The sequence below is a fragment of the Panthera leo genome, chromosome A1, assembly GCF_018350215.1.
Source record: "Panthera leo isolate Ple1 chromosome A1, P.leo_Ple1_pat1.1, whole genome shotgun sequence".
Taxonomy (NCBI): Eukaryota; Metazoa; Chordata; class Mammalia; order Carnivora; family Felidae; genus Panthera; species Panthera leo.
The window spans coordinates 111,907,213-111,959,699 of record NC_056679.1 but is presented as its reverse complement, the minus strand read 5'-3'; the positions used below and the strand labels follow the sequence as shown (position 1 = coordinate 111,959,699).

The 52,487-nt window shown below is 45.6% G+C and overlaps 1 long non-coding RNA gene across 1 annotated transcript; it reads right to left on the bottom strand.

Moving 5' to 3' along the window:
* Nucleotides 1-9,866: 9,866 nt before the first annotated feature.
* LOC122217926 lies at nt 9,867-36,023 on the bottom strand. The gene is made up of 5 exons (XR_006201760.1): nt 35,953-36,023; nt 21,926-22,000; nt 20,541-20,694; nt 10,476-10,554; nt 9,867-9,988 (listed from the first exon to the last, which is right to left on the bottom strand). It is a non-coding gene; the product is annotated as an uncharacterized LOC122217926 (long non-coding RNA).
* Between the last annotated feature and the right edge of the window lie 16,464 nt (nt 36,024-52,487).

The window sequence follows — 52,487 nt, the reverse complement described above, 5'->3', positions numbered from 1 at the left end:
ATTTACCATAATCACCTAAATGTTTCTAAACTTTCACTAATCCAAAGTGCGTCTCACCCCTGAGATGTGGGCTCATTGAAGAAATGCTTTTCAGTGAAACAGAAAAGAGAGCCAGCCAACTGCCTGGGATTCCCATCATGTCTAAACCACCCAGTTAGTTTTTAAAACCAGGATCAAAAATTGTTCTCTGATGTCAGCCTCATGTTTACAGGGGAAAAAGAAAACAGCTCATTACTTGAAAGAAAACTTGGTGTAACTGCAAGGAAAACTTGAAATGCACACATGCCTCCATTCAAAAGAGCCGTTGCAGTTAGTGAAATTTACCAAAAATGAAATTATTCTGTAAGCTAGGGGCTGTGCAGCCCTGCAATCTGGTGGTGGCACTAGATAGACAACAGCCACCCCCCACTCCCTGTTCCTGAGGAGCAGCCCTTGCCCTCGGCAGCTGGGCTCTGCCCTCAATAATCCAGACAATTTCCTCCGCCTCCTGCGTCTGAGATCTAACACAGCACCATAGCTCCCACTGGGACTAATATGACAGTAATAACTACTGTGTGTGTGTGTGTGTGTGTGTGTGTGTGTGTGTGTATGCACACCCATATCCCAGTCCTTTACATCCACTTCAGCTGGATGGCAACCCTGTGATGTTGGTAATACTATCCCTATTTTACAGATGAGAAAACTACAACACAGAGAGGTGAGGCATATTCCCCAAGGTCACACAGCTCTCAGTGCTAGAGCTGGGACGTGAGCCCAGTTGTCTAACTAAACAAAGTGCTCCCCATTGTATGTTCTCTGAACCTCCAAGGTGGCCTCTCCTTTGGTATGTACTCCCAAGTTCTGCTGCAGTTAGGCAGGCCTTCTTGCCTATTCCAGACAGGTCGTGTGTGGCCAGCCCTGGCAGCATGAACAGAACGTGTTAGAGGACAGATGAATAGAAATGTATGTTAAAGCCATCTAGGGGCCAACGGGATTTACTGGGTACTTACTATGAAAAGAGCCTCAAACGGGCAAAGGCAGGTGAGACCCTGCCTCTGTCCAGCCAAGTGGGAGACCCAGAAACATGCGTGCTAAATGGGCAGGGACTCGGGAGGGAGCTGTGCGCACTAGCTCAGTGTTGCAGGGGGTGGGGGTGGGGGTTGTGCAGCAGAAGACATAGACAGGACTTCATAGGTCAGGGTGATACATGGTAAGTGGCCACACAGCACACAGGCCTGGCGGTGCCAGCCAGGGGAGCTACGTGTCTGCCGGGGGCCAAGAAGCCCAGACCTGCACCCCACGTGCAGCCAGGCCAGCCACATCCGCCATGGCCCCTGCTCCTTGGCTCTGGCCCCGGCATGTGGAGCTGTCCATCTGTGCCTGTGTTTATCTGGCAGAATTCCTCCTGCCCGTTCAGGGTCAGGCGGCTGTGTCTGGTCACAGCTATAGTCTGCCCTGACAGAGAAAAGGCAAGAAGGCAAGAAGACAAGAGAAGAAAACAAGAGATGAGCAGTCACTTCTGTCTCTCGTCCAGCCACGCAGTCCCAATCCTGGTCCCCATCTCGAGGCCGGAGGGGTGGAAGACCCAACTGGGCCGGTCAGGGCCGGGTGCAGGCAGTCCTCAGGCAGTTTCCTCAACATGTCACTCGGGCTGTGTCATCATTCACCCTGAGTGGGCCGGCACTCCCTCTGTCAGAGGCAGCGGAGGCTGGGGGATGGCCCGGACGTTTCCTTTCGTTAGCAACCGTGATGTTTAATTTTCCTGGCCCGGCGCCACCAGCCAATGTTATCTTGGGAGCTGGCTTTGGTGCGGCCTCAGAGGGATCCCCCTGAAAGCACCGGGGTGGGAGGAGGGTCCTGGGCCCATCCCTGGCTGAGAAGAAAAGGAAACGCTCAATGGCCAGGGGTGAGGCCACCTTTCCTTTGGCATTTCTTCTGTTTATAACTTAACCCGATGTGTTTGCTTCTGGGGGCCCCCCGATATCAAAATAATATCCCATGACCCTCCTGACAGGCGAGGCAATAAAACTGCTCATTAATCCCGGCCGCCATCACTGCCCCGCCATGCTCCTTAGCAAAGGTGTGTAAATAGATTGGCCTTTCCCTGACCCCTAAAAACCAACTCAGCCGGGCTGCTTTGTCAAACTCCAGAAAGTGTTTCACAAATGCTCTCTCCACAGAAGGTACTGTCTTCCTCAAATCCCTCTACCACCAAAGCGACACTCACCCCTCTCACGCCCCCCATGCTCACACGCCTAAGGAGACTCCAGAGCCCCATGTCAGCAGAGTGCAGAACTGAGGGATACGCAGAAAAATACCCACCTTGAACAGGATCACCCAGGACACAAAGCAGCTGAAATTTCCCCTCGGAGAGGCTGTTTTTGCCCCGTAAATGCAGACCTTTGCTAACAGCCCCCTTGAGTATGCTTAGAGGGGTCACCCAGACTGTCTTCCAGGGTCTGCTGGGGCCCTGCACCCAAAGTCGAGCAGGGGCATCATGCGCCCTGGAGCACATGCCACAGGCACTATAATCGTGGAGGAAGAGGCCTCGGATTTCCCTGAACACTGTCCCAGCGTCGCAAGGTGAAGGTCCCTGCCACAGCTGTGGGCTTGTGACCATACTTTACTGAGGGCAGACAGTTCAGAGTCCCAGAATTACAGCCTCCAAATCTTCTAGCAGCCCCATGACCACAGCATGGGGAAACCCAGCCCTAGAATGCATGGAAGCAGATCACCTGTGCCATGCTGGCCAAAGTGCCTTCTGGCCTTAGCCCTGGAGCAGGCAACTTTGGTCTCAGGGACTCAGATGTCCTACCACTCCTATTCCCACATACAACCTTCCCACCTGTGAGCCCAGCCTCCTGGACTAGGACCCTGGCTGATGGCATGGCCCCTCCTGAGCACTCCAGCCGCCTGATCAGGCTGCCCACTCAACCTTCTCCACATGCCCGCCTGTACACCCCATGCGCAGGCTGGCTAGGGAAGCCGGTATTGCTATACGTTGAAACGGCAAGGCTTCTGAAGCTTAAGAGAATAAATTAGAGTAGGCTTCGAGCAGGCTCAGCTGCAGTGGATGGACAAATTGATTTGCTTGCCATCTGGGAGATTAAATTCCACCGCCCAAAATGGCAGTTGGGTAATGAGCTGTCAGTCACACGGTGCAGTGCCAGATTCGGCGCCTAATTGAACCCTGGCAGCTCCTCATTACGTCCCACGGAGGTCATGCCCGTGGCGTCCCACCTGGAGGCAGCCCCTAAAGGCCCGGAGAGGTGTCACCTGGCCCTGTGGCACATCCCGGTTAGGGAAACGCCACCTCACGGATAGGCCAACGGTGAGGAACTCTCGCTTACTCGCGGCCTTAATTCTGGGCAAATCCAAATGACCAAGGGGACGTTCACAACTTCCCCTAAACAACCTCGCTAGGCAGGGGGCCCTCACCTGAACCCTCCTGGACCTCTGGACCTCAAGTGGCCCCAGTCACTCCAGGGCCTCTACAGGGCAGCACCCAGAGCCATCAGCCACGCAGCCCTTTACAGCACACAAGACACGTGCACGCACACGGCTGCCTCAGGCCTCACGACAGGCTGGGATGATGGCACAGCATTTCCGTTTGCAGAACGGTCAAGGGAAGAGGGACCCATGGAAGTTCAGAAGCTGCCTCCTGAAGGGGACATGGGCCTGGGTCCCGAGGAAGGCTGCCCAGCCTCCCCCCGCCTCACCTCCCCGCCTCCGCCCCTCTTTCCACCAGTACAGACTGTTGCATGCCTCTCTTACGTCACTTTCAGGCCACCGTGTATGCCAGTGCCTCAGTCTGGAACACGCCACGGCCACCTTTTCTTCGTCATCCTGCTCAACCCTCAGGTCTCTGCTCTCAGACCTCCATTCCTCCTCCTTCAGGAAGCCTTCCCGATCCCCTCTCTGTCTAGGCCAGGTGCCCTGTCTCGGTGCACCAGGCACACTCAGCAGCCACAACACTGTGCCTTCTGGCTGGCTGTCATGTGTTCACACGGCTGTCTCCCCATCACATAGAGAGGATCACTCACTCACACACATACCCTGAGCCCTCTGGACCCATCAGTATGCGAGGCCCTAGGCGTGCAGCAGTGGACAAGCAAAAGAAACCCTGCCCTCCGTGAGGCTGGGGAGAGGGGCCTTTGCCCTGTGGGGCACCCTCGGTGTCTTACCCCAAGGACCCAGATGGGAATCACTGCGTGAGCAGACTCCACCAGGACCTCAGAGGCTAGTCACCAGGCAGGCCGCCTGAGTCAGACAAGGCAGTGAGAAGATTGGGGAGAACATGGTCGTTCCCGAAAATCCATCCCTGTGCAAGTCAGCCAGGGGCACCACCCTGATGGATCTCTCGCTTCATGCGGGCACACGGTGGCTTCAGAGTGAAGTGTGATGTTGGCCCCAGGCCCCGGCACGGCACCCTCTCGCCACACTGCTAACCACAGCCCAGATCTCGTGGCATCTGGTGCTTCTGCTTTCTTTGGCTCTCGATTTGAAAAGGGAGTGGTCATGGGAACTTTCTGGCCAGATGCTAAATCCACGATATCCATAAACAGGGAAAACAGTAGAATATGTTTGCAGGAGAGACCTCTGAGTTATCGCAGCCAAGAGCTTCTTGCCTGCGTGCCAGGGGGCCTGGTGCACAAACTTTCCAGGCAAGGGTACTGGCCACAGGGCAGGTGTCCTTGGGGGGAGACTAGCACCACTTCCTGATGGCCCAACACACAAGCCCGAGTCAGGGATCTCCTGCTCACAGACCCAGCCCCAGGACAAGCCCCGCTCTCAGTCGAAGGCCCAGATTCTACCAGCGGAAAGAGGACAAGGGACGTGTCGGCCCCTATGAGTCTCCGACGTGCCCCTGACAGGGTATAGGTCTGACCCTCTGAAGCCCAGATACCACAGCACAGCTGCAGAATCACACTGACACAGGGCCTTCAAGAACCCATCTGCCACTCGCATGCTTGTGTAGGAAGATGACAGTAACACAGCCAGCCATGACCGCGTGCAGAGGTGGCAGCGGTTTGAGTACCTGGTACACTAAGGAGTCCACGTGCGTTCTCTCGTTAAATCCTCCTCGTCACCCTGCAAACTGAACACCGTTATCCCCACTTTCTAGGTGAGGGAGCCTGGCTCAGAGAGGTGAAGTTTCTCGGCAAGCCACACAGCAGAACGAGGCATATAACCAAGACTCAGAACCAGAAACGGGCCATCTGTGAGGTCCACCCTTGTTCACTCTGGTATGCTGTCACCCCCTGGCCTCAGAAGGCACATCGCCCCATTTTACAGATGAGGAAAAGTGAGGAGAACGTCAGCAGCTTCTGCAATGCCACAGGTAGCAAGTGGCATGTCTCGTGCCTCCCTCTGGGCCTCCTGAGTAGAGACCGAAGACTCCAGCAAAGCCTAAGCTGACACAGGAACCAGCCCCACGCTCTGCTCCTCCACAGGCTGGGGACCTGGCTGGGGCCTTCCAGTAATTAGTGGGCTCTTGTTAAGACCCAGTCGCGCCATTCTCGGGCCAGGAATTGTTTTTGTTCCCGTGCGGAGGCCCTCGCAGGAAGGCCAGGCGCACGTGCGCAGCCCCATAAATCCAGCCGGCGTCGCTCATTACAACGTTCTGCTTCACGACTCCGCCGGCCCCAGCCTGCTCGGGCTTCGCGGGCCCCGGGCCTCCTTGCAGCCAAGCTCGGCTGCCCCATGCCGCCCGCAGCCTCAGACATGAGCTCATCCAGCGCGCGGCGTGTGAGGAAGTGGCCGGGTGGTGCTCTCGGCAGCAAGGGGACAATGTGCCCATTAAGGCCGTCAGCTGTCAGTCCCCCACCAGTGCACCCAGCCCCGCTGAGGCAGGACCACCCCACTCAGGGCCCTGCCCTCGCTCCAGTTCGTGTGGACGTGCCCTGCGGTGTGGCCTGTCCACCCTGACAGTGGCCACAGGAAGTCGAAGCAGGGCAGGGAGGACTTGGGTGACAGGAGAAGTGATCTTCAGGGACCAGCGGGCCCTGAGTACCGTCCTGCCTCCTCGTGGAATGACCAACTCCCTGTGACCTCTGGGGCGGTCCTCTGGACCCTCTGAGCCTTCACTCTCACAGCTATAAAATAGGAAGCTACTCCCTGCTCTGGCTGGGGAAACACTGCTCTGCAGCCCATGACCTTGAGCCATACTTTGGCATTCCGATAGTACGAGACCGGCTGGGCCTCTATTTTTGTGGTCTGAGAAGGGAGGAGGAGTGAGTTAAGTCACCCCACCTCTTGGGGGTGTGGTCTCATCTGTGAAATAGAGTTGGCAACACAGTGTCGGGGCCAAATACTTCCATAAATGTCGTCTATTTCTTACTATTGCTCTGATTCCCATAAAGGTTAGAAGCCAGGCACCTGCCATGGCCAGAATCCAAACTCTGGCTATGGTCAGTGTTTGACAGTAGCCAGTTCATCTTTATGTGGGCCAAGTTTAAAGGAATCTGGCCAGGTGGTTACCAATACCATGCGTAACCCCAACCTTATTGTTTGTAGCTGGAAGTGCTGGAGTTATTAGTAAACCCTTCTCCATCCGGTGCTAACACAGCTCAGAGAAGACCTAGGCCATGTCCAGTTTGGAGGGAACCTTCTAGAACCTTCAGGACCAATATGGTACACATGAACCACATGAGACTATTTAAATTAAAATTAAGTACAATTTCAAATTCAGTTTCTCATTTTTACTTACCACATTTTAAGTCCTCAGTGGGTGGGCACATGTGGCTAGTGGCTATTGTATTGGGCAATACTGTTCTAGAACCTGAGTTGGTGGAGCTCTTCAGGGTGACACTCCAAGCTTTTCATACCATTTAACTTAGCGTATGGAGCAAAAACCATGGCCAGGGCATTTCCATCCGCCAATGGTTCTATGCTACCGATAGTGAAAATCATGGTGGTAGAAATAATAATATCCATGTAGTGAACATTTCTGTGTTCCAGGCACTGCGCTGGGTGCCTCACACTCATTGCATTAAACTCCTCCTCTCCTCAAATACTCTACAGTTTGTGACCTATCACCACCTTACTTGTGACAAAATGGACTCAGAGAGAGTAAAAAATTCAAGCAAGGTAGAGAGGCAAGGCCAATTTGGACTTGAAAGCCAGCCTGCCCATCAGGTACAGAACCCACGCTAACCTTCTTCTGTGCTTTGACCAGATTTACACTCGGAGGGTAAGTGTTCTTTCCAAAAGGTTTCTATCCCCTTCCTGCCTTTCTCTTAGCTTTGAATACTTCCTGCTCTCAGGAAAGCTCATACCTGTTTGAGCCTAGGCCAAGGCTCATGCTCTCCCTTGGTTGCCGGGAGGAATACCTTGGGCTGTACAGGCCTGTGAAGGCTGCTGCTGACCACTGGGGCTGCTCTGGCCCCATCAACCACCCCTGGTGCCCAGAGGGACCTGCTTACTGGGCCCAGGCGCCATGTGGGGAGACCACAGATGGAGGCCCCCGCTGCGCTGCCACACCTCTTTGGACAGCATGGCCCAATGCGAGGGGCAGATCAGCAGAGCCAAACGGGACAGCCAGTATCAGGGAGACGCCCCAGGGTGTGTGCCTGTGAGTGGGACCAGATCCTGTGTTCCTGCCCAAAGCCCTACCTACAGAATAGAATACACTGAGACACAGCGAGGAGGACACAGTGACTGGCCAGGCCCTGGGAGTGAGCCCCAGCACATTCATTCGCTCACCCCTCCATTAGCTGTCTGCTGAACAAAGGAGTGCCAGGGTCACCTTCTGCAGATCAGGTCCCCCTGGGCCATAAAGCACCTTTGTCCCACCCACCATTCCCAAATGCCTCTCTCCCACTGTAGCCTTGCAAAACCCTGAGAGGCAGGCAGGCAGGGCAGGGAGGGCCCCCAGCTTGACAAACGTAGAAACTGAGGGCTGAGGAACAAAAGCAATTTCCCAAAGCCTGCAAACTGCCCCCTCCCCCCAACCCACAAGTCTTGACTACAGGGCTCATCACTTGATTACCAAGTCACTCTTTAAAGGGAGCATTTTACATGGACAGGACATGCCGTGCGCTCTGTGGTTCTTGTGGCCACACAAGGACCCCAGAGGTGCAAGTCCATCCTGCACCCCCACCCTCTCCAGCACCCCAGCAGGCCATTCTAGGCTTTAAGTCACCAGGGCCGATGATCAGGAAGCTCACTTAGCCAGATGCTGGGCATGTGGGACACTTCCTCTCCTGTAGTTGCTTAGAGACCCCAGGATCTCAGGCACCCCCCACTGGCCCTGGGCAAGGCCGACTCTCCTGCTGTTACACCCCAGAGAGCCAGGCAGGCCAGCCAGCTTTCACCAGGGACACACCAGAGATAGAATGCACAGGCAGCCCCCACATCCGGACCCCTCTGCCCGCTGGCATGGGTCTGCTGTGGTTGTATGAGCCAAGCTGGGGTTTCCAGGCTTCAAGCTGAAGCAACATCCGAAATGGGCTCACACCTCTGTGAAGGCGGGGGACGGACTACACCATCCCTAAGGCCTGATCCTACATTTGTCTCGCTCAAGCCCTAGGACTCCAGTTTAAGAGGCTTTTTATAGACTCCTATAAAGGAGAAAGTGAACTTTTAACATGTTTGCACTCCACTAAGTCAATACGCATAAAAGGGACAAGAGCAGAGTGTCCTCTGCCCAGACGCAGGCCAGCAGGGTGGGCGGGCAGCATCGGGGCCATCCCGGCCCCCACGGGCACTGGTGGTCACTTCTCCTCCCTGCGGGCCTACCGTCTGGCCCCCAATTAGCCAGCTGCCGTCCACCAGGGCCGTGCGCGGGCACTAATGAAGCCGGAAAGCCTTGCCTGGCGGGGCTAATAGGTGGCTCCTGGCCTCACTCAGCCGAGACACTCCCCCAGACGCGTGGTTTTCATGGGAAGATTGAGAGGAGCAGAAGTGCGGAAGCTGTAAAGTTTTACTGGGAATTCTCAACCATCCTCCCTTGGCCCTGACACCCACACTGCCCTTCATTTTTAAGAGAGCTTCCTTTCTGCTTTGAACTTACTCCTTAAATCTAAGCAACGCTGTGCCTGCCTCCAGGATCTAGGATCTGGGCTCGAACTCTAGACGTCCCTGCTTGCCCCGGAGGGAGGGAAGAAGACTGCTCAGGCACTCCAGAGGGCCTTCCTGCTGCCCGGCCGTGCCCTGGAACAATCCCCAAGGAGGCCATCTGCCTGCCTGCCATCATGCTGAGATCCTGGGAATCCAGGTTACATGCATGAGACCTGACACACTCCTTGGGATCAGGTTTGCAGACAACGCACTCAGCTCTCTTCTCTTTGTCCGTTCATTTGTACTGCGTACCTACTGCACGCAAGCCCTTCCAAGGGCAAGCATTGTCTCAGTGGTTGAGAAAGAGGACATATGACTGCGGGCCCCTGGGTGGCTCAGTCAGTTAAACGTCCAACTTCAGCTCAGGCCATGATCTCATAGCTTGTGAGTTTGAGCCCCATATGGGGCTCCGTGCTGACAGTGTGGAGCCTGCTTCAGATTCTCTGTCTCCCTCTCTCTCTCTGCTGCTCCCCTGCTCACTCTCAAAAATAAATAAATAAAGATTTAAAAAGAGAGAGAGAGAGAGGGAGGACATTTGAGTCCACTTCCAGATTCGAGTCCCAGCTGTGCTGCTCACCAGCTGTGGACTTGGGTGAGTTACTTGGCTTCTCGGGGTCTACAACTTATCTATAAAATAGGAACAATACTACCCCCCTGGACACCCCCACCATGAAGTCACTGCGAATGCTAAATGGCAGGGTACATGTGCCCCAGCACACAGCAAGCACTCAATAAACGGTAGCTTAGTGCCCTAACAGCTCTGTGAGGAAGATCCCATTGTCCCCTGAGAACAAGGGAACAGAAAAGGTTAAATAACTTACCTAAGGTCACATAGGAAACGGGGACAGAACTGGATTCAATCCCAGCTCTTCAAGGCTCCAGGGCCACAACCATAAATGCTGTAATGCAAAGTACCCCAGGCATGGGAGGACAGCAAGCCCCTGAATCACTGAGAAAAACTTAGTGTCAAGAAACCCACCTAGAATTTTGTAATCAGCAAATCTACAAAGGCATTATTTTAATTTCAGCATCATGGTTTAGTGTGGTTTCTTGGTGTGAGTTGGTGACGGCAGAGAGAGGGTGGAATTATCATGTTTCCAGTGCTCAGGGGAATTGGTTTAGTGCATGGGAACAATTTATTATCTGCTGTCGGAGATCAAACCCTCACTCCACAGGCAGTTGCTAATTGTGGCTCCTGAGAAGCCGGTCCCTGCAGCATCCCAGCCAGCGGAGGCCAGGCTGATGGGAGCCCCTCTGGTTGCCCTCAGGGAGGGGTGGGGCAGGGAGGGACGGCAGGCTGGCATCTAGCTCTCTGCCACATCCTGCTCTGGAATTATTGGGACAATTGGTATCTCTCTGCAAATTCTGAGGATTGTCTGCTAACTACCTTTGTGGAATTCTTACTTTCTAAGGGAATTTTTTTTTTAATAACTCACAAAACAGTTTCTCTTTGTTTCTGAATGGATCAAGGACTCCTCGGTGTGAAGTCTTGCAAACCTGCAGCAACGTTCAAGCCTGGAATCAATGAAGGGTACAAGTCAGAAGTGGATGGACCCATGGGGAATGTGTACGTAGGAGACAGGGAAACTAAGAACCAGGTACAGAGGGTCTGCTCAAGATCCAGGGACCAGTCTTCTATCAGTGCTGGAAATTAAGCAGCACTGTCTCGGTCCTTCTGCCTTTTTGTTTTTGCCCCAGCTTCCTTTATAACAACCTTGAAATGCCTAAAGCCCGTGGTAATTGTCTGTGCTAAATTCCTCTTTATCCAAAGAACTGATGTGTTTTTCTAAGTTGTTAAAAGGTCCAGGGATATGCAAACCAATCCAGTTCCGGGAGGAAGCCCTCCATGGGCAAAGGCTGTCCTGTTCAGGGAAGATTCCTGAGGCCTTAAATAAAGCAAAACCCCAAGGCTGTTTGCCTCCATCCTCACCTCCCCCGCCCCGAACCCTGCTTGTCCATCCCCGCAACCCAACAGTTCCTCTCAACAAAGCCCGCTGCCAGTTGTAGGCTCACTTCTTTAAGCCATGGTGAAAAGAGTGGTTTAGCGCTTGCTCTCGGATACACCAAAGCCAAAGGTATTTCTGAAAAAAAGCTCACAGATCCCATGGCCATGTTGGCTTTCTCTACAGCTATGAACGTGGAGTGGGCTCCCTGTGGTTCCCTGACTGCACTTGAAACCCAACTCTTGGCTGGCGCTCACCTTCCTGGGACCTTCTGTACTCTGGAGCACAGACCCAGAGCCAAAAATTATGGAAGAAAGCAACCAAAGGGAAACAAAGTGTTGTCAAAAAGTCCACAGTCCTGACTCCATAGGAAAGAAGGTGCATGGAACGGTGGTTCCATGTCACGCGTGATTACCCTCCCTTCTCTTTGCTCCTAATGTGCTGTTAGACTTAACCCTGAAGGAAACACATGCTCATGAGGACACATGGGCTAAGGACACACCCACCCATGAAGCTCTGCTGAAGAGGGGCGGTCTGGAGCCCTGCTCTGGAGCCCACGAGGGTGAGGCAGGAGACAGATCTCTGGGGTGGGTCTAGGATACGCACTGCACTCACCGTCTCCTGCACCAAACCTCAGGTCTTAGTGTCTGTATTAGTTTCCCACTGCTGCTGTAACAAATTACCGTGAACTTAGTAACTTGAAACAACACAAGTTATCTTATGGTTCTGGGGGTCACAAGTCCCACCTGTGTCTCACTACACAAAAAATCAAGGCGTCACCAAGCTGTGTTCCTTCTTGAGGCTCAAGGGGAGAATTTTTTTCCTTGCCTTTTTGCAGCTTCCCAAGGCTCCCTGCATCCTTGGGCTTGTGCCTCTCCTCCCTCTATAAAGCCATTCCAGAAGTATCTTCTAACTTCTCTCTGCCTCTCTTTGACCTGTGCTTCCATAATCTCTTCTCCTTTTCTGACTCTGACACTCCGCCTCCCTCACTCACTGACAAGGGCTCTTGTGAAAACACTGGGCCCAACAGGAGAATCCAGGGTAAGCCCCCCATCCCAAAACCCTTAACTTAATCACACTTGGCAGGTCACCTGTGCCATGCAAGGGAACACACACGTTCACAGGGTCTGAGGATTAGGATGTGGATATCTTTGGGGGGCAGGACTCTATCGACGAGAGGGTCTTCATAGACCCTCAGGACATAATTGCTTCTCGTATCAACAAAAACAGAAAGGTAAGCTGTCATTATCAGGAAAGGATTAACAGAATCTGTCACCAAGGGAAGGAAATCCATTCAGTGATGTACAGCTTTCCCTACAAAGCTCTTGAGCTCCTAGTGTCACCTGACGAATGTGACTGTGAGAGTACCTTCTGGTCCAGGAGACACAAAGTCCCTTTCCCATGGCTGGGTGGGTCCCAGGGTCCATGATGCCCTCAGCTATTCCCCACCAGACTGCATCCCACACAGACCTTTCATAGTACCACCCGAGAAGCTTCAAATGCAAGACTCCTGCCACTTGATTTTTGAGTCCATTTTCTATGCTGCGAATACCTTTTTTTTTAATGTTTATGTATTTTTGAGAGAGAGAGAGAGCACACGCACACGCAGGAGAGGGGCAGAGAGAGAGGGAGACACAGAATCCAAAGCAGGATCCAGGCTCTGAGCTGTCAGCACAGAGCCTGACGCAGGGCTTGAACTCACGAACTGCAAGAGATCACGACCAGGAGATCATGACCTGAGTGAAAGTTGGACACTTAACCAAGTGAGCCACCCAGGCGCCCCCATCCTGCAAAATCTTAGCAGACTGTGAAAAGTGGGCAGTGCAGGGCCACAGAGGGCCCAGGGAGCAGGCTCTGGACAGCCCCCAGGCACACAGGTACACTACAGCTGAGAACAACCAGCTCCAGAGTGGGCTCCAGAGCCCAGATACCCAGGATGAATGCCTACTTTTGCAGATGACTGAGCCTACAGGGCCCGATACAACCACAGTCGCAAGCACCCTGCAGGCTAGAGAATGACCAGCTATCCTTTCCCAAACAACAGGCTTGGTGGCTTTCTCCTAATTCTTTCTGGGGTCCTCACGTGTCTGTTTTCTCTCTGGATTCCCATCCCCAGGAACCCAGGCCGCTTCAGGTTAAGAAAGGCCCTTGCAGGGGCCCCTGGGTGGCTCAGTCAGTTGAGTGACCGTCTCTTCAGCTCAGGTCATGATCTCATGGTTCGAGAGTTCAAGCCCCGCATTGGGCTCTGTGCTGACCGCTCAGAACCTGGAGCCTGCTTCCGATTCTGTGTCTCCCTCTCTCTCAGCCCCTCTCCTGTACCCTTCCTCTCAAAAATAAATAAACATTAATTTTTTTTTCTAAAAAAAGAAAGGCCCTTGGAAGCCCAAGTCAGGTTGAGGCACGGGTGCATCACTGCAGCCTCCTTGGCCTCTAGCCAGCCAATCGGAGGGGGGAGCAGCAGTTTTACTTGCCAGGCTTCTGCAGAATGCTGTGGGGAGTGGCCATCCCCTGTGACCACCGGGTCACCCCTCTGGGCCTTTAGACAGCCTCCTCCCACAGCTAAAGGGCCACAATTGCACCAACACTGACCACTCAATTTCTACACCCAAGTTCTAAGTTACTGGGCTTTTTCGTCTGGGCTTTCCTCTTGTTGCTCAGACCAGAGCCAACACAATCGGGCACCATGGGCTCCAGGGTCCCTTCAACATGGACGGCGATGACAACAACAGGTGGCATTTACTGCTTGCTTACCACATGTCGGGTCCTGTGTGGAAGGCCCTCAGCAGCCACACAGGGCCACGTACAATTGTTACTCCTGTTCTCAGAGGCAGGGAAACTGAGGCTCTGAGAAGTTAAAGAACTTGCCTGAGGTCACAAACCAAGTGACAGAGCCAGGACCCAAATCCGGCTCTGTCTGACTCCAGCGTCCGCTTTCTTAACCACTCTGTTTCCCACCCGGCCCTGGGGTTTCCCTTCCCATCACAGAACCCCACCCAGAGGTCCCAGCTTGCAGGTTGCTGGGCCAGGAAGCCTTTGTGAACCTACGGCCAGCTCCAGGCGTTGCTTGGGGCAGCTGAGCTGTCCCCGAGCACTCCTGTACGTGACAGCCTCCTGCCCCTGCTGACTGGGACAGCGGTGGGGATGCAGCCCAGGGGCCCCGTGCACCCTGAGGAGCAGTCTCTTTCTGTTCTGCCACGACCATATGCTGGAGCCTGACATGTCATGACTGCCCGGGGGTGGGGGCAGTGCCAGGGAGAAGACACGGAATGGGACTTTCTCAACGGAAAAGGCGTAAGCAAACACCACTGGGTTGGGAGACAAGATCTAAGTTCAGACTTGTGGGCTAAAGCTGTTGCCATCCTTGGGAATGAATCGTCATTAAAAAAACAAATACCCAAGGGTCCGGGGCCCAGGGAGTCACGGCCGCTAAGTGTTTGGCAATGACCCAAAAGCACAGCAGCTAGACTCATACAGAGTCTGAAACATGGTCTCTGGCCAAGCCCCCATCCACACACACACACACCTGTCTCTCTTCCCAAAGCATCCATGCCCCGCTCACCAGTGGCTCCAGATGTGGCCCCTCTAGCCCCAACCATACCACAGCCCCCTGCCCTCACATGCAGTACAGTATCCCGGCACCCCATTCAAGACGTTCACTTCTCTGTTTCTTTGGAACTTCTACAACCATCATGAAAAGGGGAGGGGGGGAAATTTGCCCAAAGCCCCTACTCACTGGTGCCCACCGCCACGTTGCACACACAAGCTCAGAGACTCAGGCAAGCGGAGTCGTCCATGAAAGGTCATGCAGCCTCCCACGCACCTGCTCTGGGCAGGCAGGCCTGCCTGCACCTCGTCTTCTGAAGAAGCACTGGACTGGGAGAAGGGGTAGACATGGCTTCTCAGCTCAGCCCACCGGCTTGATGTGAGACCCTGGGTACATTGCTTGACATTTCTGAGTCTTTCAAAAGTTGTTGTGAGGATAGAGTAAGATGATAGGAGTAGACAGGAGTGGTACAGACACAGGATCTTGCACATGCCCGATAGGTGCTCAATAAATGCATGGGGGTCCCTTCCTCTTCAACCTCCTTGTGTCTGTATGCCCTATCCTCTCTCGGACAAGAAGCCCATACAGAGAAATTGGGTCTTTTCCTTCCCCTGGGTGCCCCTGCGCCGAGCCCCTGAGGCCTCTTAAGAAACAGGACCTTCTGTGTGCCCAGGGAGGACTGAGATAAGTGTACTATAGAGGGAGGCCTCCAGATCCTGCCAATGTGCTGGGTCACCCACCCACCATAATCATCCAGAAATGCTGGGTAAGACACAGTAAGCATAAATGTAAGTGTGAAGGGGAAGGAGGGAAGGAGGGAAGGAGGGAAGGAGGGAAGGAGGGAAGGAAGGAAGGAAACAAACAGGTGTGGGAAATCTACAATGCTAAGAGCTCTAGCTGAATTAAGATGCCCAAGCCATGTAAGTACGGAAACCAGGGCTGCCGTAAGGTCATCAGCCAATCCCAGAAGCAGAAAAAAAACCTCTGACCTACAAAAGAAGGAGGCCTAAACTAGGACCTCTGCCTGGACCTAGGACTCTCAAAGTTATACCTCTAGCAATCCACTCACTGGAAAAGGAAACAACCAGGAGACCTGGCCATCTCCAGCCTTGGCTCGGAGGGAGAAATACTCAGGGAGTGTCCCACGGAGTTCGTGGCCCAAGGCTGCTCTCACCTGGGTGAATTTTCATTTCCTCAGTCAAGGAAACACCAAGTAGATAGGTAGAATTCAAGTGTCTTCAGGTAGGTGACATCACTGGACACCAAGAAGAACCATTCACAAAATCTCTCCGAAAAAACGCACGCTCAACCCAGGCTCTCCAGGATCTTGCAGATTATAACTGGTTAAATGTGAGCTCACCATGAAAAATTACCAAACACCCAAGGAAAGAAACCACTATGAGTAAGAGTCAGCAGGAAGGGCAGCAAAACTGACCCCCAAGGGCCAGGGTACAGATATGAAATAAGGCCTATAAGCTTAAACACAATGGGAGAAGAACATTTTAAAATTGATCCGGTGTATCTGATTAAGAAAGGATCACCAGAAGCCCAATGAATAAATATAGCTGATGTGAGAATTAACTGGAAAAGATGTAAAGAAACAACTCAGAAAGTGGCAGAGAATGGGACAGGGGTGGGGACATGAAAGAAACACTTTAAGAATTATAGGGGTACCTAGATGGCTTAGTGGGTTAAGGGTCTAACTTCAGCTCAGGTCATGATCTCACAGTTTGTGGGTTCAAGCCCCACATCGGGCTCTGTGCTGACAGCTCAGAGCCTAGAACCTACTTTGGATTCTGTGTGTGTGTCTCTCTCTCTGCTCCTCCCCCATTTGTGATCTGTCTCTTTTGGTCTCTCAAAAATAAACATTAAATTTTTTTTAACGTTTAATTATTTGGGGGGAGGGGTGGGGAGAGGCAGAGAAAGGAGACACAGAATCTAAAGCACACTCCAGACTCCGAGCCCTCAGCACAGAGCCCGACGCAGGGCTCAAACTCACGGACCGTGAGATCATGATTTGAGCCGAAGTCGGACGCCTAACTGACTAAGCCAAAAAACATTTTTTTAATAAAAAAAAAGAATTATAAGCTGGGGCTCACCCCCTGGAACATGCCATGAGAAGAGAGTGCCTTAGACAGCAGGTACCATTCAACCTGGGGCCCAAAAAGTACAACGACCTGAACCTGACTCACAGCGTGGAGCAAAACAGAACCCTGAGAACAGACATACAGAACCCTGAGTAATAAAAAATATTTTTGTCATAAGCCACTGGACCTATTGGGAGGTATTTGTGCTGCACAAAGTAAAACAGAAATCGGCACCTAGAGGTGGAGTGCTATGCCAACCCAAACTTTGGCACAGTGGCTTTGGCACTGGATAGCTAGTGGTAAGGGAACATAAAAAGGGATAGAAACATGGCACCTGGGTTACATGGCAGAAAAATGCTGCCCACGAGATGTGGAAAACTGAATATAGACACCTCATCTATTTGTGGCTCCTGGCAGAGAAGCATCAGGAAAGATGATCCCTTGTGTGAACTGATATGACTGCCTGTACTTTAAAGGGTACTACAAGAAAGAAGTGAACTCAGACAAAGACCAACCAGTTCACAAGCAGAAGTGAGGGGTCCTGATGTCCCTGGGTTTCCAGAGTTGTGACACGGAGCGGTCTCCTCACCAAATTGAGGATGTGGCCACGAAGATGCAGATTTGGTCAAAAACCCATTGAAGGCCATGGCCTTTAAGACATGCTCAGAAGAGAGATCAAATCACAGATGAGGCCAGACACACCCTTTGCTAAAACCCAAATGGATGAAGGTCATTCCTGGGAGGTGAAGGGCAAAATCAGGCTTTCCTCTCATGGAAACCTGATTACATCAAAACACCTATAACTGAGGGGATAGAAAGAGAGACAAAGACAGAGGGCAGGGGAAGAAGAGAAGGAGAGGGAGGGAGGGGTAGACCTCAAAAGAATTGTGGGTCTGGCTTTTGGCATAAGCAGCTGGGGCTCCAAAACACTTTAAAAGGAACTTAATAGGGCACCTGGGTGGCTCAGTTGGTTGAGCGTCCGACTTCAGTTCAGGTCACGATCTCACGGTCCATGAGTTCGAGCCCCGCGTCAGGCTCTGGGCTGATGGCTCAGAGCCTGGAGCCTGTTTCCGATTCTGTGTCTCCCTCTCTCTCTGCCCCTCCCCCGTTCATGCTCTGTCTCTGTCTCAAAAATAAATAAACGTCAAAAAAAAATTTTTAAAAAAAGGAACTTAATAAAATATTAAAAATACAATACAACCAAATACATTTTAAAGGCTCTCGTGCATAGGCCACATAGGCAGACCCTCCTTGGCTCATGATGGTTGTGCCTTAGGAAAAAAGTGCCTTCCACATGATGCAAGCTGGCTGCTGGGGCCTCTCCTGGCATGGCATACCCCCTATTACCATTCCCAAGAGGGCACTCAGGCCAAATCAAAACCAAGCTGTGCCAGGCAGGGGCATGCCGACCCTATCAGAAAAGTTCCTGGCCAGACAACCCATACCTTTTTGAATGACCCTCTCCAAGTGGACAAGGCACGATTTCCCTCAACCCTCAGCTGGCCAAGGTTGTTCCAAGGACAGTGGCCAACATAAACAGCATATAAAAATGAGTCCAGAAACCAAATTTCCAGCTCCGGGATGATGACCGTCTATTTGCGTGTGGTAAACCAAACTTCCTGGGACGGCTTCCCAGAGCCCAGGGCCATCCGTCCTGCCCAGATCCCCAAGCTCAAAGGTGCCACTGGCAGTGTGGTCTCCAAAGATGACAGTTCGTCTTAGAGATCTGCCCTCACAACGACTCCCCACACAGGCCCCAAGAAGGAAGGACAGACATAGCTTTGGGGCTGAGGGGTCCAGCCAACAAAGAAATGTAGAGGCTCACAGAAAATGCGGGCTGGCAAGGGAAGAAATGGCAAAATGATTTGAGTGTGGAGGTGTGGCAGGCCATTACTCAGCTCATAATACAGAATCATCAGCTGGTATTTCCCTGGATGGCACCCCAGAAGTCACCCTCACAAGAGGCTGTCGATGGTTACCGTACTGTGCAGGTGGCACTGGCTAATCTACTGACATCTGGCAACCTCTGAGCAGCAGGGTGACCCCTCATTCTCACGGTGGTCTGTCAAGCAACCCTCCTACAAGAAAAGAAACCAGACATCTCCCCAAACCAAAGGTGGTCACGACCAATACCCAATCCTCAGGCAATCTCCCCTCTTTAGAACATTTTCGGAGCTAAAGAATAGACTGCAAGGAATCTGGGCAGACAAGAGTGGTCACAACATCCACGCAAGAAAGCTCAGGCCCCTTCCTCGCACAGCAAGTCCCTCCGAGCCAGGGACGCGGCCCCCAATGAGCTTGTTCCTGTGGCATTCCAGCCAGGGCAGACAGCATATGACAGGCAGGCGCACCTGTAGGTGGCACACTGGCAACAGCAGACAGGGACAGCTGCAAACCGCCAGCAAGGACACAGAGAGAAAGAACGCAGAACTGTCCAGATGAAAAGAAACTTGAAGAGACAGTAACCTGTGACCATTCAGGAGCAAAGAGTGCTTCACACCTGAGTAAGTTCCAAATTATAGAGAAGAATGAGGCCTGGCACATTATCACATGCAAATGTATTTTAAAAATTGTGTAGGGGCTCCTGGGTGGCTCAGTTGGTCAAGCGTACAACTTTGACTCAGGTCACGATCTCACGATTCATGAGTTCGAGCTCCCTTGATGGGCTCTGTGCTGACAGCTCAGAGCCTGCAGACTATTTAGGATTCTGTGTCTCCCTCTCTCTCAGCTCCCCCCCTGCTTGTGCTGTGTCTCTCTCTCTCAAAAATAAACATTAAAAGAATTAAAATTTTAAAAATTTAAAACTTTTTTAAAAATGTGAAACAAGTTTAAATAATTATTTTTTCCCAAATTAATTTTTTTGATAGAGAGAACACATGAGCAAGGGGGAGGGGCAGAGGGAGAGAGTGAGGGAAAGAGAGAATCCCAAGCAGGCTCCACTCTCAGCACAGAGCCTGACGGGGCTCAATCCTACAACACTGGGATCATGACGTGAGCTGAAATCAAGAATCATCAGATGCTCGACCGACTGAGCCATCCAGGCGCCCCTGAATGCACATTTATCTAACCCCATGACTCCTTCCACAGGGATCGGTTGGCGTTCTACAGTGAAGTGGAGCTTTCTCTTATTCCACACTTCCTCATTTACACCAGTGTGGGCTCATGGGATGCAGTTTTGTGGGTGTTAAACCATTACCATCATTATATATTTTGATGCTCAAATGTCCCAGATTGTGCCAATGGGAGCCCCTTCAAGATGGCTTCCGTGTCCTCTCAACATGCCCACTTCATTTGTTAATCGTCTCCTTGCTTTCTGGCAGAAAAGATTTCCAGCACAGTGTACTTTTCCTGTCCCAGCCCTGGAATCGGCCATTTCTCCAAGGATTCCTAGTCTCCTTTAGTGGAAAATGCTAATAGAAACCATTACCTGAGCAATCAGGTGTGCCATTTGTCCCGGTTGCTAGGCCTTCTAGTGGAAAGAGCTCACCAACATTTGCAAATGCAGATACATATACATATGTATATGCAATATTTACCTATATGCTACCTTCTACATTTATCTATACTGAAAACCACGAGTTTACACAGATACCTCCAATACCAGTCTAACATAACTATGTTCGTTCTCACTTCCCTCTTTCCTCTTCAGCGACTCCCTCCTCTAACACCTGGAAAACCAGCCTCCTTAACCCTCAGTGTATTTACTTATCTGCTCAATCCCTGTGTGTGTGACCAACTTCTCAAATCCACTAAGCTGCCACCACACTCAGCCACCTTCCTCCTGTGGCCTTCAACCTCCGCTAGGTCACGTTGCCTGTTGGGCCGGCACAAATGCTTTCCTTTTTCAAGTAGCTTTAGTGAGTTAGAAATTACCATAAAATTAACCCAGCTTAAGTATACAACTCAAAGATTTTCTAGTCAACTTACACAACTCTATAACCATCACCACCATTTGGTTCTATAACACTTCCATCGTTCCAACAAACTTGCCAGTGTCCATTTCAGACTGACCCCATTCCTCAGCTCCAGGCACCCAATGACCTGCTTATGTCTCCACGGATTTCCTTCTTCTGGAATTTCCCTGTAAAGATAAAAATGTATCTTTTACACCTGGTTTATTTCACTTAGCATCAGGTTTTTGAAGTTCATCATGCATGATGTAACATGCATCAGCACTTCCTTTTTATTGTTACATCATATTCCACTTTATAGACATGTCATATTTTGTTCATCCATTAACCAGTTGACAGACAACGGAATTGTTACCAGTTTGGGGTTACTACATACAGGGCTGCTATGAATACTCATGTACAGGTCTTTGTGTGGACACATACTTTCTTTTACTGTGGGTAGTATGGAAGGCAGAATAATGGCTCCCAAAGATGCCCAACTTACTAATCAACTAACTTTGAGAAACCAAGATTATCCTGGATTCTTTTATATGAAGTCTATGACCTAATCCCCAGAGCCTGTAACTATGTTATGTTACACAGCAAAGGGGAATTAAGGTTGCTAATCAGCTGGTGTTAAGAAAGCAAGATTACCATGGACTCCCTAGGTGGGCCCAGCGTACACACAAGGGTCCTATCAAAGGAGAAGAGGAAGTCAGAGTAATGCTCTGTAAGAAGGACTCTGCCCACTGCTGCTAGCTTTAAAGATGGAGGAAGGAGGCCATGAACCAAGGGATCCTCTGCAGCCTGTAGAAGCTGCAAAGTTTGTCCTTGAGAGCCTCCAGGAAGGAAGGTAGCCCTGCTGACTCCCTGATTTTAGCCCCGTGAGACCCTTTTGGACCTCTAGCCTCCAAAGCAGTAAGATAATACATTTGTGTCATTTTCAGTGACCCAGCTTGTGGTTATTTGTTACGACAATAAGAGAAAACCAAGACAGAGGGTCCCTGAGTGAAAATGGTTCAAGTTATCATTTTTTGACTTCATGATGGAACAAAAGCCATACACAGTCGCTAGAAACCACACTTCAAATTTTGTACTTTACTCTTTTTCTGGGCTAGCGATAGGCAGTTACAATACTCTCTCTCACTGCTGGGCAGGGGTAGGGAGCCACAGCTCCCAGCCAGCCACGCAACCTTGAAGATAAGCCACCAGTAACTTACAGACACCCTGACCCCATACAAACCTTCTGTTTTTCACTTTCAGTACTATATATTCAATACATGACATGACATGTTCAACACTTTGTGTTACACAATTTTGCTCAACTGTAAGCTAATGTGAGTGTTCTGAGCACATGTATGGTCTGCTTGGCTAAGCTAGGTTGTTAGTAGGTTAGGTGTATTAAATGCATTTGCCACTTACGTTATCGCCAACTTATGATGGGATTATCGGGATATAAACTTGCCGTAAGTCAAAGAAGGTCGTACAGGGAGATACCTAAAATTGGATACTGGATTGGATGATAAGTTTATGTTTAACTTTTTAAGAAACTACCACATAGGTTTTCAAGGTGGCTGTATCATTTTACATTCTTATCGGAAATGTATGATTTCGGTGAGTTTCTAGAACTCTTAAATGGTTGCTTTGGACACTTTTGTCTAGTTTTATCACTGTTTTGGGGTGGAGAGGATTCGCCAAGTTTCTTTTCTCACTCCACCATACCAACACCCAATGAGTTTTTGACTGCCTTACTGAAGAAGAGAGAAAGGAGGAAAAAAGGAAACAGAGGAAAGATCAAATATTTGTAATGGGCTTATTGGCAAGACTAGAGGACAGTGGATTTCAGGGCCTCACACACTACCCCACTTCTTTTAAAAAAAATTTTTTAAGTGTTTTATTTATTCTTGAAAGAGAGAGAGAGAGAGAGAGACAGAGCATGAGCGAGGGAAGGACAGAGAGAGAGAGGGACACAGAATCCAAAGCAGACTCCAGGCTCTGAGCTGTCAACACAGAGTCTGACGTGGGGCTCGAACTCAAGAGCCGTGACATCATGACATGAGCCAAAGTCAGACACTCAACTGACTGAGCCACCCAGGTGCCCCAACACTAATTCTTATTAACTGTATGATTTGGGGCATGTTGTCTCACTTGTCTGAGCCTCAGTATCATCACCACAATAAATAATAATCAGAAAAAATAATAGGACACATGTCCTATGTTTGTGAGGAGGACTTAATAAGATAACACGGGTAAGGCACATAGGCAATGCTCAGCCTCCAAGCTGCTCTATTGGAAGAATATGTAATTAATCAAAAAACAAACAAACAAAACACAAAGTGTGGGTTTCTAGAAATGGAAGAATATGTAATTACAAAAAACACACAAAATGTGGGTTCCTAGAAATGTAAACCCTTGCCTGGTTGGCCTAGTTTCCAAGTTGCTCATAGATCTCAGCAAGTGAAAACGTAACTACAAAATCCGTCAAGTCGTCTGTTGCCAGTGGTTATCCATGAACCATGCTCATCCACCCATAACAACTCTACACATCTGTACAAAATTCTGTTTTTAAACATCTTTTTGGTACGTCTTTTCACGTGGTCATCCAAAAAGCCCACTGGGTAGACCAAACAGGAACGATCACATCTGACAGATTAAGGGAACTGAGGTCCACAGCTGCCAAGTGATTCATTCAAGACTCTACAGAGAGAAGGTGGCAGAAATGCCGCCATTTTTCCTTTTCTGCAGTGCATGTCTCTGGTTTGCACCCAAGGGTACCTTTCCCACCTCTTTTTCACTGATATCATTTGCTCGTGGACCATGGAAAAGATCAAGGTTCATCACATCCAGAGATGCTAATAACACAGTCAACGTCCATGAACACATGCTGATTTCATTGTAATTCTGCTCATCTTGCTGGGAGCAGCCATGCATGGCTCGGTGGAAATTTAAGACTCCATTACAGAGTTAAATTGGCATTTGTTCTGAGCCCAGTGGCATTTTTGATGCATTTGTGAAAATGGAAATGAGTCGAGGCACCCAAGGCCGATTACAAAGGGCAAGTTAAACACTCCCAGAACCCACAACGAAGGCCCAGTCTATTGATTTGTGGCTGTGCCAACAGTTCCCCACGCTCATCCTCCCAAGGGCAAAGCCTTCTCCTCCTCACACAGCCCTGTCCTGCCTGTCCATCTTGGACCCATCTTCACAACAACAACCTGACCTAAGTCCTATCATTCTCCTCATTTCGCAGATGAGAAAGCAGAGGTTCAGAGAGGTTAAGTGACTTTCCTGAGTCACACAGCTGGTAACATGGTGAATCCAGGCTTCGAACTCAGGTCACTGAGACTCAAAATTCCATGAGCTCGGGATGCTTCTTTCCAGTATCCCTTGCACACAGACCTCCTCTTCCCTCCTCACTAAGCTCCCTTGATCATTATATACTCCGATCTGAAGAACACAGTGTATAGGTTGGATAGCTATACAATCCTGGGGAAGGGGTGGCCATGTCAGCTCATCCAAGGCTATCTCTGTGTAACCTCTGCCCTCCAACATTCACATACAAGGTCAGTTTCTGATGTGACGCCTTTAAAACAAAAAACGCTGGAGTTAGAAGTTATTTACATAGAAGAACAATGCCTGAGGGTCTCATCGAACTTGTAAACTTTGCTATAATTGTTTTTTATTGTTTTGACTTTTGTTTTTGCTGCTCTGGGAAAAGCTAATCCATTACACCAGTGATGCTTTGTTCTCTTAAGTGTTTAACTTTGTTGGAGGGCATGGGGGCAAGATGTGAACCAGAAAGTAATATAGAACCTTGCAAACTCAAGGGAGAGGAGTCCTCAGATGAAGAGCCATATACGCCTCCTGTCTGTCTGTCTCCTTCCACCTTGATCATACACATACATGACCAAAGTTGACAGTCTAGCCCCCAAAGGACATTTCCTTAAGTTCCCCCTCTGGGCTATTCCAAAAGCCCAAGAAGATCAGGCACATTCCGCCTGGACACAGCAGTATCTGAGAGGGAGACACAGGTGTGACCCCAGAAGGGTGAAGGCCAAACATGCCTCCCGCTCATCTTCCAGGAAAACTGGAGAGAGAGGTCCTACCTGCAGCTCCCTGTCCCCTGTGGCCTTGAGCTTCTCCCCACGTTTCCACTAGGAGCACCTGGCCTCCAGGGCTGCTCCCTACATTTCCAGGGATCAGTGGGAGTGGTGGAAGTAGAGACAGGGAGTAGACAAGATTCACTGATTCTACCTTACAAGGCAGGTTATTCAGAATCATTCATCCATCCATCCATTCATTCATGGCCAGACAGCAAACTAGGAGCCGGTGACTGGCAGTAATGCAGCACTCCACAATTTCCAAAACCATTTCATACACGTTCTCTTGGCCGGCCCACACAATGTCCTTGTCTGGCACAGTAGAGATCAGGCCCATTTTACAGATGAGCAAATGGGTATCCAAAAGTAACTTGCCCAGGTCCCAGACCACACAGCAAAATCAGGTTGAGAACCCAGAAGGGGGGCATGCAGGTAGACCTCACTGCCTCTCCCTGCAGCACTGGACAGCCTTCTCCCAATAACTAATCCCTGCCCCGAGTTCCCAGAGTAACCTCGTCGACAGGCCTCCATTCATATCCTAGTTCCACCACTGTCTAGTGGAGACCACACCTTCTCGTGCACAACTGGCCTCATCTTTAAAATGGGCACAAGAGTGACAACACCATAAGGTCACTGAAGGGGATCAAGGCGAGCTGTGTCCTTCACGGCACCGGGCACAGAGGGAGTACATCAGAGACAGCAGCCGCTCATATCCTCATATCGCCATGGCGCCGTGGGGCCCTGCTGGGCACACTGCAGGGGCTCAGGACCCTCACTTCCACCAACCAGGGCCCTGGGGTGTGAGCCCGTTTCTCCCCAGCCCCGGCGCCCCGCCAGGAAGATAGCAGGGGCTGGGAGGGAGGGAGAAGCTCAAGGCAGGGCTCCCGGCAGCCTCGCGGCCGGGCACTCCCGGTCCTCGCCTTTGTCTGTGCCCCTGTAACTGAGAGGCCCGTCTAGACTGAGCGGCTACTAGAAGTAATCCCGGGAAAATCTCCCTGAAACCTGATCCCCGCCCTTATCGAGGGCCAGGCAGATTAGCCTGATTGATTGAACGATGGACGCCAGGGCTTTAACAGGATCTCCATGTGTCTCCTGTGCAGAAGGGGCTCTGGGCAGGCGCAGGGCCCACAGTGCAGAGGAACCTGTCCTGCGGGGTCAACAGGCCAGTCGGCCTCCTTGCAGCCTGCAGGAGGAGGGGGCTGGGAGGACTCACCTCTCCCAGGGCCATCACAGCAACCCACACCAGTTCTACCGCTTAGGGGCTGCCTTCCATGATCAGGTCCCTGCTAGGACTCACGCACCCCACATGGGGAGCACCTATTGTCATCACCAATCTCCTCTTCCTCCTCCTGATCATCCCTGTTTCACGAGTGGGGGCATGGAGACTAAGCGACACCCTCCGGCTCACACACCAGAAAAGCAGCAGAATCAGAGGCCACGAGCCCTCACCCACAGTCTGGCCCTGCCCCTCGGCACTCACATAGCAGCAGTCAGCAAGCCACAGGCCCTGGTCATTGTTCCGGACGACCTTCCAATGTCCTTCGGCGACGAAGTCAGCCTCTGGGCCTCTCCAACATAACCATGGGTGCGGAAGTGCTCTGTGAGCAGCAACAGACACCTGCAAGCCAGTGTGGTCACCCAAACTGTCATTCTCTTTTGTTTTCATCTGAACCACCAAGCTTGGGAACTAACTATAAACAAAGCAATGCTGCCCCAAGCTGCCTCCACCAAGAGCCTTCCAGAGTGAGTGTCGAACAGAGGGCAAGGCCACTGGGCACACATGGCCCACCAGCTCAGGAAGAGAAGGGCTGTGCCAGCCACAATCTACCGGGCCTCACCAAGGGGAGGATGCAGAGAAACGTGGTTGGAACACCCTGTGATCCGTGTGCTTTGGGAGAGCCCGGGAGAGAGGACAGACGGCTGAGTTGGCCAGATCAAGGCCACAGACTCACCCCGGGTAAGAGTCCTCAAGTAAGCCAAACCTGACTCACCCCTACCTCCACCACTCACCTGTGTGACCTTGGGACAGTGACCTGCCCTGTCGGAGCCTTATCAGCTCCATTTCACAAATGAGAATTTCAACCCCCCACCCCCGCCCAGCTTTAAGGGGTGTCAGGATCAAAACGAACCGGTCGATACCCTACATGTTAGGCTAGGCATGGCAAGAGACTTGCTCCCCAACCTAGAAACTCTCATGACGACTCAGAATCGATGGAACCTTAATGAACTGTTACACGAGAAAGGCCGGAAGCAGCATAGTCACGTCCTATCCCCTCCTGCAGAGCGAGTGCTCAGGAGTGCTACCTACTAGAGCAGTCCCTTTATCACTGTCTGCAGCACAGGCTGGGACAGTCTGTCCTGGGCACCACCACCTGCATGACAGGAGGGCTGCTGTGCCAGGCCTTCATACCACCGAGGAGGAAACTGAGGTCCAGGAGACTTCCCCTGAGGGCTCTGTGAAAAGGTTCCCATGGAAGCATTATCAGCTCATTAACTAGAGTGGGTAACACTGATCCCCCAGTAATACCTTGGTGAGGGTTTTTTTTTTTTTTTTTTTCAATGCAAATACCCAGCCAGGATCCTAACTCATTTCAGCAAATGGCATCTGTCTCTGTGATCTTAAATTGGATAATCCCTGCCCCTCTGGTTTCCTGTTAGCCAGGTAACACCTGCGCTTTCAGAGTCCCCTCACCTGCCCTCTCACTGCGCCCCTGTGTGCGTCTCAGGTCTACCCCTGGCCAGCCCCATGTCTAACCCCAGCATCTCCCATGTCTGTCCAGAGCCAGCCAGACCCTCAGCTGTGGACTGGTCCCCAATCTGCCTTCCAGATGTTGGGCCCTTGGGTCGTCATCTTTCTCTACCCGCCTCAACCCACCTGTGCACCCAGAGGCAGTGCCTTCATCTCCAAAACTGGTCAATTTCTTCCTGTACCTTTATTCCTATGCAGGGAATGGCCACTGAGGCCTTAGGGATGGGGGTCATGCCACTTGGGGCAGGAGCCTGAAAGAGTCCTAAAACCATCAAACACCTTGGGTGCTAAGGAGAGAGAGGCAAAAATTAAGTTTTCCCATGCAGGTTAGTATCACAAGCATTAGCAGAATACCCACCACGTGCCGGTCCCCATGCAGGCAGTTGGGCAGAAAGAAACATATACCTCCTAACCTCTAGAACCCCATCTTACCAAGACCATGCACGCCAGCGGCCCAAAGGCACTGAGACAGGAGATGTGATTGGCAGGGAGGGAGTGGATCCCTACAGGAGGGGCTTCTGAGAGCCTGGCAGGAGGCCTGGGCTCAGGTATTGTGAAGGACTGCAAGGTGTAAGGGACAGAAGCACAGGGTGAGAGGCCCTGGCTCAGTGGGACTCCGGGGCGGAAGAAGGGGAGCTCAAATCACAGTGTGAATTTGCACAGGGGAAAAGGGAAGCCAGTATGACTGCAGAGCAGGGCTGAGTCCCAGAAAGACCGCTCTGGTGGCAATGGTGGGGGTGGGGAGAGCAGCGAGGGGACCACAGTAATAGTGCGTTGACAGAAGGCTCCTGGGCCCACATTCTGCCCCATTTATAAGCTGTGTGACCTTGGGCAGATGACTTAACCTTTCTGAGCTACAGTCTCCGCCTCAGTCAAAAGGAGACTCCAGCGGCAGGGTGTCACATGGATTCAAACCGATAACGCATGAAAAGCATTTAGCATGATGCCTGGCACACAGTAAATGCTCAATAAATGTTTGCTTAGAAAAACAAAAAGCCAAAGGCTGGCTTCTACAGCCTTCTCCCTCCCCCATTCTCCCCAATCAATAAAAGCAGGCCTTTTATCTAAATCCCTGGGACCAAAGGGAAACCAAACACAGCAGCTGTAGCTCGGCTTCCCGAGACCTGTACCCCCCTGCCTGGGCTTCTCCCGTTGGGGCCCACCGTGGCCGAGGAAAGAATGCTGGCGCAGTGACCTGGCCATGAACCTTCCCCCAGCCTCCAAACACGCACAAAAGCATTGCTCCTGTCTTGGTAACGCCAGCACCACCCGGCCCGGCGCACCCCGCCCCCAGGGAGCCCACAGAACCCATACGGCCCATGCAGAATTACAGACCTGCCTGGTTCTGCCGCCTGTACCGCCGCTGGGGCAGAAGGAGAAAAATGAAAGAAAAAATCCGTTCTTAATATTTATGACTCTGGTGATATTCGTGTGCACAGGGCTGAATTCCTGCATAAAGAGGAGAAATTCAATCCAGTGTAAAATGCGCTTGGTAGAGGAGGCGGTAACACAAGCTCTCAAAACCCTGAGAACTTTTGGTTGGTCTTTTCACAAGAAAATTGTGGGATCTTCCAGGTGGGCTGAGAGGTGGGGAGGCACACATTCTGCAGAAATAGGGGGGAACCAGCTTGGGTCAGGCTCCCAGGGACTTCAGAGACAGGTCCGTGCTGGCGGCTGCGGGATGGTGATGTGGCAGTGGACTGTCCCTTGCCATGGTCCTCAGCCACTGACATGCGGAACATGCCAGCGACTCATAGCGGGCAGCGTGAAGCAAAAAGGCATTTCAGAGAAAATAAAAGTGGGACTGTTTCCCTGACCATCTTTGGATCATAAATTATTTTCTGTAGTGAGGTGTTGCAGAAGGATCGGGGTCTTGGGGGTAAGGTCCCAGGCTTGAATCCTGTTCCCCAATTGACAAGCAGCACCGCTCACCCAAGGTGACCCTGAGCCACAGGTGAAGGGTGGAGATGATGGCAGGTCCCTGAGGCGCCCGTTGTGAGGGTGAAATTAAACAAGGTGATGTGTGTGAAGCACTGACCCTGTGCCCAGTGTATCCCTGCCCCCAATAACAGAGTCTACTTCCCAATACAGCAGATCTATGTCACCCCCGGAGGGGGCCAGTGGATCAATCACCTAGATAAAATACAGTTTTTAAATGGCCATCACTAGGTAATTGAAATAACAAGGGTTTTTTTTCCCATGGAAATTATCTAAATAGCCTCAAGTTCCTTATGTGTGCAATAGATATGAACAGATAAACAAGGGACTTAGTGGCCCTCTTGGAAAAGCCAGCCCCTGGTCATATTTCCAGAAATCAGAAGGACAGCTTCGTCTTTGCAGAAAGCATGCTGAGTCCTTAGAACTAAAAATGCAATTCCCTGTCCTACAAGAATTGCTCCGGGCTGAGAAACAAGTTAAAGAGCATCTCTGGAGAGGTACAAAATTCATGTCAAATGGTGGTAAGGAAAAATCCTCACGAGTGTGACCTTACCTTCCAACTAGACCTTTTTAAAGAAGGAGCTTTCACATTTCTTTCTTTCTTTCTTTCTTTCTTTCTTTCTTTCTTTCCTTCCTTCCTTCCTTCCTTTTCTTCTTTCTTCTTTTCTTCTTCTTCTCCTTCTCCTTCTCCTTCTTCTCCTTTTTTCTTTTTTTAACTAAGAATGCCTCCAGTCAGGCTGCAGGATCTTAATGAGAATATCCAAATTAGGCAATGATTTTAGGAACCTGGTAAAACTTCTGGGTCTTGGTAGATATCTTTTTTTCTAACTTTGTTAAAACATAATTTACATGAAATAAATGCATCCCTTTTGTGTATGTGGCTGCTCGTTGACACATAGACACACACATACACACGTAACCAGCACGGTACAAAACCCCCCGTACCCTTCGGCACTCTGTTACCCTCACCCCAGCCAATGATGAATGGGACTTCAATCACTATCGCTTTGCTTGTTCTAAAACTTCACGCAAATGAAATCACATATGATGTACTTCTGTGTCGCTCTAGCAGAATGGGTTTGAGACTCCGATATCGTGTATGTGAGCAACTTGTTGTTTCTTCTTTTGAAGCAGTATTTCACTGTATCATTGTATGAATGTACCATAATTTGTTTATCCATTCACTTACTGATGAGTATTTGGGTTCTTTCTAGTTTCTTTCAGTTTCTCCCTTTATGGCTAGTAATATGTGCTTTATGTATTTACGTGCTCCTATGCTGGGTGCACAGATATTTATAACTGTTGTATTCTCTTGTTGGATTGATCCCTTCCTTTATCATTATGTAAAGCCTTCCTTGTCTTATGAATGAAACTGCTACTACCAGTCTTGAGGTGGACATATCTTCCCATTTCTCTTGCATAAATACCTAGAAATGGAAGACAGTTAAGTGGGAATGTGAATTTAAAAGAAACTGCCGGGGTGCCTGGGTGGCTCACTCAGCTGAGCATCTGACTTCGGCTCAGGTCATGATCTCACGATTCGTGTATTCGAGCCCCACACACGGCTCTGTGCTGACAGCTCAGAGAGTGGAGTCTGCTTTGGATTCTGTGTCTCCCTCTCTCTTTGCCCCTCCCCTGCTCGTGCTCTCAAAAATAAACATTGGGGCACCTGGGTGGCTCAGTCAGTTAAGCGTCCGACTTCGGCTCAGGTCATGATCCCACAGTTGGTGGGTTCGAGCCCCGGTCAGGCTCTGTGCTGACAGCTCGGAGCCTGGAGCCTGCTTCGGATTCTGTGCCTCCCTCTCTCTCTCTGCCCCTCCCCCACTCACGCTCTGTCTCCCTCTGTCTCAAAAATAAACATTAAAAAAAATTTTCAATAAAAGAAACTGCCAAGCCATTTCCCAGAGAGACTGTACAATGCTAAACACTTCAGCAGGATATGACAGTTACAGTTACTCCATATCCTCACTAGCACTTGGAAGTGTCAGCTTTTTTATATTTAAAATATTTTCCTAATCTACAGATTTACCGAGGTATAATGTACAGTCAGTAACACTCACCTATGTTAAGGATACAGTTTGATTCACTCTGGTAATTATATATAGTCATGTAATCACAACCACAATCAAGATACAGATATAGATATATAGATATAGATACACATACACACACAATGGAGTATTACTCGGCAATCAAAAAGAATGACATCTTGCTATTTGCAACTACGTGGATGGAACTAGAGGGTATTACGCTAAGTGAAATTAGTCGGAGAAAGACAAATATCATATGACTTCACTCATATGAGGACTTTAAGATACAAAACAGATGAACGTAAGGGAAGGGAAGCAAACATAATATAAAAACAGGGAGGGGGACAAAAACATAAGAGACTCTTAAATATGGAGAACAAACAGAGGGTTACTGGAGGGGTTGTGGGACAGGGGATGGGCTAAAGGGGTAAGGGACATTAAGGAATCTACTCCTGAAATCATTGTTGCACTATATGCTAACTAACCTGAATATAAATTCTAAAAAAAAAAAAAAAAAAAAAAAAAAAAAAGTTAAAAAAAAATTCCAGAAGTCAAACAGAACAAATGAACACAAGGGAAGGGAAGCAAAAATAATATAAAAACAAGGGGGGGGGGGCACAAAACAGAAGGAACTCTTAAATATGGAGAACAAACAGAGGGTTACTGGAGGGGTTGTGGGAGGGGGGATGGGCTAAATGGGTAAGGGGCATTAAGGAATCTACCCCTGAAATCATTGTTGCACTATATGCTAACTAACTTGGATGTAAATTAAAAAAAAAAAAAAAAACATTAAAAAAAAGACACAGAACATGTCTATCCCAAAATTTCTATCCCTCACTGAGCCCCAGTACAGTGGGATCCCCTGCCCTGAACCTTAATACTCAGCCATCACTGATCTGGATTCCTTACTCTTCCATTATTTGCAACAGTGTGAGAAAGACGAGGATTAGATTTTCTTTAAATATTTGGTAGAATTCACCTGAAGCCATCCTGTCCTGGACTTTTGTTTGCTGGGAGATTTTTGATCAGTGATTCAATTTCATCACTAGCAACTGGTCTGTTGAGACCTTCTATTTCTTCCTGATTCAGTTTTGAAAGATTGCATGTTTCCAGGAATTTATCCGTTTCTTCTAAGTTGTCCAATTTCTTGGTGTCTACTTTTTCGGAATAGTCACTTACAATCTTTTGTATTTCTGTAGTATTGGTTGTAACATATCCTCTTTCATTTCTGATTTTATGTATGTATGTATGTATGTATGTATGTATGTATGTATGCTCTTTTTCTTGATGAGGGTGGCAAAAGGTTTTTCAATTTTGTTTCTATTTATGAAGAACGAGCTCTTTTCTTTGTTTTATGGTCAATCAGTTATGGTTCATCTTGTGTCTCCTCAAAATATTAATGCAATGCTTGGGATATTTTAGTCTGAGAATGACTGCAAAATCTATGATAATCTTTTCTAGATATTGCACATTGACTTGAACACAAGAACATGTCACTGCATTCCTCAGGGACAAGAAAGTGATATTTGAAGAATTCTTAACTATAGCATCTTCTTCTTTTTTAAATTGAATCATAATTAACATGTAATGTTTTATTGGTTTCAGGTGTACAACATAGTGATCTGACAATTCTCTACATTACTCAGTGCTCACCATGGTAAGTGTAGGATCAGCTCTAATTTCATTGATCTTTTCCATTATTTTTTAAGTCTCTAATTTATTTCCTTCCTTCTACTAGCTCTCACCTTTGTTCTTTTTTTCTACATCTAAAGGGTATAAGGTTAGATTGTTTGAGATTTTTCTTGTTTCTTGAGGTAGGCCTGTGTTGTTACAAACTTCCCTCTTAGGATTGTTTTTGCTGTATACCAAAGATTTTAAACCATTATGTTTCTGTTTTCATTGGTCTCCAGCTATTTTTTTATTTCCTCTTTGATTTCTTTGATAACCCCCTGGTTGTTTAGTGGCATGTTTTTTAGCCTCTATGTGTTTGTGTTTTTTCCCATTTTCTCCTTGTAACTCATTTCTAGTTTCATACTGCTGTGATTGGAAAAGATGCTTCATGATTTCAATCTTCTTAAATTTACTGAGACTTGTTCTGTGCCCTATCATGTGATCTATCCTGGACATGCTGCATGTGTGCTTGGAAAAAATATGTATTTGGCTATATTTGGATGGAATGTTTTGTATATGTTTGTTAAGTCCATCTGATTTAATGTGTCAATCAAAGACACTGTTTCCTTCTTGGTTTTCTGCCTGGATGGTCTATCCACTGATATAAGTGGGGTGTTAAAGTGCCCATTATTGTATTACTGTCAACTTCTCCCTTTACATCTGTTAATATTTGCTTTATGTATTCAGGTGCTTCTATGTTGGGTGCACAGATATTTACAACTGTTGTATTCTCTTGTTGGATTGATCCCTTCTTTTATCATTATGTAATGCCCTCCTCGTCTCTTGTTAGTCTTTGTTTTAAAGTCTGTCTGTCTGACACAAGGACTGCTAACCCAGCTTTTCTTTTGTTTCCATTTGCTTGGATTATCTTTTTCCATCCCTTCATTCTCAGTCTATGTCTTTAGGTCTGAAATGAGTCTTTCACAGATAGCAAAAAAAAAAAAAAAAAAAAATGGGTCTGTTCTGTTTTCATTCCTTAGGTCACCCTGTCTTATGATTGGAGCATTTAGTCCATTTACATTTAAAGTAACTATTGATAAGTATTTACTCATTGCCATTTTGTTCACTGTTTTCTTGTTGTTTCTGTAGTTCTTCCCTGTTCCCTGTTCCTTTCTTCTTTTCTTGGTCTCTTCCCTCATGATTTGATGAATTTCTGTAGTGTTATGTGTGGGTTCCTTTCTATTTTTTGTGTGTCTGTTATAGGTTTGTAGTTACCATGAGGTTCATACATAACATCCTATGTAAATAGCAGTCTACATTAAGTTAATGGTTGCTTACATTCAAATACATCTGAAAGCACTACATTTTAACTCCACCTCTGCGTTTTATGAAAATATCATATTTCACATTTTTAATTTTGTGTACCACTTAATTTTTATAGATATCATTGATTTTGCTACTTTTGTCTTCTGATCTTCATACTAGAGATTGCTGTAATTTTAGAGCAGGCTTTAAAATCAGTTAGTTTAGAGGCACTTGGGTGGTTCAGTCGGTTAAGCACCCAACTTCAGCTTAGGTCATGAACTTGAAGTTCATGAGTTCAAATCCCAAGTCAGGCTCTGTGCTGACAGCTCAGAGGCTGGAGCCTGCTTTGGATTCTGTGACTCCCTCTCTCTCTACCCCTCTCCGGTTCACACTGTCTCTCACTCAAAAATAAATAAACATTAAAAAAATTAATAATAATTAAATAAAATCAGGCAGTTTAAATTCTCCAAATTTTTTTTTCCATTTTTTAATGTTTGTTTGTTTATTTATTTATTTTGAGAAAGAGAGACAGAGACAGCTGCAGAGAGAGAGAGAGAGAGAGAGAGAGAGAGAGAGAGAGAGAAAAGCCCAACACAGGCTCGAACGCATGAACCATGAGATCATGACCTAAGCAGAAATCTGAATTTCTGCTGACGCTTAACTGAATGAGCCAGCCGGTGCCCCTCCGAATTGTTTTTCTTGTTCAAGATTACTTTGGATGTTGTAGGACCTTTGCATTTCCATATGTATTTTAGAATCAAGTTATTAATTTCTACAAAAAAATTCACCGTGACAGATATGAATTGCATTAGTTGGGGAGGATGGACATCTTAACTATACTGAATGTTCCAATCCATGAACATGGCACCTCTCTCAATTTATTTAAGTTTCCTCAGATATCCTCAGTAATGTTTTGTGGTTTTCAGCGTAGAGCTCTATACACGTTCCATTACATTTCCCCTTACATATTTTATGGGTTTTTTTTAATAACTACTACAAGTGGAATTCTCTCTTGAAGTTTATTTTCTAATTGTTTGCTCCGAGTATATAGACAAAACAGATTACAATCCCTTTACAAAAGTGACCATGTAGCCTCTGAATTTGCTAAATTCACTTTTCAGTTCTAGTTACTTTTTCATAGATTCCTTAGGATTTTTCTACATATCTGATCATATTACCCCCAAATGAGGACAATTTTAATTCCTCCATCCCTATCCATATACCTCACTTCTTTTACTTGACGTTTGGCATTAGCTAGGATCTCCAGGTCAACGCTGAATAGAAGTGACCAGAGTGGACAACACTATCTTATTTTTAATCTTGGGAGAAAAGTGCTTCCTATTTCAGCAACAGACGTGAAGTAAATTGTAGATTTTCTATAAACGCCTTTTAATGGGTTGAAGAATTCCCTTCTCTTTCTAATTGGCTGCATTTTTATTCTAATGATGGCTGATAAATTTTCTCAAATGCGCTTTCTATGCCTTTAACATAATCACTGCTTTCCTCCTTACTCTGTTTATGTGGCTTATATTGATTGATTTTCAAATATTAAATCAACTTTGCATTCCTAGAATAAACACAGCTTGGTCATGATGTATTATCCTTTTTCATATTGCTGGATTTGTTTTGATACAGTTACATGAAGGATTTTTGTCTCCTTAATGTGTCTCATGTGTTCTCACGTTCGAGAAAGATATTGATCGAGAGTTTACTTACTCTTTTGTCAGGTTCTGTTATGAGGGTCATGCTGTCCTCATCAACAAACTGGGCAGTATTTCTTCTTCCTGTATTTTCTGAAGGAGTCAGTATAAAATTCCTATTAGGTATTCCCTAAATGTTTGATAGAATTCACCAGTGGAACCACCTGGGCCTGGAGTTTTCCTTGTGTATAGGTTTTAAAAAGCAAACTCAATTACTTTTATAGGTATAGAGCTGTTCGGATTTGGCAATGAGTCTTTAGATGCAACACCAAAAGCACGTCCATGTAAAGATAATGTGATAGGGTGAAATTTAATAAACTTTAAAACTTATGCTCTGCCAAAAACACAGTTAAGAGAATAAAAAGAAAGCCCACATACTGGGTTAACTCTTAAAACTCAACAATAAAAGGGGCACCTGCATGGCTCAGTCGGTTAAGCATCTGACTCTCAATTTTGGCTCGGGTCATGATCTCACAGTTTCATGTGTTCACGCCCCACATCAGGCTCTGAGCTGACAGTGCAAGAGCCTGCTTGGGATTCTATCTCTCCCCCCCCTCCCCACCTCATGATGCCTCTCTCTCAAAATAAATAAGTAAACTTAAAAAAAAATTTTTTTTAAAACCTCAACAATAAGAAAACCACCCAATTTTTAAAATGTGTAAAAGATCTGGAAAGCTCATCACAGAAGCTACAGAGATGGAAAATAAGCACATGAAAAATGCCCAATATTCCAAACACAAATACATGAAACAGATTTGAGAAAACCAGATCCTTACCAATGAGGTATTATCTTTAGGATACCATTTAAGAAGGCAGGAAAGTATGTGATAGATGTTATTTGGTTCAGAAACATATTTTGTTTTAGAATTTGTTGCCTAAGAAAGCAAACTTGTATTGATACTCATCATTCATTCCAGAGGAACATCCCATTCCCTAAAATGAAAACTATTGTTATTTCTAATTAGCATATTGATATCCGTGGTACTATTAATGAAAGAAATGCTTGGTATATGAAGGCTACTACTCACGGATATACAATTAGTTCAAATTCTTTAAAGTCTATAAAGAAAGTATCATAACCTCTGTTTTACAGGACAGGAAACCAAGCATTTTAGTCCGCTCAGGATGCCATAGCAAAATGCCAAAGCCTGAAGGTATTAAGCAACCAGCTGAATTTCTCACAGTTCTAGAGGCTGTGAAAAGTCCAAGATCAGGGTGGTGGCACCCTGTCTCTGGTTTGCAAACTACCTTACCACCATGTTCTCGGCAGGGCGGAGGGGAGGGGGTGGTGACCAAGCACGTGAGCAAGCTCTCTGGTGTCTTTTCATACAAGAGCACTGATCCCACCATGAGGGCCCCACCCTCATCTCATCCAAACCGAGTTACTTCTCTAAGGCCCCATCTTCAAATATAATCACAATGGAGGTTAGGGCTCAAACATATGAGTTTGAGGGGACACAATTTAGTCCATAGCACCGAGATTCAGAGAAGTTGACCTGCTCAATTAGGTGGTAAGAGCCAGGCTGAACCCCTGTCCACGTGACCTGAAAGCTCATGTTTTCCATAGACAACCTCTCCCACTAGTAAAGCTTGGATTTGAGACAGCCTTCTGATTTGAGCTCCTGTTTCTACTAAGGCAGCATATGCTCCAAGGAAAGCCAAAAGTGAGCAATCAAAACCGTGAGATATCAAAAAAGCAGTTTTAAGAAAAAGCACAGAGTCTGTGTTCATACACCACACCCAAGCGATCTTCTGGATAAGCCCACAAGGGGAAAGGCTGCAGACATGGTGGCACAAGGGAGATGGGAATCAAAGTGTTTTGGGGCAACGGGGATACAGCAAGTGCTCTGAGAGTGTGGAGCCTCCATTCTGATGGGTCAGGGACCACACTGGCCTTGGTTCCCACTGGTGCTTGGACTCCCAGGCCTGCCCCTTGGATGCCCAGTGAAGAATGGCCTCTCAGAAAGATGTAGAGTATTTTCATGCATCATCCAAAAAGAAATCATCCTAGTCTTAATGTCTGCCTATCGAGAAGAAATTAAAAGTTTAAAAAAAATTTATCACATCTTCCTCACCCCAACCACAACCCAGAGCCTCCTCCATTCTAGACCGTCGTATTTTGGGGATGGGGGTTAAGTCAGGGATATCTACTTCTCACATCATTAAACAATAAAACAAACAATATAAGCTCTAATTTTAATACATTTTAAAATGTTTTTCTTTAGACCATGTCAAAGCGTCCCCGTGTCAGAACAGCCAAGTGAGTATGTCATGCTTCTGAATGACACCAATGAATCAGCCAAGTCAACATGCCCAGCATAACACTACCCAGGTGTCAACCAGCTAGTATGACGAACACTCTCATACACAGCCTGTGCTCCCAAGAACAGAGAGACAGAGTAATGGCCAGTTGCTGGAGCAGTCAGAACACACACACTTACCAGTTAAGCTCATTGTCTATTATGAGCTCAGTTCAGGAAGCCCCGAAACAATTAAAATAGTGATATCAAAGATCAGTGATCACAAATAACCCTAAAAATTTCATACTGAAAAAGTCTAAAACACTGTGAGAATTACCAAAATGTGACACAGAGACCCAGCGTGAGCAAATGCTGTTGCAAAAATGGCACCCATAGACTTGCTCAGTGCAGGTTTGCCACAAACCTCCCATTTGTGAAAAATGCAGTATCTGCGACATGCAGTGCAGCAAAACACAATAAAACAAGGTGTGCCAGGAGGCCTAAGCATAGGAAAAGCAAGGAACACACCTGGCACAATAAAATCAAACTGCAAAACCACCAAAGATAAAGCAAAACTCTTGAAAGCGGCTAGAGAACACAACACATTATATATAAGGGAACAACTAGTTGAAATATCACTGAAATTGTATCACAACCATGGGGGTCAGAAGAGAGTGAAACAACACCACACAAACGCTGAAACAAAAGAAATACCAACCTAGAGTTCTCTATCTAGTGAAAATATCCTTCAGAAATGAAAGCACAATAGTGATATTCTCATACGAAGGAACCCAAGAGAATTCGTCACCAGCAGAATGGTGCTAAAATAAATGCTCAAGAAAGTGTTCCACCCTAAATGACAATGATCCTGTTAGGACCCTTGGATCTTCAAGAGTGAAAGAAGAGAAACGGGATGGGTAAGTAAAATAGGCTATTTTTTTCCTTTTAGGTTTTTAAAAACACACGTGGTTGTTGAAAGAAAATGTGGCCATCGACGGAACCCTGAAAGAAAGGCCCAATGAATGTATGCCCGTAACAGCTGTAGCATAAAGAGAAGGGTTGTGGAGAATCTGCATGGCTGTAAGTCATCTTCCACATTTTACTTGAAATAGTAAAACATTAACTCTAAGTAGACTGAAAAGTTGGGTTTGTGGTGTATAACCTCTAGAGCAACCACAAAAAAACACATCTAAAAAGATATCATCAAAAAGCCAACAGATAAATGAAAATGGGATACTAAAAAAATAATCAGTTAATCCAAAAAAGGCATGAAACAAGGTAACAAAAACCAAGAGAGAGGAGACAAATAGAAAAACAATAAAATGGTTTACCTGAATGTAAATATTAATAATTATATTGAATGAAATGGTCCAAAAACATCAATTAAAAGACAGATTGTAGGGGTGCCTGGGTGGCTCAGTCAGTTAAGCGTCTGACTTTGACTCAGGTCATGATCTCACAGTTCATGGGTTTAACCACCTTGATGAACTCTGTGCTGACAGCTCAGAGCCTGGAGCCGGCTTCAGATTCTGGGTCTTCTTCTCTCTCTGCCCCTCCCCTGCTCGTACTCAGTCTGTCTGTCTCTCTCTGTCTCAAAAATAAATAAACATTAAAAAATGTTTTAAAAAGACAGATTGTGACACTGTACCTTTAAAAAATAGTCCCACTGTATGCTGCATTCAAGAAATCTACTTTAAATGCAAAGACATGCATAGGCTAAAAGTAAAAGGATGAAAAAGACATATATAAACACTAATCAAATAAAACTGGAATGATATATTAATATCACACAAAGCAGACTCTAGAACAAGGAAACTTATGAAGGATAAAGAGGAAGACTATGTAATGATAAAAGGCTCAGCTCGTCAGGAAAACATAGTGATCCCAACTGTCTTTGCACCTAATGACAGAGCTCCAGACTGGCATGCAGAGAACATGCCTCTCAAAAATATTACAATAAAAATTCTTTCCAAGTACACATAATATTTCACCAAGATGGAGCATATTAATGAGCCACAGAATAAGCCTTCATTTGTTTTTGAAAACCGAAATCAAACAAAATTTGTTTTCTGACCAAAACAAAGTTAAACTAAAATTAAATTCAGTTAATTGAACTAAGTTATTGTCTGACAGACAAGAGAAAAGGATAAAATATTAGCTTATTTTATGAGGCTAGCATAACCCTAATACCCAAACCAGAGAAACGTATCATAAGGAAAGAAACTACAGAACAATATCCCTGATGACCACAAATGCAAAAATCCTCAACAGAATACCATCAAGTCAAATCCAGCAATGCATAAAAAGAATAATACATCACAACCCAGTGGGGTTATCCCTGGAATGCGAGGCTGGATCCACATCTGAAAGTCAAGCAATGTAATACACTGTGTGAGCTGATGAAAGAACAAAAACCAAGACGTGGCAAAGTGCAAAATCCACTCATAATAAAAACTCATCTAACGAGTAACAGCAGCAGATTTCCTTAACCTAATAAAAGCCATCTACAGAACAAACCACTAATAAACCACTTCACAGTGAAAGATGGAACATTTTCCTCTTTAACACTGGGAATAAGCCAAGGATATCTTGTCTCACCCCTTCTATTCAACATCGTACTCAAAGTCCTAGCAGGTGCAGTACATCAAGAAAAAGAGATAAAGGGCATGCATATTGAAAAGTAAGAAATGAAACTGTTTCTATTAGCACATGGCATTGCTGTCCACATAGACAAGTTTTAAAAAACACCTTTAAAATTGCTCCTACGACTAGTTTAACAAGGTCATAAGGTACATGGTCAATATACAAAAATCAATTGTACTGCTCTATGTTAGCAATGAACAATTGGAATTCAACATTAATAAAGTTGTATTATTTCAAGTATCACCAAAAACTGAAATAATTAAGTGTAAATATAGCATAGTATATACAGGATCTGTAGATGAAACTATAAACCCTGATGAAAGAAATCAAAGCTAAGTAAATGGAAAAATACACTGTGTTTATGGATTGGAAGACTCAATGCTATTCAAATGTTAACTCTCCCCAAAATGGTCTAGCTGCACCAAAAGTATAATCCATAAAAGGAAAAGCGATGAATTCAATTTTAAAGTGAAAAATGTTTGCTCCATGAAATACACTGATACAAGAAGCAATAGATGAGCTATGCAACAGAAGAAAAGATGTATTTAATAAGGGGCTTGTTTCCATAATATGTATAAGTACCCTCAAAACTCAACAAGAAAAAAAAAACAAGCAATCTAATTAAAAATGGGCAAAAAATCTAAACAGACACTTCATCAAAAATATACAGAGGGCAAATAAGCATACAAAAAGATGTTCCATGTTATTAGTCATTAGGCAAATACAAGTTAAAACCACAATGAGATCATTACATACTTACTCCAGTGTGCAACATGTTTTAAAATTACAATACCAACTGCTGACAAGGGTGCAAAACAACTGGAACTCATATACCTTCCTGGTGGAAATGCAAAGTGATATAGCTCCCGCCGAAAACAATCTGTCAGGTTTTTATAGATTTCAACACAGAACTACTGTATGACCAAAAATTCTCAGTCCTACTTAATTACCCAGGAGAAATAAGAACTTACGTTCACACAAAAACCCTGTACATTTATATAACATCTTTACTCCTAATCACCTAAATCTGGAAACAACCCAGATGCTTTTTAACCAGTGAATGGATAAATGCCACTGCAGTGGGACAACTATACCAGGGAATACTCTTCAGTAATAAAAAGGAACTAATGATTCATACGACTTGGTTGAATCTTAACTACATTTGGCTAAATGAAAGAAGTCAGACCTAAAAAGCTACATATTGTCTGATTCCATTTTTTTTAAACATTTTATTTATTTATGAGAAAGTGGGAAGAGGATGACCAGAGAGAGGGAGACACAGAATCTGAAGCAGGCATTGGGCTGTCAGCACAGAGCCCGACGTGGGGCTCGAACCCACGGACTGTGAGATCATGACCTGAGCTGAAGTTGGACGCTTGACCAACTGAGCCACCCAGGCGCCCCTTTCTGATTCCATTTTTATGACATTTTGAGAAAGGCAAAGAAACAATAAATCAGTGGTTGCCAAGAACAGAGGGTGGGGAAAGGCTGATGAAAAGGGAAGCACAAGAGAATTTGGGGGGTTACAGAGCCATTTTGCTTCAGGACTCTGGTGATGCAGTCATGACTATGCATCTGTCAGAATTCTTAGAACTATACATGACCAAGAGCAAATTCACTGCATGTAAATTTATATAAAATAAAATCAACAGGGATGTGTTAAGAACCCCAGATGGAACACAAATGTATCCTAAGTGTATTACAAAGAACAGTATAAGCACACCCTTCAGGGTAGGGAAGAAAAGAACTAACCTAAGTAACTGTCAAAAACTCTATTTTGAGAGAGACTCTACAGTTAAAGAGAAAAAAAAATGCAGTCAAATATGATGGTGTAGTTAGTAAACTTGCTTCTCACAGAGATATGGGTTAGGAATTTTCAAGCAACTTTACATGTATGCTAGAGTTGAATAAATAAATAGATATATTGCAAATAATAAAAACCAGGTTTCTAACAATCTGAAAAGGTAGTTACAAATAAGTAAATGAGGAGGGTCAGAAGGAACAGTGGTTCTGGAGCAGATACGAAGATCAATACCAGAAATATCAATATGAACTAATAGTGGGGTTTTTTTTTAGGTTTATTTATTTATTTTGTGAGAGGGAGTGGGGGTAGGACAGAGAAAGGGAGAGACAGAATCCCAAGCAGGCTCCAGGCTGTCAGCACAGAGCCTGAGGTGGGGCTTGAACTCACAAACCATGGGATCATGACCCGAGCCGACATCAAGAGTCCAATGTTTAACCTTCTGAGACACCCAGACGCCCCTGAAGTAATGGTTTTTAAAATATATTGAGACAGGGATAAAAGTAAATGTGAATGAGTATATCCATGGATTAGTATTATTAATATTAGTATACACACATCTAAGCTGGGGTACTAAACTAATAGAAACAATGACATCCCAGTAGCAATGACTATATTTACTGCCCAGATCTCAGCTTCTAAATCCTATTCTCCCATTAGAAAACAAAAACGAAACAAAACCACCCCCACCGCCACCCGTACCGGGCCCGTACCAGGCCTCCTTGGGTACGCAGGTTAAAGCCAAAGCTGGGGCAGAGGACACGCAAGAGGAGGCGTGGAGCCCCGTGGGTGCCAGAAAGTGAAGAGCTCAAAAAAGAATGAGGACATGTGAAAAGGGTTCATGAATCAACCTCTATGAGTTCCGAATGGCGACGCTGGGGCAATTTGAGTCCCAAGACGCCATGTGAGAGAGTAACCTATAGCATAAAATTAATATATGTGGGTCAACACTGAGAGAAAGAAAAAGAGAAAGAGAAATAATGAGGGTCGGGAGAGGGAGAGGGAGGTGGAAGGAATAGCTCTTCCTTACAGAAGGATTCCAATTAATACAGACAGAAGGAATAAGGGAAATAGAAAATCACCATTAGAACATCACAGTAATTGTGCTGCAGACAAGATCCACTCATGGGTGCTAAAATTAGTGAGAGAAAGTTTGAGAAGAGATGGGATATTAGTAGAGTCTCAGAGTATTTTTTTTAATATTTAAAAAATTTTCTGATGTTTATTTATTTTTGAGAGAGAGACAGAGTGTGAGTGGCGAGGGACAGAACGAGAGAGGGGGAGACAGAATCTGAAGCAGGCTCCAGGCTCTGAGCTGCCAGCACAGAGCCCGAGGTGGGGCCTGAACCCACAAACTGTGAGATCATGTCCTGAGCTGAAGTCAGATTCTTAACCGACTGAGCCACCCAGGCGCCCCTCGTCTCAGAGTATTTCTTCCAAGATATTTGTTAAGAAAAAAAGTACCTGTCAGTAGCGAGTCCTGGCAGACACTGCCTGAACTAGGCGATCAATGTTAACCCTACCAGTAATCAGATGTATCGACATCATATGCCCCCTGATAACATCATTGCCAAAAATGCACAACCTCAACCTAATCATGAAAAAACATGAAGTCCAGATTGAGGGACATTCCATGAAATAACTTCAAAAGTATCAAGAATATCAAAGATAAATAAAGATAAGAAACTGCCACAGATTGGTAGAGATTAAGGAGAGGGTGATAATTAGGTACAATGAAGGAATTTGGATTGGCTCCTGGAACAGAAAAATGACATTTGTAGAAATACTGGTGAAATCTGAATGAAGTCTACTTAACAGTTTGTATCAGTACTAATTCCTTACTTTTAGTAACTGTACCAGGGCTATACAAGATGCTAGTTAACATTAGGGTAAGCCAGGTGAAGGGTATATATGAACTCTGTGAATTTCTTAACTTTTATTTAAGTCTCAAGTTATTACAAAATAAAAAGTTTCAAAATTTCCTTTAAGAGATATTTTGTTATGCAAATGAATATACATACATACATGGCATTATGGCTTATGTAGAAGTAAGATTTAATTTAATTTTATTTTTTTTCAATATATTAAATTTATTGTCAAATTGGTTTCCATACAACACCCAGTGCTCATCCCAAAAGGTGCCCTCCTCAATACCCATCACCCACCCTCCCCTCCCTCCCACCCCCATCAACCCTCAGTTTGTTCTCAGTTTTTAAGAGTCTCTTATGCTTTGGCTCTCTCCCACTCTAACCTCTTTTTTTTTTTTTCCTTCCCCTCCTCCATGGGTTTCTGTTGAGTTTCTCAGGATCCAAGATTTAATTTTAAAACAGCACAAGGTGGGGTGCCTGGTGGCTCAGTCGGATGAGTGACTGACTTCAGCTCAGGTCATGATTCTGTGTTCGTGGGTTTGAGACCCACCTCAGGCTCTGTGCTGTCAGTGTGGAGCCTTCTTTGGATCCTCTGTCTCCCTCTTTCTGCCTCCCTCCCCTGCTTGTGCGCTCTCACTCGCTTGCGCGCACTCTCTCTCTCTCTCTCTTGTTCTCTCTCAAAAATAAATAAACATTTAAAAAAATTTTATAAATAAATAAAATAGCACAAGGGATATGACGGGGTAAATACAACTATGCTATTGTAAAGTTCTCACATTGTAAATCAAGTGGCATAAAATTACTTAAAGATAGACTGTGACAAGTTAAAGATGTTAAAACGTAAAGCAACCACTAAAAATAAAAGTAAAAAAACACAGTAAAATGAAGGTGAACCTAATAAGCTATTAGTGGAGTTAAAATGCAATCATCAAGAAACTCAGTTACTCTAGAAAAACAGGGGAAAATGCTTTTTTAAAATGTATTAAAACAGCAGAAACAAACAGAAAAATAAATATTGCATGACAGTACACTTAAACCAAATCCAATCGTATCTATGATTACATTTAATTACAAAATAAAAATTTAATTCTAAACAGTACATTTAAAGGGCAGAGAGTCTCACTACAGATTCTACAGACACTAAAACGATAATGAGAACTTTATAATAAACGGGCAAATACATTTGTCAATTAAAAAGAAATGGAGAAGTTTCTTGAAAGATGCTAATTTCCAGGACTGCCTCAAAAAGAAATAAAAAATCTGAAAAGCTCTCTTTTCTTTTCTAACAGTACACAGTAAAATTGACTATTTTGGTACATAGTTCCTTTTATCCTTTAAAAACAATGAATTCGTAATTTAAAATATTCTCAAGATTTCGGGACTGGATGGCTCTAAAGGTGAGTTAAAAGAAACACATAAGGAAACGCTACACTAGTCTTTCAGAAATCAGAAAAGGAGGGAATGGTTTCCAACTAACACTCTGAAGTCAGCATTACCCTCATACAAAAAACAGGCCAATACAGGAAAATTACAAACTACAAAACATTGTTGAAAGAAATTAAAGAAGAGCTAAATAAATGGAAAGTCGTCTTATATTTATGAGTCAGAAGACTTAAGACTGTTAAAATGGCAACACTCCCTAAATTAATCTACAGATTGAACATATCCCTATAAAACTTCCAGATGCCTTTTTGTGGAAATTGATAAGTTAATCTTAAAATTCATATAAAAACTCAAGAAACTAAAAACAGCCAAAACAAACTGGAACAAGAATAACAAAGTTGGAAGACTCCCACTTCCCATTTTTAAAACTTACTACAAAGCTACAGTAATCAAGAAACTGTGGTGCCGGCCTGGGGGATAAACATACATACCAATGAAATGGAACCGAGATTCCATAAAAACAAAACCCAAACATCTATGGCCAACTGATTTTTGACAAGAGGTGGTAAGACAAGTCAATGGAAGAAAGAGCAGTCTTTTCAACAAATGATGCTGGGAAAATAGGAGATCTACAGGCAAAAGAATGACTGTCGATCCTTATTTTAGATTATATATAAAAATTAACTTGAAATGGATCAAAGAGGGGCACCTGGGTGGCTCAGTCAGTTAAGAGTCTGACTCCTGACTTTGGCTCAGGTCATGATCTCACAGGGTTGGTGGGATTGAGCACCACATGGGGCTCTGCACTGACAGTACAGAGTGCTGCTTGGGATTCTGTCGCCCTCTCTCCGTGCCCCTCCCCCACTTGTTGTCTATTTCTCTCTCAACATAACTTTAATAAATAAATAAATAAACAAACAAACTTTAAATCGTTCAAAGACCTAAATGGAAGAGCAAAAACTGTAAAGTCTTTAGAAGAAAACTTAGACATAAATCTTCATGACCCTGTATAAGGCAATGGTTTTGCAGATATGACTTAACAGAAACACATGAAAAAAATAAACTAGGCATCAAAATTAAGAAGGTCTATTCTCTAGGGGCATCTGGGTGGCTCAGTTGGTTAAGCATCCGACTTCGGCTCAGGTCATGATCTCACAGTTTGTGAGTTTAGGGCCCCTCACAGCTCAGAGCCTGGAGCCTGCTTCAGATTCTGTGTCTCCCTCTCTCTCTGCCCCATCCCCACTCATGCTCTGTCTCTGTCTTAAAAATAAACAAAACAAAAGGTCTATTCCCCAAAGGACACCAGCAAGAAAGTAGAAAGACAACCCACAAGAATGTGAGGAAATTTTCGCAACTAATGTATCTGATAAGGGACTTGTACCTACAACCTGTAAAGAACCATTACACCCTAATAATAAAAAGACAACCCCATTTTTCAAAAAATGGAAAAAGGAGCTGAGTGGACAGTTCTCCAGAAAAGATCATCAAATGGCAATAAGCACATGAAAAGTTGTTCAACATCATTATCCGTTGGAGAAACGCAAATCAAAACCACAATGAGGTGGCACGATATGCACACGAAGATGGCTATAATCAACAAGACGAGAATAAGAAGTGTTGGTGAGGCTGTGGAAAAACTGGAATACATTTCTGGTGGGAATTTAAAATGGTGGGAAACTGTGGGAAAGGGCTTGGCAGTTCTTCAAAAACTTAAACACAGACTTAACCAGATGACCCGGAAATTCTACTCTCAGGTGTATCTCCAGGAGCACTGAAAATATATGTCCACATCAAAACGTGTACACATGTTCAAAGCGGCATTATTCCTAACAGCCCAAACTGGAAAATGTTATTCAGCCATAAAAAGGAATGAAGTACTCTCACAGGCTGCAACATGTATGAATCTTAATGATGCCATGCTAAATAAAAGAAGTCAGACACAAAGGGCCACGTACGGTATGATTTCATTTATAAGCAATGTCCAGAATAGGCAGACTCACAGAGACAGAAGTTGATTCGTGGTTGCAAGGGGCTTGGAGAAGGGCTGAAGGGGGGAGTATGTGCTAATGGGTTCAGGGGTTCTTTCTGGGGTGATAAAAACATTACGAAATTAGACAGTAGTGATGTATACACATCCTGTGAAATTACTAAAACCTGCCGAATTGTACATTAACTTTAAAATTGTGAATTTTATTTCAAAAAGAAAAACAAAATCACAGACCAGTATATCCCACATAGATACAAAAATCCTAAATAAAATATTAGCAAATTGAATCCAATAATATATAATAAGGATAATACATTACAACCACGTGGGGCTTCTTTGAAAAGCAATGTAATTCACCACCTTACCAGAAAAAAAGGATAAAAACTATATAACAACCTCAACAGGTGCAAAAAAGAATTTGACAGTATTCAGTGCCAATCCATGATGAAAATTCTTAGTAAATCAGGAATGAGAGGGAAAAACAAACATTTATTATTTCACAGTTTCTGGGGTCAGGAATCTGGGTGTGGCTTAACAGAGCACCTCAAGAGCTCTCGGAAGAGTAGCCTCTGTCCCTCTGCCAGTTGGGCTTCAGTCTGCTCTGAAAATGCCATAAGATGCTGCTGGAAGAGAATAGACTTTCAAGGGCACTCACATGGCTGCTGAGAGGATTCAATTCCTCACGGGCTGTTGGAAACAGGACCTCATTTCTTCAGTAACTGCTGGCTGGAGAGAGCCCTCGGTCCTTTTCCATATGGGCCTCTCCACTGGGCAGCTCACAGCATGGCATGTGGCTTCCCTCAGGGCAAACTAGCAAGAGAGAATGAACCCCAAGAAGAAAAGCAGTTTTTTTTAAGACCTAAACTTTAAAGTGACATCTCCTCACTTCTGCACTGTCTATTCATTAGAACAAGTCAATAAGCCCAGTGCATACTCGAGGAATGGAGACTGCACAAGGGTGTAAATAAAAGGAGGTGGGAGTCTTTGGAGGCCATCTTAGAGCCTGTCAACTACAAAGGCACCTATGAAAAAATGACAGCAAAAAAAAATATTACATTTAATAGTGAACTATTGAAAGCTTTCTTCCCTAAGATAGAGAACAAGCAAAGCATATACACTCTTACTAGCTCCATTCAGCACTGTACTGGAGAGCTTTTCAAGGCATGAAGCTAAAGAAATAACTAAACCAACAAATAGGCCATAGAGATCGGTCAGAAAAAAAATAGAACAGTCTCTCTTCTGATATAGAATTGTCTATGTGGCAAATTATAAAAAAATATATACCCCTCACCCCCAAAACCACACTACTAGAACTAGTAGGGGAATTTTGCAAAGTCACAGAATAAAAGTCAAAATGCAAAACAATTACAACACAATACCAGGGTGCCTGGGCAGCTCAGTCGGTTAAGCATCTGACCTTGCTCAGGTCCTGATCTCACGGTTTGAGAGTTCAAGTGCCACATCAGGAGAGCTCGAGCCCCCCATTGGGTGAGCTCATTCCCTGATGAGCATGAGTCCCACTCCGGGTGAGCTCAAGCCCCATTTTGGGTGAGCTTGAGCCCTACTTCTCTCTCTGTCTCTCTCTCTCTTCCTCTCTCCTCTCTGCCCCTCTCTCACTTGTGCCATAAATAATAAATAAATAAATAAATAAATAAATAAATAAATAAATAAATAAAACAAAACACAATACCATTTACGGTTGCATCATAAAACACAAAATACTTAGGAATAAATTTAATAAAAGATAAGTAAGACCTCTACACTGAAGACTACAAGATAGGAGAGAAATTAAAGAAGTCTTAAATAAAAAATAAGTCAGACTAAGAAAGACAAATACCATATGATCTCACTTATATGTAGAATCTAAAACAAAAACACAAAGCAAACAAACAAAAAAACAAAACAAAGAAAAACCTGATAGAACAAACTGGTGGTTGCCTGAGGTTAAGGGAGTCGGGAGGGTGAAATGGGTGAAGGTGGCCAGAAGGTACAAATTTCTAGTTAGAAAATGAGTAAGTCATGGGGATGTAATGGACAGCATGGTGACTACAGCTCCTAATCCTGTACTGCCTATTTCTAAGTAACTGGGAGAGTGGATCTTGAAAGGTCCCACCATGAGAAAAGGAAATGGTAACTAAGTACAGTGATGAGTTAACATAACTGGACTTATTGTGATCATTTTGCAATACATACAAATGTCAGATCACTGTGTTGTATACCTGAAACTAATATAATATTATGTCAATTACACTTCAATAACAATTTTTAAAGATTAAGATAGCATAGCAGTGGCATAAAGATCATCAAATATACCAATGGAACAGAATGGATAACCCAGAAATACACTCTCACATAGATGACTTTTGACAAAAGAGTCAAGGCAGTTCAAGTGAAAAAGGAAAGTCTTTCTTCAAATAGTACCAGATGATGATTAATAATAATAATAATAATAATAATAATAATAATAATAAAGCTAGAACAACTCGATAACAGTAGGAAGGAAAATGAACCTTGACTCCTACCTCACACCTTATTTCCAAATATTAATTTGAAATAGATAATAGGGTCAAGCTTTGTATTCCCCCATATCAATATCCAATTATCCCAGCTCCCTTGCCCCTCCAATGTTAGATGTTGTCAGCCTTCCTCGTCTTCACCTGTTCTAACGTCCAGTGGGAAAGACACAGACAGAACCCACATATGTTGCTGGTGGCAGTGTAAAATGGTGAAACAACTTTGAAAAGTTTTGACATTTTCTTAAAATGTTAAAAATATATTTATCTATGACCAGTGGCACTCTTTTTGCTCACCCAAAAGAATAAAAATGTATGTCCACAAAATCTCTTGTATAAGAATGTTTGTAATGGTTTCATTTATACTAGCCCCAAACTCTAACAACCCAACAGCTCCTTCAACAAGAAAATTAATAAATAAGCCATGCTATTTTTATACAATGGAAACGCTATTCAACAATTTAAAAAGTGAACTACTAATGCACACGGCAGCTTGGGTAAATCATAAAACATTACGCTGAGTGAAAGAAACCAGACACAAATGAGTATACACTGTGTGATTTCATTTATATGAAACTCAAGAACATGCAACACTAATCTATGGTTGTAGTAATAAGAATAGTTGCCTATCAGAGGTCGGAATGACCCCAAGGGGACATAAGGGAACTTTCTGGGGTGATGAAAAAACTCTATGTTTTGACTGTGGTGTTGGTTACGCAAGAGTATACATTTGTCAAAATGTCATCGGTTTACACACTTGAATTATGTGCATTTCACCGTAGGTAAATCTTACCTTGAATTAAAAAAGGATCGTTCTGGCTGCCGTGTTGAGAACGGACAGTAACAGAGCAAGAAGGAAAGTGCAGAGAGCAGCTGGCAGGTCCTAATGGTATCCGGGAAACAGACGTCAGTGACTTGGATGGACATGGCAGAAGTGCACACGGAGACAGATACGGGATAACAGTCCCCCTAGCACATCTTCCCTGATGGTGGCAGCCTTCACATATCTTCTCTCCATCTTACACTCTGTCCCTCTGTATCGGCCAATGTATCGTTGGCTCCATTACATCAATTCCACATCATTAGTGAATACTCACTCTAGGCCACGTACCTAATCCTTTCCCTGCTGTCCATATGGTGGAATCCTGCCTACACTGTAAACCAGGCTCTCAACCGCTTATTAGTTGTGCCATCTTGGTCAAATTAAGTAACTTTTGAGTCTTGGTACCTTTATTCTGTAAATGGGGATAACAATTATATCTACCCTGAAGGCTTACTATGAAGGCTTTGATGAAATACATGTCTCTATCCTTAGGTTAGATAGGACAATAATGGCAAAGTGCCTAGTCCATTACCGGGCACATAGTGGGTATGAAGAAATGATACAGCCTCTCCTTCTTTCCTAGTCTTTCCAACTAGATGTGAGCTCCCCAGGGCAGGGGCATATCTCTTTCTACTCTCGTCTGCGCAATGGCAGAGCAGATGACCACAGCAAGAGGTATGCTGCAGGTAGGTGCTTTCTTCTGGGCTACAGTAACGTGTAGTAAGATGCTTTGTGGAATGGGTTCTGGATGTAGATTTGCTCATCTGGGCAACACAGACAAAGCCTACGAGATTTTAGAAAACACTGGTCTGTCCTAATTAGAACACAACAAAAGTCAACATTTCAAATGAGACTCAGATCTTTGGGAGTTCAGTTGTGGTTGGGAAATTTTGAAAAAAAAAATGGCTCTAAATAAAAGCTAATGAAAAAGGCTTAAGAAAAAAGATAATAAAGAATGTTGACTTAAGCAGAGCTTTATGAAGAAATATTATGATGTATTAAAAGAAAAAGAACACAAAACAAAAAACCCAACCACATATGGATTGGATTCCCCTGAAAATATATCAAGTTTTAAAATGTAAGGAAATGGTGCTCAGGAAAATGTGGAGGTTTTGTTCAATTCAAAGCACAAATCATTTTCTAAGTTTATTAAAAAGATTTGTGTATTTGTGATAAGCCCAGAAGGCACACCCTATGTTTCAGTCAAGTGATGTCAGACTATCAGTCCTCAAGAATCAATTAATGCATCAAAATCAAACGTATGTGGACACAATGGAGATTTTCTATGGAAAC